Here is a 72,089-nt window from a genome sequence, read left to right on the forward strand (position 1 = left end):
AAAAGTTCACAGAAAGACAATCGCAGACAATCGATGACCTTCACAATGCGCTGGAGGCGGAGAAATTGAAGAACAAGAAGCTCGAGGAGGAGCTGAAAAAGGAGAGGACGAGGAATTTTCAGTTGTAGACTGCAGAGGGATCAGATTCTGAGAATCTTGGTGGGTGAAGCGTCAGAATCAGAAAAATTAAAAGCTATTAACTTCAAAAAGTGTCTGGGGAGTTTTTGAAACAGTAAAATTTAGTTAGTGTAGATTTACGGAAGTCTCATGTGAATTTACGGGGCCTAGAGATCTAAATTAAATCTTACTAAAGTTGAATTTTGATTTGCATTAGTTAGTGTAGATTTACGCAGTTTTGTGTTGATTTACGAAGCGCTAGAGTGAATTTACGGAACCTAATCTTGATTTACGGGAAGCTAAGTAGATTTACGAGAAGTACCACAAGTTCTCTAGTCTCCATTCAAAAAATACTCTTTCAACAAAAAGTTTATTTCAAAAATCACTGTTTCAGAATGATTCTGGATTAGTTTTGCTTGAAATCGAATATCACTATTCTATAATAAAATCTATGTAGATTTACGAGGCGTCTACTGTAGATTTGATTTACGTGGGTTTAGTAGTGTGTATTTACAGAGTTAGAATGTTGGTTTACGGGATCCTAATGTCAATTTACGCAAGCGTAGTGTGGATTTACGGAACTTCCTGTAGATTTACAATATTTATTGTAGATTTACCGAGTCTCGTGTGGATTTACAAAACTTACTGTAGATTTAGATTTCCCTGACTTCATTTGAGCTTACTGTAGGTTACTGTACCTTACTGTACCTCAAATTTTCAGACTGAACCAGATAATCAATTTCAACGGTCTCGTCTCAATGGTCTTCATCATTTCACTCATAATCGCAATTAAATTATTTAATTATTACATTTTTCCTGGTGATTTTTCCTATCAATTCCCCTCATCTCGCCGTGCAACAAAGTTTTTTTGGAATTTTGTATTTTTTTGGAATTTTCATGTCAAAAGGTCCCCCAAAACCTTTTCGAATACCTCAAATTTACTATTCCAGACACCCATATCATCACATTTTTCTAGTTAACTGGCAATGTCTGGGCAATTCGACGCTTCCAAGCAAAAACTGGCTGATACCATTCAAAAAGTGGGTTTCGCCGTTGCGACACCCAATTATGGTGGTCCAATGGAGTCGTTCGATTTCACTTCTCAGAATTTATATGAGATTTGGAATCTTTTGAAGGAGAGTCAAATGAAGGATAAGGAGATTCGGAAGTTGAAGAGTGTGAATATGAAATTGGCGGATAATAATAGGCAATTGTGAGTTTTCTTATAGAATCGTGTCTTCTGACTATTGAGATTGGTAGAGTAAGGTACAGTAAGCTACAGTAAGCTAGAATAAGGTACAGTAAGCTACAGTAAGCTAGAATAAGGTACAGTAAGCTACAGTAAACTAGAATAAGGTACAGTAAGGTACAGTAAAGTAAAGCAAGCTTTCATGGAGTCCCTGAAATCTAAATCTACAAAAAGCGTTGTAAATCCACACGAGACTCTGTAAATCTACACTTGAGCTTTATAGGGTCCGTAAATCCACACTACGCTTGCGTAAACCGACACTCTAACTCTGTAAATACACACTAATAAACCCATTTAAATTAAATCTACAATAGGCGCCTCGTAAATCTACACAGCTTCCTAAGTAAATCTACCGTAGGATGGGGGATTTTATTATAGAATAGTGATATTCGATTCCACTAAGAATTAATTCAGAATCATGATAAAACAGTGATTTTTGAAATAAACTTTTTGTTGAAAGAGTATTTTTTGAATGGAGACTAGAGAACTTGTCGTACTTCTCGTAAATCTACTTAGCTTCCCGTAAATCAAGATTAGGTTCCGTAAATTCACTCTAGCGCTTCGTAAATCAACACAAAACTGCGTAAATCTAGACTAACTAATGCAAATCAAAATTCAACTTTAGTAAAATTTAATTCAGATCTCTAGGCCCCGTAAATTCACATAAGACTTCCTGGGTCTCGTAAATCTACACTAACCAAGTTTTACTGTTTCAAAAACTCCCCAGACGCTTTTTTAAGTTATGTGGTTTTGAGAGAAAAAATTAGTTTGCAACAGTGAATTTTGGAAATTCCGGGCATTTAGGACATCAGGGCATCCGGACACACAGAGGTTTTGGGAAAAAAGGTTAAAGCAATCGTGACAGGTAAAATGTCGAGTTATTCAGCACATAATTTTTTATACAGTAATTTTATAGTCGGATTTAGCTGCAAACAGCTAATTAAAAATCTAAATTAATTTTAAAAAGCATCTATTTTGAAAAAGGGAATGTTGTTCTGTAATTACGGAATTTTTCCATCATTTTTCTTTGAATTTAGCTGAAACAGTAACTTTGCTACATCTGATTACCCTGATCTCTAACTTTAGGACATCTGAAGACACAGAAATTTTAAGAAAATAGTTTTAAATGTGTAGCGATAGAAAAGTGATAGATAAATTGTCGAAGTTTTTAACGAAAAAGTTTTTAAACAGTAATTTTAGTATTATAGAAGAAATTACCGTAAAAACTGTATTTGAGTTGCCCCTTTATTTGAAGTGCCCCTCTAATTGTGGTGCCCTCCGACGGACCCTTTGAACAATACATAGAGTTGCACCCTCTAATTGAGGTGCCCCTCTAATACAGTTGCCCTTCAGCGATTTACACTTTTCTCTAATATCATCTTTAACTGACTCCGAACTGTTCTCTCTTATTACTATTTCAGCATTTTTGCTGTCAAAAACGTAGTTTGTTATAGAAATTCAGGATTTTCTCCGTTTTTTACATAAAGGTTCGATGAATTCGGCATAAAAAAACTAATAAAGTCAAACAAATTCAAAAGATAGTTGGGTATCGAGGTCGGGCGAATTCGTTGACGAACAATAGAGGTGCACCCTCTATTTGAATTGCCCCTTTAATAGAGTTGCACTCCGCTTTGAACAATAGAGTTGCATGCACCTCAAATACAGTTTTTACGGTATTGTCAAACAAGTAGAGATTAAGTGGTATTGCCAAGAAAAATATTTTTTGAAACAGTTGTTTTTTTTAATTTTTTCAATTATAGAATACGGTTACAAGATCATGCACTTTCGTCGCAATTTTTTGTTAATTTTCTGCTGAAACAGTAGTCGTGAGTTAGCGGAGTGGAGGAAATCGGCAAAATCTAAATTTTGGAAAAAAACTAATCAGGTTACTACCGATGTTTATTATGCAAACTAAAAATACTTTTCAAGTTAAATATATGAAATTTGTCTGTAACAGTATTTTTTCAACATGCGAATTATAGGTATTTTATGGAAAATAGCTTTTTGTCTTTCTTATGTTTAAGCATTTGGTACATCTGCAATTGTCAAGATAATAGACGTTCTCTGGAATTTTTTGTTGAAACTGTAACTTTCCAATTTTTGATTTAGTAAATCTCTAAAATTAAGACACCCGCACACATAGATATACATATATTTTTGCAAAACAGAAGCTACATATAGTAATAAATATTTTCTAGAATTGTTTAACACGGAAACGGTAACGTTTATTGTGAGAAACGAATCTTAATACATCTGAACTAATTTCCTCAAAACAATTGGTAAGACTTTTCTAAATTTTTAACTAAAAATTTATTGAAACAGTAATCTTTGTTGTTTGAAATGGTTAGATATGATAGTGATAAGTAAATTGCCGATTTTTTAAACGGAATGATATTGAAACAGTAATCTTAGTTTTAAAAAAGCCTTTCATCAATATTCTTAGTAACAAATGCTCTTTAAACTTTTTGCTTAAAATCTATTGAAACAGTAAATTTCCAATTTTAAAGGATCTGAAAAGCCCCGCAGTGATTGTAATATACACATTTTCTATCTGTCTGAATCAAAATCTAGATTCTACTTGTTGTGAACATCCGGACACACAGACACCTCAACTTTTTCTCATTTCCAGAACACACAACGCCATCAAAGCGCTGAAAACTCGTGACAATAAAATCCGCAACTTGACCGACGTCCTCAAATCCAATGACCACTACAAGAAGAATTTGGAGTTGAAAGCTGAACTTGATGCGTTGAAGTCTAGATCAAAGTATTGGAGCAAAAAAGATTACGGTAGTCGCGTCGAGACCCGACGAGCTATGTCGAAGCAAGAACATTTTTTGACGTCGACGCCAGATGAAGAATTCAAGGGCTTCCAGACTCGAGAGGAGTTGGACAACGATTTTAAGCAGTGGCGGAAAAAAGAAAGAGAGGCAGAACGGACAATGGAACAACTGGTAGATGAAATGGAAGTGTGTGAGAAAGATGATAATTTGGAGGAGGAGGAGGATTCTGATGGTTGGAAAAAGTTGGATTTCAGCGAGGAGGATGAGAAGGAAGCGGAAGGAATTGAGAAATAGTGGTGAGTGACGATTTTTGGCTTATTTTGTTGTAAAAGCCTCTAAAAATGGTTAGATTTGAGTTATATATTCTTTTTTTGGGGTAGAATTGTTAGCTTTGCTGCAAAAACCTCAATAAAATGTCAAGAAATTCGACTAGGCAAACAAATCTTTCTATCTTTTATTACTAAATTATTGAGCTATAACTTTTTTTGAGTATTGCTGAAACAGTAATGTTTAGTGTGAAGTTTTCTCTAGAATTTTGCCGTTTCAGCAAGGAAAATGTTTCGACCTGCCTTACGGTAACTCAATTACCGTAACCATTTTCAAAATCAATCTATCATATCTAGCGTATCTAAGAGTTTTCGCAGATTCCCCTTCCACTAAAGGAGTCTTTTTATTATGGAGGCTCTTCTAATACAGATTTTACGGTAGCTAGAAATATAACTGCTATGAAAGTAATTTTTGTCATTTCAATGTTAGAATTTCAGCTTTCCAGGCAAATCTCAAATCAATTTTCATATTTTTAGTATTTCTTCCTTATTTTTAAGTTGAACCGCAGTGTAAAACACTGTCTGGAGGCATTGAGCTTGTTAACTCTAGATAATTTTCGTCTGCTCAGAACATAACAAGATAACAAGCTCACTTTCAGAAGAACAAAGTGTTGAAACAGTAATATCGACTTTCAAATCTTGCAACTCGATCTGTAATCTTAATGTTAAGTGCATTTACAGAATGTTCTAAGTGTTAGCATTTGTTTTTACATCGTGAATAACTCAAATCGTAAACCGCTCATTTTAACTAAGCCGGTGAAACAGTGACTATCCTAAATTTGAAATTCCTATAATTTCGCGGTATTTGAGAACACACAAAATCTGAGCTCAGATTCAGCATCCTCACAATTTCAGATTTCCAGTTGTATCCATTTTTTCTATCTCGAAACTTGTCAATTTTTCAGATCACTCTCTCCCTCACACCGTCTAGCAACCGTCTACTACTACTTGCTCTTTGTTCTTGTTCATTTCTTAGCAATATTCATGTCTTTTATTCGCTTGTCACTCGTTTTACAAGTGCGCTCTACCGATTTCGGTAGAGCGCGGTTGTAAGAAGAGTCCCCCTTAGTACCGCCTAGTTTATATATAGTTTAAACCCATCCGCCTTTCAAAATACTCCAATCCAATGATTCTCACACATTCATCAAAGTCGGCTTTTTTTCACTTTCTCAGGACTTTCTCAGAGATACTTTATAACAACATCTGAAGAATTTATATTCCATTATAAAGTTTTTTGGCTGATTAGACATTTATACTCGTTTTGTTTTTCGAAATCTGGTTTTTCATACCATTTTGATATATATTTCTTGCATTAGCAGTGTACAATAATTCTAAAGAAAAACTGTTCCAGATGAATCACTTCAGTCCGTTACAGTATGGTCCTTTGGCTACAGTATGACCCTTCGGCTACAGTATTATGACCCAGAATTAAGACAACACTTCATGCGGTGCACAGTGGAGGAAAGAATACACATAAACGACTAAGTGACTAACTTAAATGGTGGGTAATTGAATAATTTTGAAACAGTGAAAAAAAAACAGTTTTTATTGTGATTTCATTACTGTAGAAATTATTTAAAAATTAACTTGTTAATTTTCCGAAACAGTGAATGTTTGATGGCTGACCGCTTGCTGCGGAATTTTGATTTACGCCGGCTCTCTACCGTAACCCATGAAAAGTGTTGTTGTTTCAAAAGTACGGTAGTTTTCACATAGTAAATTGTGTACTACCACCGATATTTCAATTTTTTTTGAAATAATAGAATTCTTGATCTCATTAGATTAAATATGCACCCAGAATCATAAATTATTGCTCTGAAACAGTATAAATTATGATTACAAACAATAAATCCTCCGGAACTGAAGGATTCTGTGATTTTGAGCATTAGAATTTCTGTGATTTTTTCAGTGAACTCAATTTTTTGTGAACCAGTGAAAATATTATTGTTACTGTAAATACAAAATGATTTTCGAGAAGAAAATAACGTTTTTAAAGTCCATGTTCCAACATGGCACTATACTATTCAAAATCTATTCAGTTTTTTGTGAAACTGTAAATTTTCTGTATTTTTCACGTTATATAAGACTGATCAATTCAAAATTCTGCTTTCACTGAAACAGTGAATTTTAGAAAGTAGCAGAACTGAACTCATTGCCTTATTGGCAGTTTTCTGATTCTGAACATTCCAAAATACAAAAATTCTCTGTTTCAGAGAGAACATAATTAATTTTGAAAGTGATTATCATATGTTGCATTTCGATCGTTTATATTAATTTTATACTGTTTCAGAACAATATTATGCAATCTCGGGTTGAATTTCAGTCATTATTCGGAAATTCGAGTTTTCAGATTCTTTTTTTAATCAACAATGCAATATATGATTTTCAAAATTAAATATGTTTTTACTGAAACAGAGAATTTTTGGATTTTGGAATGTTCAGAATCAGAAAACTGTCAATATGAGTTCAACTGCTGAAATTTGTTCTACTATTTCAGTGAAAACTAGTTTCAGAAATTTTTTTTATTACTGTTCCAACAAAAGTTTGAACTTAAGTCTCCAGTGTATAGTATTCATTACATTTTTTAGTCAATAAATTAAATTAAATTAAAAGTAGCAGTTCTAACAGTAATGTTATCATCCAAATTTCGTGTTTTACAGAATTATTTTACAGAATTGTTTTATAGTCTGTATATGTGCTACACAGATAAGCAAAAATTTTACTGTTTTAGTGAAAGCACAAATTCTTTTAAATTTGTTCGTCAAATGTTGGATATCATATATAATATACGAAAACTGTTTGGTATTTCAGAACTATCTTGAAGCACTGAACCTTTCAGAAAACTAAGATATTAGGACTTTCAATAAAACAGTAACTATTTATTCAAAAAAATTCACTGTTAGAGTGTTAACTCTGCACAGTTTTTACAACTGCGCTCCACCGAAATTCCATTGAAAACTATCTTTTTTCTCTGAGTCTCTCAATTTCGCACACTATTTTCTTTGGTTTCGGTAGAGCGCGGTTGTGAGAAACGTGTCGTGTTAATAGCTGACACAGTTAAATTCAAGGTTTTCTTGAAGAAGTCTTATAATTTATCAATGTTCTAAATCACAAATTTTCAGCCAAAGTCAGTCAATTCGAGAATCCAAAATTCACTTCAAAAAAAGCTCCAGCAGGATCAAAAAACCCAGGAAGACAGGATAATGCTGAAACAACTACTGTTTCAGAATAATATCTATATTTTTATAATTTTCTGATTCAACAATTTCAATTATGTCATTATTCAAATTTTAAAATAAGAAATATTATTTTTTGAAATTTAAGTTTTTTCTTTTTTAACTTGTCAAAGGTCTCACCCACCTTTTCCATACTTTTCCCTCTTAATCTCCTACCATCATAACCCCGCCCTCTTTCTTCCAGAACAATGTTTCCGGTAACTGGTCAACCACCACAATCACCTGTGGAGAATCTTATCGAACGGCTCAAGGAGGTAAAATTATTTTTCGAAGTGTTCAAAAAACTTTTTCTCTCAATTTTAGGACGCCATTGGCATTGATGGATTCAGAGGTGCTCCGGAAGAGTTTGAATACCTTATCCACAGTCTTGAGGAGAAGAAAATGACCGATTTTATGATTAAAAAGTTGGAGAATAAAGTTTTGGGACTGCAAGAGGAGCTGGATCGGGAGAGACACTTGCATGAGAAGACGTGAGTTGGTTTTGAGTGTTAAAGACGTACTGACATGTATGAAAATTTGGAAAGTGTCAAGTTTTTTTGAAACAGAAAAAAATGTTGATCACCTGTTATAGAACGAATTCTCTGTAAGACTCGAGTATGGTCACTGTAGGTTCGGGCCTAGGGCGTGTAAGTTAGCTTCAGCTTTGAAACTTTCAAAGGACGTTTATGTGGACATGTGCAACACGTATGCACAATATTGGGCACCTACCGTACTACAGTAACCGGGAGCTGCACTCATAGTACATGATCATATAAAAATCCAAGCCTAGGGCACGTGTTGCTCGAGTCTTACATAGAACGCGTTATAGAATGAGTTTAAAAAATCTGATCATCCTGTTGTCAGAGTAAATTGAACCACTTTTGACTTTTTAAGAATCAGATTTTGAAACAGTGAAAAAATGTAACAATTACAGAGGACACACTAGCAATAGTCGAATTTACAGTAATTTTTCAGTTTAAGTTGAAACAGTGAAAAAAAAATCGAAATGTTCAAATTATCATTTTGTTTTTTTGTGAAACGTAGCAAGACGTTTTGATTATTGAAGTTTGAATTCTTACAATATCAATTTTTATTGAAAAAGTACAGTATTCAAAAATTTGAAAAAATACAAGTTTTCTGAAACAGTTTTAAAAAATAACAGAACATAATAGTAATTTGATAGAAAACAGAAAATGGACAAACTAAAACTTGGTTTTAAGTTGAAACGATAATAAAAAACATAAAAATCGACTTTTCAAACTGGATTTTCAAATAAAAACGAAATAAGGTAATAGAGACATTGTATAATTATACGAATATTAAATTTCAGTGAAACAGATCAAAGTTATAAACATTTGTTACTGGGGTTCTGATAGGATCAGCAAAATATAAGTATGACATCTTAAAAGTTCATTTTCATATCGAAAGAATTTTAAAAATCGGTCTGAAACCCGCTTTGGCGGCCTAGAAATTCTCGACTTCGGCCATCTTGATTTTTTCGAATTTTATCACTATTTTCGCTCATTTTTGTGGTTTTTTCAGTGAATTTGATAGAAAACGACCAAAATTGATAGGAACACTACAAAACTGGTAGAAAAACAACGAAAAGCTGAAAAATTAATATTTAAAACTTTTAGAACGTTCCACGGCCACTGAAATGCCCAATCTGTTTCGCCGCTTGTTTTCAGCGGGGATTGAACCGAATTTTAAAATTCTTTCGATATGAAAATGTACTAACGGAAAGGAACAAATGAACATACGGCCGAAGTCAAATTTCTGGGCTATATTGTTTAAAATCTAAATTCTCCCAATATCAATTTTTCAATGAAACAGTAATTTTCCATTTTTATATATTGTCCAATACAACATTAAAATATTTGGAAAAATACGTGTTTTTCTTTGTTTTGAGATGAAAAATGTAGTAGAAAACTTAAAAATCAACTTTTCAAGCTTAAATTTCGAAAATATAGAGGAAAACCAAATAAAAAAAATTTGTAAATAGCAAAATATAATTATGGAAGATTTTAAAACAATTTCTTTGAAACAGTAGACAACAAATTGGTAATAACTACGACTAAACTATTAACCCCACGTCGCCTCTCGATAATTAAATAATTATTTTTGAAACAGTAATTATAAATATTCCAGAATCGCCTACCTCGAGACCACTCAACCATCCTGTCTACAATCAATGCTCGCCGAAAAAACCAGACTCCGTGCCGCCCTTCATGACAGTTTCATGGAAAATCTCAAGTCGGAAAACCAAAAACTGCAAGAATCCCTCAAGAAGGCAAATGCTTCCAGAATTCAGAAGGTCGAGGCGCCAGTGAGGGAAATTTTGGGATTCAAGACGATTCTGGAGAATTTTTTGGCTGCTCAGACACCCGAGCAACTCGATAACTCCGAAACGCAGAAAAATCAAGAAATATTGGATCAGCAGGAAGAGCTTAAGAAGAAAATCGAAAACCTGGAGGCGGAGCTGAAAAAGAAAAAAGCGGACGGTTTGATCCGCCAATTCGACCTGGAATGTGTCAAAAAGAAGCACCTGGAGGTGGTGGAGCAGCTAGCGACAAAAGTTGTGCAACTGGAATTAGCGCTGGAGAAATCGCCGGTGGTAAATGCAAACCAAACACGGAAAGAGCTAAGCAGAGAAGAAAAACGAGCTCTGAAGATCCATCTGGAGGTGTTGGAAAGGAAACATCAGGAATTTTTGGATTCGGTTGGCGAGGAGCTTGACAAGGAAGCAGCAGACACTAATAAGAACCTTCTGGAAATTATCAAAAAGGCAAAACAGCAGATATACGAATTGAAGGAAAATTCAGATATTGCTAGGATGGAGAGTACGAAAAGCCTCCAAAAGAAAGACGTGGAAATTCAAAAGCTCAAAAAAGAAATCAATAAGCTCGAAGCGGAGAATAGCTCAGAAATATTCAGACATGAGAATCTCATCGATGAGCTCCACAAGTCTCATAACAAGGAGCTGGGTGCCTGTCAGGAGAGGCGTTTGGAGGAATTCACAGAGCTCACCAACCAGCTAAAAGCATTGTACGAGGAGAACACCCAACTGAAAACTGAAGTCCACGACCAGAAAATCACCCTGAGAACGTTGGAACGAGAAAATGTGGAGATCGAAGAGCTGTTTTGTAAGATGCAGGATGAGAGATGGCGGAAGGAAAATGACTACGAAGCACAACTGATTGAGAAGAATGAGGAGATCGCCGAGTTGGAGATGTTGGCGGAGACTGGGGAGTGCTCGTGGAGCACCTTGGGGCTTTTTGATGAGGGCGTACAGCAGGTTGATTAGAAGTTTTGGTTACACTGTTTCAAAAGTCTCATTTTTCGAATTTTTTCACTTTTTCAAAATTTTGAGACCAACTTGACTACGCTGATAGCAAACACCTTCAGAACAGGTACTCTTTTTCCCATTTTTTCACTGTTTCAAAATTTTTTGTCTCATTTTCGCTACCTTTTCAGCTATATTTTCCCCGTCTTTAATATTAAAAAAGTAGTCAATTCCTTGCTTTTTTTCACTTTTTTTTCAATTTTTCCTTCATTATTATTGTAATGAGCATAATTTATTAGATTGATCGTCTCTTGAAACGGTACTTTTTTAAATTGACTTTTTTCTCTTGTTTCAAAATGTGATGTTTTCCAGAAAATAGTTTGAAAAAATAGATTTATTTCACTTTTCTGCGATTAAATTGGCTTTTATCACAGGTCCTCATTTCTTGGTTTTTATCACTGTGTCAAAGTTTTCATTGCCTCGTTTTTTTGCTATTTTGAGCATAGTTTTGAGCATAAATTACAACTTTTTCACTTTTTCTAAAATTCTGAGACTAAATTACCTATGACAATACTATAAACCGTTTTGTCACAGGTCCGCTTCTATTCTTGGCTTTTTTCACTGTTTCAGAACTTTTCCTTCATTATTTTTTGTTATGAGCATAGTTTATTAGATTGATATTCTCTTCAAACAGTACTTTTTAAATTGACTTTTTTCTCTTGCTTCAAAGTTCTAACTTACCCGTTTTGAAGTTTTCCAGAAAATGGTTTGTAGAAATAGATTTTTTTTTCCACTTTTTTAAAATTCTGAGACTATATAAATTGACTTTTATCACAGGCCCTCATTTCTTGGTTTTTTCCACTGTTTCAGCTATTTTCCTTCATTATTATTATTGAGTATAGTCAATTTGATGATCTGAGGTTTTTCTGAAAACAATTATTAAAAAGATGTCGTTTTTTTTACTTTTTCAAAATTTTGAGACCAACTTGACTATGCTGATACCAGACACCTTCAGAACAGATCCTCATTCCTTAGTTTTTTTCACTGTTTCAGAACTTTTCCTTCATTATTTTTTGTTATGAGCATAGTTTATTAGATTGATATTTTCTTCTAACAGTAATTTTTTAAATTGGCTTTTTTTTCTGTTCCAAAATTCTGAGATACCGTTTTCCAGAAAATGGTTTGTAAAAATAGATTTATTTCACTTTTCCGAAATTCTGAGACTATATAAATGGACTATGCTCCTACCATACACCGTTATGTGCAGCAGATCCTCATTCCCTTTTTTCCTTTTTTTTTCAAATTTTTCTCATATTTTTTACTAACCATAGCCGATTCGCTTGTCGATAGGTTTGCTCAGTTTTTCTGAAAACAAATATTAAAAATTGTCATTTTTCACATTTTCAGAATTCTGAGACTACTAAATTGACTATGCCTATACCATATTGTAACAGGTCCTCATTCCTTTTTTTTCACTGTTTCAAAAAGTTCACATTTTTTTGATTATTTTGTTTCCCTGTTTTCATATCTTTTCTTCCTGTCCCAGTTGTTTCCCCATTTTTCCCATTCCACCAAAAAAGTGCCCCGGTTTCTTATATTACTCTGCTTAATAAAACATTTCCAAAAATGTCCATTTGACAATTTTAATTTAATCCATACAGGTTAACCATACCTTCCTTCGATATCTCTTTTTTATTCTAAAATTTTGCTCCAGACTCTCTAATTACTGGCTAATTAACTGTCTAATTACTATTTCAGGTAAATGAACAGGCTACCGTATTACCGTGACGAGGCTAGACTTCAATACACAATTGAAGGCATCGAGTTGATGTACGAGAGGAAGAAAAGATGCAAGAAGTTTGCGGACACTTTGTATTATTGTGATGAAGAAGAAAAAAAGGAAAAAGAAGAAGAAAAAAAAGAGAAAGAAGAAGAAAAGAAGCCGAAATCGCCGAGTTTCTTTGAGAAATTGGTGAGTTTTATGTTTGTCTGTATATCTAGATGTCCGGATGTCTTTTCGGACAAACCGACATACAGACAGACCACTTGACACCGGGTCATCGACATCAGAGTTGTACGGAATGCCATTTTTTAGTTTCTGGAATCCGGAACCGGAACCGAAATGTCAAAAAAAACCCGGAGTTCCGGAATGCGGAATTTCCGGAATCCGGATTCCGGACAGCTCTGATCGACACCCTGAGGGGCTCTATGTCTGTCTGTCTGTCTGTTTGTCTGTCTGTTTGTCCGGATGTCTTCCCCAAAACTTTTGAACTTGGTGTGATAACATAATAAAAGAACCGTTAACATCAAAATATATCACCGCCTTCAAAAAATGTTCTTTGAAACAGTAATTTTTTAGAGAATTGTGATTTTTTTAAATCAAAATTGCAGAAAATGAAATTCCCTATATTATAAGCCGTGAATTTTAGTCAGAAATTTACTTTTTTGATATAGAAAAACTGTATTGGCGGAAATGACTGAAAATCTCTCAAAATTCGCGTTTTTTTGGTTCATAAGATAGAGTTTTTTTTAATTAGTGTAATATATTTAGTCCATGCATTAATAAATATGCTTTTAGTGTTTCAAGAGGTTCTTATTTTATATCGTTATTTTGACGAAACAGTAAAAAATTTCAAGTTACAAATTACCTATAAACCAATTAAACTGTTCGAAAATTCACTCAAACTCAATAAAACTAAAAATTTCTGGAATCAGCGCGCTGAGACCTTTCGAATGAGTATAATCATGCCCTGATTTTGAAAATCGAGTTTAAAGGCGCATACCGTAGGCTGCGAGACTTACATTTTCAGAATCAGCTCGTCGGGACGTTTCGAATGAGTATAAATACGCCTAGATTTGAAACACTTCGCTACAAAAACTACAGTACCCCAAACTGACTACGGTAGTTTTCGTGGTGAGACCCAATTCGGTCCAAACCTAGTCATGATTATACTTATTTGAAAGGTCTCAACGCGCTGATTTCAGATATGTAAGTTTCATGGAGTTTAAATAAATTCTTGGAGAGTTCTGGTTGTAATTAGGACGACTAGGATTTCGAAAAGTTTCGAAAAGTTTCGAAAATCTGAAACTTTTTGGATTTTCTAACTACAGAGATGGTATTACTCTTAAAATGTAGGGAATTTTGTGGGGTTTTCGATTTTTAGTGGAACAATTTTTGGCAAATAACTCAATTCGAATTAGCGATTTGATAGAACGTTAGAAAATTTTTCAATTAATTTTGAAACAGTAATTTCACTGAATTTGCTGAAAATTGATTTATAGGTAGTTTTGAGCATTATGAACACGATGGTAGCAAAATTTCCTGCTCCGGAGCTCAAAAAACCGTTTCTAGATCAAAAATTGATTTTTTTGAGTTTTCTTTTCAATGATAGCGCTGTTTAAAGAACTCACAGATCAATTTTTTCCTAATTTTTCGAGCATTCACATTTTTGTTAAAACAGTACATATTTCAGAAGTCTTGCTTCTTCCGTCCGACTCAAAAAAAGCTCGAAGCAAAGGTTCTTGAGGAAGTCGACAAGGAGACACCCGATGATGATGATGACACGCGTACCCCGTTCTACGGTCAGGACGAAGAATTCGAATTCCTTCTGAAAGCATTGAGAGAGCGATTGCAGATGAGGAACGGTGTCAACGATTTGCAATTGGAGTTGGATAAAGAGAAGCATAGTCATTTGATTACGTGAGTATGGGGTCATTGATAAAGCTGATGAACCAACCTTGAAAGGTTTCCAACATAATGTACTTTTTTCTGAAACGGTAAAAAAAAATTCAAGTTTTTCTTGATTTTTTGGAGCATTGCGAGCTATGAGAAAGGGGACGTCTTGGAAAAAGAAATTTTGGTTTAAAAATGGTTTAAAACAACCCAAACATTTCTCAAAAACATAAAAAGTTGATTGTGGCCGAGTTTTTTTCAAAATTTGGTTTTCTAGGCCATCAAGTAAAAAACTCTATTATTATTATTTCCAATAGTTTTTTGACTCTAACCAATAAAATAAGTCCTAAAGCAACATTTTTTGAGTTCGGGGACTAGTTTTGCACAATTTGGTTTTCTAGGCCACCAGGTGGAAAACTCGGCCACAGCCGTTTTTGACAGTTTTTGAGTTCGGGGACTAGTTTTTCTAAAATTTGGGTTTCTAGGCCCTTTCTCACTACGTTTTTAGACCCAGTTTCCAATTTTTACTGTTTCTAATTTTTACCACCAGGTGGAAAACTCGGTCACAGTCAGTTTTAGTGTTTTTCGTGGCTTTTGGCCAGCTTTTGACAGTTTTTGAGTTCGGGGACTAGTTTTCTTGGAATTTGGGTTTCTAGGCCACCAGGTGGAAAACTCGGCCACAGTCAGTTTGAGTGTTTTTCGTGACTTTTGGCCAGTTCTGGACGGTTTTTTGAGTTCGGAGAGTAGTTTTTTTTCAAAATTTGGTTTTCTAGGCTATCAAGTAAAAAACTCTATTATTATTATAGTTTTTTGACTCTAACCAATAAAATAAGTCCTAAAGCAACTTTGTTGACATCGGGGACTAGTTTTTGCACAATTTCGTTTTCTAGACCACCAGGTGGAAAACTCGGCCACAACCGTTTTTGACAGTTTTTGAGTTCGGGGACTAGTTTTTCTAAAATTTGGGTTTCTAGGCTCTTTCTCACTACGTTTTTAGACCCAGTTTCCAATTTTTACTGTTTCTAATTTTTTTAAATGGAATGTCCCCAAATTTAGTGGTGCTAACAATTTATTTTGTGAAACAGTATATTTTATTATTTTTTAAATTTCAGTCTGAGCAAACTGCTCGCCGCGGATCCCTCCTGCGCAGCAAGCATGCGCCCGACCGAACGTCGTCTCCGTGAATCAATTGAATCAGATAAAGCGTTACTGACAACTCTCAAATCTGAAAACACCAAGCTGAAAAGGGACTTGACTCAATATAAATGGGATCCGAGTAGCAAGAAGTTTATCAGTCAGCTGCAGGATCAGTTGGAGTCGGCGAATCGTCAAATCGACATGATGGTCGATCACCATGAGTTGAAATTGAAACAGATCGAGTTGGATCATGGAGCGGATTGTGAGGGATACGTTTTGCAGGTGGAGAAGAAGAAGTTGGAGGTGAAAGCGTTGAAGAAGAAGCTCGCCGAGCAGGAGAAGGAGCTGGAGGCGTTGAGAGAGAAGTTGAAGGAGAAGGAGGAACAGAAACTCATCGATTTTTAAGTTTTTCAGATATTTTATGATATATTTTTTTGTAGTGAATGCCTATTATAGTCGAAATGTTGCTTCTTCTCAGGAATTATCCACAAAACGTTTTTGTCACCGAATTTTCTGACAGTTTTTGAATTTTACATAGAAATTGTACATTCGGTGGTCAAGGTTCGAGTCCGCCCGGTGGCAAAAACTTTTTTTTTGAATATTTTTTTGCCTCTTTTCATTTTTTCTCAGGAGTTATTTCATAATGATCTGTTGATAATATCCCCCTACCTCTATTCGATTACTATTTTTCAATTTGACCTACTTCACGGTCTCCCAGACTGAAAAAAAAACTGCAAGAAACTTCTTACCTAATTCATTTTCAGACGTCACAATCGTTGAGAAAAGGTCCCGTCCATAAGAAAATTAAATTCCCTATCTTTTGAGCCGAAAAACCAGAAATTTTGGTCAAAAATTGAATTTTTTGATAGAGAAAACCCTATTTTGAGATTTTCAGCCAACTTTTGAAGATCTTTTTCTAACAATTTCGACGTTCTCAGATACATTATGTGCAATTTTCGTTTGAAACAGTTTTCTTTCAAAAAAGTTATATTAATTTTTCGAAAATCGGTTTTTCTGCATTTTTTGGCTCATTCGAGAGATAATTTAATTTTCCACAATTTTTATGGATGGGACATCTTTTCATCTATTTCGCTGTGTGGGACCGTGTACAGTTTCAATATTTTTTGAATTATTTTTTGTAGTGAATTATTAGCCTAATTAACTCCAATTAGATGCTTGCCTCTTTTCAATTTTTTCTCAGGAATTCTTATATTATGATCTGTTGGTAATATCCCCCTACCACTAATCGATTACTATGCTTCAATTGTTCCATACTTGTCAAACTCGGCCCGAATTAAAACAAAAACTTTTTTCAATTTTTCATTTAAAAATGTGCAAATTTTCGATGATTATCAAATTATCAAATCAAATTTGACTTTCTCGTGAAAAAAATTCGAAAAAATTTTGAATTTTGGCGCCAGGGTCTTGACAATCATGAATTTCTCTGTCTTTTCTCTCTCTCTCTCTCTCTGAAACAGTTTTAATAATTTTTCAAACAAAATTCGAATAAATAAATTGTAACAAAATGCCGGTGTTTATAAAGCGTACCAATTTAAAGTGGGCGGAGCCTAACAAATTCTGACAATTAAATAACACAGAATAGAATAGAGGCGTTTCTTGTATTCTTTTGAAACAGTAAAAAAAATTTAGAGTATTTCAATTCCTCACCATTTCAACATTTCCATATTGTTCTAACTGCCAACACATGTTTTTCTATCAAAACAGTAAAAAATTTCTTTCTTGTCGGTTTGTCCGGATGTCCAGTGTGTCGTGGCTTTTGTTACTTTCCCAAGTTCACCGTTTTTGTTGAAACAGTAAAAAAATTGTTAAGAAGATGGCATTTTAATCAAAAAAGGGCAAAAATTGGCAATGTCTCGAAAAGCACTGACTAGAGCTATGAACAATTTTCAAATATGAGTGAAAAAGTGAAATCAGCACGAATCAAAATTTAAATCTTTTCAAAATGAAACAGTAAACATTTGTACCCTAATACTTTGAGTATTATTTGTTCATTTCGAAAGTAGGATATACAGCTTGAAACAGTAAAAATAACACATGTTTTGGTTTCAGTAAGCTAGCGAAAACGATTCAAAATAACATTAGAACATTTTCGATTAATTTTGAAACAGTAATTTGAATTTGCTGAAAATTGAGTTATAGGTAGATTCGACCATACTGAATACGATGGTAGCAAAATTTTTTTCCTTTTCCAGCTCCGGAGCTCAAAAAAACGTTTCGGTGGCCAAGTGGGTGAGGAGAGGGTTCGACATCTCCCCCGACAACTTGTTTTTTTTTTAATTCCCAATTTTCATTAATGGAATTTTAAGCGGTTTCAATCTATACAGACCGTGAAACAGTAAAATATATTGAATTTTGAAAAATCAAATAGTCTGATTTTCACGAACATTCACATTTTTTGCTGAAACCGTAACTTGATAGATATTTCAGAAACTGTTCATCAAATCACTGAAACAAGAATTTATAGCAATATGTAGAATATCTTTTATAACTCGAGTAGAAAATTATAATTCTGTCGAAGCAATAAAAAAACCTCATTGGTAGTGGTGCTTTCGCAGAATTCATGATATTTTGGTTTTTTGAAACAGTAAAATTTCTTAAGAAAGTTTTGAAACTGCAACACCGAAATTTATAAGAGTTAAGTATTCTCGCCTGTGAGTCAGACAGTTACTGATGCGATAAAGAAACACAAGCAGAAATCGAAAAGCTGAAACAGCAAAAACATTTTTGATAAAATTAATAAAGATCTTTTATTGTGTCATAACATTGAAAATGCACAGTAAACTTCAGTTCAAAAATGACAAAAATCAAACTAATCTTAGAATTAAAAATGTAGTCACCAAATTTTTGACATGACAGAAATGAACTGTTCGAACTGGAATATCAAAGTTTGTCGAACGAAATAAAAAAAACAATGCTTTCACCAAAGAAAAGTACTGCTTCACAAAGATTTGAACATTTTGGCAAAATTTTGGCATCAAATTTCTATTTGAATCATAGAACATTTGAATTTTGCTCAAAAAAATCGCAAATTTTGGCGCCATTTTTTTTTTCGGACCCCGGGCCTTGACAATTAAGAATTTCTCTGTTTTTTCTCCTTCTCTGAAACAGTTTTAATAATATTTCAAACGAAAATCGAATAAATAAATTGTAACGAAGTGTCAGTCCCTCTGTTTAATGCGCGTGCCAATTTAAAGTGGGCGGAGCCTAACAAATTCTGACAATCAAATAACACAGAATAGAATAGAGACGTTACATGTATTCTTTTGAAACAGTAAAAAAATTAAGAGTACCGTAAAAACTGTAATAGAAGCACCCCTTTATTTGAGGAGCCCCTCTAATAGAGGCGCACCCTTAATACGTTTCGAATATTTTTCTGGTTTACAGTCATTCTTTTTCAAAGTTCGTGAAAAAACACAACTAAAACCCAACTTTTTCGTTCGAAGTGCAAATTTGGGGATTTTCGTGAAATTTTGTCCAAAAAAGTGTTAGTTTGGTTGAAAAATATTCACTTTAAAGTTGAAAAAATAATCGGACGAACAGGTTGGAAAATAGAGGCGCACCCTCTATTACCTCTATTAGAAGCGCCCCTGTAATAGAGGCGCATCTGCGAACGGGGGTTGAAAAATAGAGGCGCATGCGCCTATATTACAGTTTTTACGGTATTTGAATTCCTCACTATTTCAACATTTCCGTATTGTTCTAGCTGTCCGGATGTCTGTTATAATATTAATCCCAACCGCATACTGCACGCTGTGTCATCTTCCCAAATTTACTATTTTGTTGAAAAAGTGAAAAAAATTGTTATTACCAGTTTTCTAGAATATTCCAAATTTTACTAGGTCTTCTTGAAACAACAAAATTTTTCATCTGAATGCAGCATAAGATTGTCGACTATATCAGCGCAATTAAACTAACCTTAACAAAAAATGTATATTATTTCAAATAAAACAGTAAAGATAAAAGTAAAAGTCGGTACAAGAGACAAGTCGACTATTGTATTCAGTCATTTTATTTAAAAATCAAATTTTGAAACAGTAAGCATTTGGTTTAGAAAATTGGAAGGGTAATTTAATGTCCTAACTGAAAACCCATAACTTTTAGTTACTTTTATGAAACAGTTAGATTTTGAATCACAAGTATTCTGAAACTGGAAAAAAATTACAGTACAATACTTTGAAATGCCACAAATCTTTTGCGTTAGAGTCGGTTATTAATTGTTTTAACAAGTTTTGCTCAAAAAATTCATTACCATCGTTAATTAAAAACTGAAAGACATTTTGTTATTTGTTTGAAACGGTATGCATTTACATAATGTAGCACAAATTTAAATTTAAAAAAAACTGAAACGCTATCCGATCGGAAAACTTTTCTACGTGAAGTAATTAATGCAGTAATTAACAACATAATTCTCAGGTTTTTAAAAAAGAATTCTAACTGAAACAGAAGGTTTCATCTAGTCGCCATGGGTTTTTTAATACTTATTTATAAAATGAAGATATTTTTATAAAACAGTGAGTTTTACCAGGATGATTAAACAATTTCTAATTATGTTTCATCAGAAAACGAAGATTGATTAGATAAAAATCTAAACCAAATCTTTTCCTATTTCAATGAAACAGTAAATAAGTTTTTTTTTACAACTTACAGTATATATTTTACTGTCAAAACCTGATCTATAGTATCCATTTAATTGGTGGACTAATAAGTGATACCGCAACACACTCTCAAAGTTGGACGTTTTCAACTAAAAAACGGCCAACGTTCGTATATTTTTGCAGACACCAACACATGACCAAACAAAATAATTACAATTTACAACTCTACAGTTTTGCATGAAACATTATATATAATTGATTCACTTCTTGCTGAACAATCTAGGAATCTCATTTGAAGAATTTTATCAGCGTCACCAATCACAAAAGTCCAAAAGTCAGCTCAAAATGAAAAAGTTTTAAGACAGAACAAGGCTGTCGTACGGCCGGCCGCGGCCGGCCGTCGAGGCCGCGGATAAACCAAATGGGCTGAAATTTTGTACATCGACTAATCTTTCGGTGCTCTACAAGGCCGCCTGAAGAAGCGAAAATTTTCCATGGCTGGGAACTGAGATATAAAATCGCCCCACGGCCTTTTTGACAACCTTGAGACAGAACATTTAATTTTCAGTTTCAAAATATCTTTTTTAAGTTGAAACTTCTGAAGACTTGAGTTAAAAACTGAAGTAACTGTTGTTCTCGAATCGATCTCTCGTTTTAAATGACAGTGACTAAAAATTATATTTTTTGTTGGAAAATTTATTAACATCAATCACAGTAAAATAACTATATAATGTGTTATGTTCTAACTGAAACAGTAAAAAATTTTCATCAAAATTTTTTTAAAAATATTCTTCTATCCAAAAATAAGCTAGAACAAATTTCATCCTGGATGTAAAACTACAGTTCTAAATTCATAGAAAATGTTCAGCTAATCACTGAAACAGTAATTTATTAAATAAACGCCTATTAGGACATTTTTGAGATTTTTTGAGATTTTTAGTTTCAAATGACACAAAATGTTGGAAACAGTAAAAACACATCTCTTTTGTATTAAAGCCGGTTATTAATTGTTTTAAAAAGTTTCATAAGAAAGCTTCAATTTAAGCGCTAAGTAAAAACTAAAAGGATTTTTGTGATTTATTTGAAACTGTAAATTTGAAACGGTTTGAAAAATATTGCACAAAGTTTTAAAAACCCATACTTGCAACGGGTCGGGCCGGGCCATGATGAGAATTTCCAAGGCCCGGCACGGCCCGAAGGCCCGGTTGAAAAATTTGAACTGAAATTTTGAACGAAAATTTGAATTTTTTGAATTTTTTCACAATAATGTCGAATTTTTGACTTCAGAATTCAATCAAAAGATAGTTATGCGTCAAAAAATTGAAATTTTTAATGTAAAATTTCAAAAAATTTCAAAAAATTTGGTAAAAAATAGGTACCTTTTTTTGAAGCCGGGCCTTCGGGCCGGGCCGGGCCTTGAAAATTCTATACCGGCCCGTAAATTTGCAAGTATGTAAAAACCTAACACCCGGTCCGATCGGAAAACTTTTCTACAGATATACAGCAAAATCCTCAGATTTTTTAAGTTCTATCTGAAACAGAATGTTTTACGTACAATGTCATTGGAGTTGTCATTGTATTTTTATCTCTTTTGGACTAAGCACATTCTAATGAAACAGTGATTATAGCATAACGGTGCGAATTTACCCAATATACCTGGATGGTAAAACAATTTCTAATAATGTTTACTTCAGATGTGAGCGATTAGATAAAAATCTAAATCAAATCTTTTCCTATTTCAATGAAACAGTAAATAACTTTTTTACAACTTACAGTTATTATTTTACTGTCAAAACCTGTTTCTGGAAAATGCGTACGTCATTGATACTTATACCGAACAAATGGGAAATTTACAACTCAACAGTTTTTCATGAAACAGTAAATATAATTATATCTCCTTCTGCTGAACAATCTAGAAATTATATTTAAGGAATGCATTCTTCCTCACCAATCACAGAAATTCCAAAAACTCACACACAAAGACAGAAAATTTAAATTTCATTTACTGTTTCAGAATATCTTGTTTATTTTGAAACTTTTTGAGACATTGTTTCGTACGCTGGTTTGTCAAGATACACATTCGAATACTGATATCCTTAAAAAATTCTCTGAGCGACTAAAAATAATATGTGGAAAATGTGATTAACGCTCATCAATTACTATATAAAACTATATAGTGTGTTCTGTTTGAACTGAAGCAGTGAAAAAATTATTAATTAAGTGTTTTTTTTCTGATATTTGACTAAAAGAAAACTTTTACTGCTTTTCCCAGAGTTTTACTGTTTCAATTAATTTTGCAAGTGATTCAGATTTTTACATGTACCTCGGTTGGGTATATGTCTTCCAGTCTGTGTATACCGGGACCTAGACCTCTGGTGGGATCTAGGTGGTGGTCTTTTCATATACATTACATAACAGAACACAATTAGAATAAAGGTATTTATTAGGGTGCACATAAATGATGATTTAAGATAAAAGAGTAAATATAAAAGATAAGATATATGAATAAAAGGATGGGACCGAGGAGGTGGTCTCTCGGTCACCATCCATGATCGGTGTATGGAACCCGACTGGCTAGTCGGCGTCCTGGTCGCCCCTTGACAAGATTGACTGATTGTTCTTTGTCACAACGCAGACCACATAATAAACCTTTCTGTCCCAAAATTTGGAGTTGATCAAAATATTCCTAATACATTTTATTTTCTACTAATCATTTCAGAAATCTAACTCTATTTGCATCATTGATGGAGTTCCTATTGACACTGCTATTTAATCTCACTATTTTCGGTTACCGATGAAGCAGTAATAAATTCATTTGAGTTCTAGTTTGAACTTACTGTTTCAGGTACATAATATATGCTGATGGTGTAACATGACAGATGTTAGATGTTGCATGAAAGTGGAAATTTCTTATCCGGAAGTCGGAAGTCTGAAGTCGGAAGTCAAAAGTGAAAAAATGCCGGGAAGTCGGAGGTCGGAATTCCATGCAACTCTGACCTATACCTGAATTACCGTACAAACTGTATTATAACGACATGCCGTTATATTTTTCAACCGGCTCCCAGAGAAATTTTGTGGTTTCAGAAACTTATTAAAATTTACCGGAAAACCATTTTTTGGGAGTTCTATCGGCTGATTTAAAAGTTACTAATCACGTTGCTTCTAATCAGAACCAAAAAAGACACCGGTATGAACACATTCATGAATTCTGACTAGGGAATGGTCAGGACTGACTTTGGAGTTGAGCAACGAGACCTAGTAGAATCGAAAGACAATTGAATTCTGATGGGAAATCAGTTTTCAAAAATTGCTGACGACCCTCCAGAATCCAGATATTCTGGTCTGAAAATCAGAATTTAATACATGTGATTTACTCGATTTTCCACCCAAATTAAGCTGTATTTCGCCCCAAATATGACGGCACCTGAACATCTCTCTCGGCCAGCGATCCGTGGTCGAGGGGTGAGCGCGTCTGTCAATGAAGTACGCTATGCTGGTTCGACCCCCACTTGTCCAAAATTTTTTTGTTTTTCTTATTTCGTCTTTTTTTTACTTTTTGAGCCGTTTTTCAATTAAATCTAACAGAGACTACGCATCGGCCATATTTTATAGCCGCCTTCCTATGGACAATATTCTGAAAGTTGATCTCACCAGCTGTCACTTCTAGCTAGCTTAACTTTCAAAGTAACTTGTGTTATTCAGAAGAATGACTCGCAGTTTTGGTTAGATTTAATTGAAAAACGGCTCAAAAAGTAAAAAAAAAGACAAAATAAAATAAAACAAAAAAATTTTGGACAAGTGGGGGTCGAACCAGCATAGCGTGCTTCATAGACAGACGCGCTCACCCCTCGACCACGGATCGCTGCCGAAGGGGCATGTTCAGGTGGCGTGATATTCGGGGCGAAATACAGCTAAATTTGAGTGGAAAATTGAGTAAATCACATGTATTAAATTCTGATTTTCAGACCAGAATATCTGGATTCTGGAGGGTCGTCAGCAATTTTTGAAAACTGATTTCCCATCAGAATTCAATTGTCTTTCGATTCTACTAGGTCTCGTTGCTCAACTCCAAAGTCAGTCCTGACCATTCCCTAGTGAGTATAGATGGGGTACCGTTATAATACAGGTGCCGTTATAATACAGTATTTACGGTATTTCTGTATATGATCAGTTCCTTTTACTTTTCTGATGAATAAGACAAATTACAAAATACCTACTGTTTACTCAAAAAATGTTATATCGATAACATATAAATTACTTAATGACTGACAGTAGTACATACAGTAGTACATAAAATTGAATTTCCTAGAAAAGAATAGAAACAACATCCGCAACTCTCTCCAAATTTCAAGCATATTTTGTTCCTGAAACAGTAATTTTTCTTATCAAATTCACTGTTTCATTGAAAACTTAATTTTCAGAACAATTCTTTGTTCTTACTATATTCTAACAGTAATTTAAAAAAACGTTTATTTTTCGAAAAATTTCTCAAATTCAGAGAAACGTATTACACTTAAACTAGATAAATCAGAATCGTATTAAAAGAATCACAAAAAAAATTCAATTTTTCTGAAAATTTCAGAATTCAGCAACTAATCGGGGTGGAAAGCTTGTCTAAAATAGAAAAAATAAAAGTGAACCGTATCAAAAATGATATTTCGAAATAAATTGGGACGGAACAATTGCCCGCAACGACGACAAATAAATTTAAAAAAAAAAGAAATTTTTAAATTTTAAATTGGCAAAAAAATTTCAGTGAGAAACAAGAGAATACGTAGAAGGAATGCGATGGCGAGATAGAATAGTGGGGAGGAGACGCAGAGAAAAACTGAGAAATTCTGAAGGGATTCTGAAGGCGTGGACGTCGTCATCCGGCGGCAGATCATGGTGCTTCTGAAAAAAAAATTTTGAAAAAAAAAATTTCTAAAATTTTTTTTTACCTAAACTTTTTTCTGTGTTTAAGTCTTCTTACTGGTGTCGTCTCTACGATTTCAGAATCTTCGGAATCAGAAGATTCTGAATCCTCATCTGAATCCAAGTAGAATTTTGACGTCATCATGTAATCCAGGGATACTGTAGATTCAGCGAGCTGAATCTGACTAGCCGGTTGGCTTCTGACCCATTGAGGACGTCGAGGCAGAAGACGTGAGTATGAAGAAGACGGAGATGATGATGACGTCATCAGAAGACGTTGAAATTCAGAAGCAGATTTGGAGAGGTGGTGGGATGTTGGATGGAGGGCGAGGAGACATCTGGAACTTCTTTTTTTATTGAAATTTTCTCTTTTTGATGATTTTTCACTATCAGATTCATATTTGTAAGTCAAAGACCTTTCAAATGACACCCATATTGCCTATATTCCTTTAACATAAAATTTCGAGACACGCGACGCACGACCGCGACGCGCAGTCGAAAAACCGAAATGGTTCAAACCTAACCGATATGGGGCTCATTTCAAAGCATTTGGCTTAGTGATTATGATTCTAAATTCAAAATTTTGTAAAAACCAACTATTTTTTGAAAATATTAAAAATTTAACGTTTTTTTTAATTGTTTCTTTTGGATGGTTTTTCACTGTTAAATCTATATTTGTGAGTTTAAGACCTTTCGAATGATACCCATATTGCATATATTACGTTTATTACGAAAAAAAATTGGACACGCGACGCACGACCGCGACGCGTGGTCGAAAAAAACCAAAATGGTCTAAACCTGACCGATATGGAGCTCATTTTAAAGCTCTCGACTAGCTGAACACAACTAGAACATTAAAAACTCATAAAAACCACCACACGCCCATTTCTATGCGTTACCTCGGATCATAACTACTCGCTCTCTGCTGCCGCTTCTCCTGACTTCTACTCAGCAACATTTCGGTTTCAAGTCTTCTGAAACCGATTCTGAAGTCCTGGCACAGTTGTTCACGGGGTCCGGTGTAGGGAACATGAGTTGGTGTGGAGTGGGATCTGAAAAACAACTTTTTAAATATAATTTTTTTCATAATTATGATTTGGACGCCAAATATACTTTATAATGATCACGGTAGTTTTTTCAATAATTATTTAAGTTTTTAACAATTCCATTAACTTCCGGAAAATCGATTATTCAAAAATTTCGTTCATTATTGAAACTGTATAAATGTATCAAATGACAACTAATTATTGAAACAGTAAAAATTGAGTTTTTTTCGAAAAGTTACTGTTTCAGACTAGATTCTAATAGTAAGTAACTTCTAACAATATTAGTAGTTCCAAAAATTTATTTTCTTGTAAAAGTGAAGAGAAAAAATGAGGAAACGTTGAAACAGTAAAAAATGGATTTTCCAATATTTACAGTTTCAGACTATATTCACAGCTAAAAATCTGCATTGTTCATGCAAAAATACGAAATTCCGTGCTAAAACACCCGCCAGGACGTCCAAAACTGATAAAGCGCCAAAGGTGCGCCAGAAATTCATTATTCAGTTGAGAAAATCGCCTTTTAACCCAATTTTTGTTGATTTTGAGCGTTTTTTCGATAACAAATCACTTTTTTTTAATCATTTTCAGTTAAAAATATTAGTTTTTCGCATAAAAAATGTGATTTCCTGTGATTTTAAGTTACTTCTGGCAATATTAGTGGCTTCAAATTTGTTTTATTGGATTTGTCAAAATTCTGTATCAAATTTCAGATTATTTCTACTCTAAACTCATTACTTTTTTCTATTATTCTATGAATTTTATAAATTTCTGAAACAGTGAAAAAAATCTGAAAAATTACCTCGGTGAATGCAAACTTTTCGTCATCAGTGCCGGTATTCTAGACGGTGGTCTTCTTGGTGTCGACCAGAGCTGTGCGGAAGTAAAATTTTTGAAAAGGGAAGAAGGAAAAAGGAAGAAGGAAATAACTTTTTCAAAAGGGAAGAAGGAAGAAGGAAGAAGGAAGTAAATTTTTCAAAAGGGAAGAAGGAAGAAGGAAGAAAAAAGTGAAAAAAGCCCGGAAGAAGGAAGAAGGAAGGAAGAAGGAAGGAAGAAGGAAGTTGGGTTCCAAACCGGGAAATAGGAAGTTAATTTTGAGAATGACAAATTTGAGGATACTATTTTCTAGCCATCCCTGAAAACCAATTTTGGCGTTGTTTCATACAAAATTCCGTCAAAAACCACCAAAATTCCGCCAAAATTCCGTCGAAAATTACAAAATTTTAGTAAACTTTTCAACGGAAGAAGGTACAAGGAAAAAGGAAATAAAATTTTTGAAAAGGGAAGAAGGAAGAAGGAAGAAGGAAGTGAAATTTTTAAAAAGGAAGAGGGAAGAAGGAAGAACAAAGTGAAAAAAGCCCGGAAGAAGGAAGAAGGAAGGAAGAAGGAAGGAATTCCGCACAGCTCTGGTGTCGACATTGTCGACAAAAACATTCTCTCCGTATTCACAAATGATGACGTCATCGATCCTCTTCCAGATGACGCCGACGGTAGCCTACGGTAGCCCATATCAGCACAGATACCCTCAGAATCAGTGGATTCGTTCAGTTTTCTCGTCATTTCTTCGGTTTTCTGCAACAAAAATAGTAAAAAAGTTGGTTTTGGGGGCAGAAAACGCGTCAAAGGCACGCCAGACTGGTCAAAATCTAGAAAAAACGCATAGATTCACTCAAAATGAGTCATTGTTTACATTTCTGACACCAGAAAACGCGCCAAACGCACGCCAGACTCGACAAATTCGAAAAAAAAACAATAAAAAACTCACATTTATAAGATAATCTACGTATTCTCCACTTTTCATTAATAGTGTCTCCTGCTCATCGATGAGCCGTTTCTCGGCGGCATTGTTGTCGGATTGTCGTTGCGGGCTGACCCGTTTTTTGAATGTCTGAAACAAGAAAATTCGGTGATTTTTGATGATTTTTAAGCTGAAAATTGTGATTTTTAGCCTAGAATTTCACCGGAAAACCTTGGAAATTAAGGGTTACGCACAAAATACTGGAAATTCGGCTGAAAATTGCAATTTTTGAGCTAAAAATCATAATTAAAAAAAACCAGAAAATAATGCATTTTAGATTAAAAATGGTCGAAATTGAGTATTCTGAAATAAATTTGAGTGTAGAGTCTTCAGTTTTAAAACGTTTTGGTTTCGGAACGTATTTACAGAAATAGAGAAAAAACAGTTTTTTTTTGAAAAAAAATTTACTGTACTGTTTCAAATAAATTTCTTAAAACAGAAATTTGTTTCATAAAAATTCCAGAAGTCCACGCTCTATTTTCAGCCATTTTATCCTAGATTTTTACCAAAAATCCTTTAAAACCAGGTTTTTTGCAAAAATACTCGAAATTCGACTGAAAATTGTGATTTTTTAACTGAAAATCATAATTTTAAACCCAGAAATTCAATTTTTAGACTAAAAATTACCCTAAAAAGTAAATAAATTGAAAAAATGTAAATAATACTGTTTCAAGTATTTTCGAAAGCGATATTTATCAGAATTTCAATGTTTTTCCTTCAATCACAGGGTCTCGGGATGAGTAGTGAAAATAAACGCGCTCCGCTGAAATCAGCTGAAATTTTAGCGCAAAATTCGAAATAAATTTTTAATTTAAAAATTTTATTTATTTTATGAATAGAATTGATCTCGAAAAGACGCGCGACGGTCGAAAAACTGGCCAAAAATGCGGGAAAACTGGCATAAATCGGCTCAAAAAGTGGTCGATTAAGCTGCGTATCAAAGTGCCACAGTGAAACAGCGAATGGAAAAAATTAAAATTTGAATTTACCGCCAATGTCTAGTGGAGCGCATACGATTTCACTACTCACACCTAGACCCTGTGTTCAATTATTGAGCTCGCATAAATAAAATTCACGATACGTGTCATTTCAAGATTGAAATTGTGATTTTCAGCCTTTGTAGCCTAGATTTTCACTAAAAATCTTTCAAAATGAAGTTTTTTTGCAAAAATACTCGAAAGTCGGTCGAAAATTGTGATTTTTGAGCTCAAAATCCATAATTTGAGACCCTGAAAATTGCATTTTTTCTCAAAAAATGGTCGAAATTGGGTTTTTTGAACTAAAAACAAAATTGAGAAAAAACAGGAGTTTCTTTTTGAAAAAAAATGTTGAAACAGTGAAAAGTGTACATTTCAATGCTTCTGTTTTAACATGTCCCAGTTGACTTTAACCCAATTTTGACCAGTTTTAGACAAAAAATGTAATTTCTGGGTTGAAAATCATAATTTTCAGCTTAAAATTTATCAAAAATTATGCTGTTCAGCCAAATTTCGATTAATTCGAGCGAAAACTTAGTTTTGAACGATTTTTGGTGAGAATCTAGACTATAAAGGCTGAAAATCCCAATTTCAACCGTGAACTATCCATTAATTTAAATTTCATTTATGCTGGTGTGAATGCGGAAGTAAAAACATTGAAATTTTGAAAACAATCGTTTTCGAAAAATTTTGAAACAGTAAAATTCACAATTTTCTACACCCAAAGAAGGAGCGAAATTCAAAAAGAATTTTTCATTTAAAATAGCTAAAAATCAATCAGACTGGCGTACCTTTGACGAATTTTCAAAGTTTACTCAAAACACGGCAAAGGCGCCCCAGAGGGTCTTTTTTTGTTGGTTTTTTGAGTGTTTTGGGTATTTCCGACTCAAAATTAGTTTTTGATGTTATTTTTTCGTAGAAAAACGCGTCAAGACAACCCAAGACAGTCAAAAACCAGCAAAGTCTCACTTGTCTGGCGTGCCTTTGACGCGTTTTGTTTGAACTCTGATAACGCATCAAAAGCACGCCAGTCTCATAGAATTTTTGCCATTTTTAAACAGAAGAATTTTTAAACATATTTGAAACCTTTCAAAAATTTCAAAAATCCAAGTCTGGGGTAACTTTGGCGCGTTTTCCAGGCGACATTCAGGAAACGCGTCAACGGCACGCCAGCGATAAAATGAGATTTGGCTGGTTTTCATGGTTTTTAGCCAATTTTTTGGCCGATTTTTGTGGTTTTCTGATTGGCTGGGGTGTTTTTGACGCGTTTTTCAAACCAGCGAAAAGTCAAACCAAAAAAATAGAAAACTCACTTGCTGCCCATCGTGGGGTGGCTCAGAATTGGAACGAGCACCTTCGACGCGTCGATCGTCAGATTTTCGATTGATGGACGACGTTCTGTCTGCAAAATTTTTTAGAAACTTAGAAAGATTATATTGGAAAAAGATTTTACAGACTTTTTTGAGACAGGGAAAAAGAAAATTTTCTGAAAAATTTCTTCTAGAATTTTTTCTTAACAAGAAAATATATGAGAAATGAGAAATAAACGAGGCTAATAAAATGTGTGCATGTGATGGGCTCTCTTTATATCCGCATAAAATCATAAAATCCACTAATCCTTGCTCTTCATTTTTTTTTCAGAGGGGGAAAAGGACTTTGATCACTTGAAGCAACAAAAAACTTTGATTTTTTTTTAAACTTCCAAAGCTAGCAGTGATTTGAATTGTTTAAATTCTTTAAATATTTTTCATGTGAAGCAGTAAAAACTTTGCTGACTTTTTTACTGGAGTTTTACTATTTCTGAGTTTCACTCTTTGTTGCGATTTTTAGAAGTTTTTTGAATGAAAATCACCATTTACCATACTTGTCATGGGCCGAAACGGGCCGACACGGGCCGGCTCGTAAATCGCTTCAAAATAATTATTATGAGCTGAAAATATTTAAAAAAAGTGCCAAAAACGCGAAAAAAGCCATTCTAGGCCGGCCCGCGGCACATTAACGAATAGCCATCCGGCCAGGGATGTGCGGAACGGAAATCGGAAATTCCGAAATTTCCGAAATTTCCGACTTTTTCCGGAACTTTTTTTCCGTCGGAAAATTTCCGAAATATTTTTTCGGAAATTTCGGAAATTTCCGATTTCCGGAAATGATTTCGGAAAAAGAAAACGTTTCCGAAATTTCCGAAAAAAACATCTCGGAAATTTCGGAAACAAAACAGTACTGTAGTTTTAAACGCACATGCTGAAAAAATTACATTTGTCTCGCGAATAATTCGAGAAACATTCGAATTTTCACATTTTATTTGTTTTTATTATTCATATTTCCCAATAGAGTACAGCTTCCGTTGATCTTTCATGCGTTTTTATTGCAATTAATTGAAAATTATTGTTTTCAGCATCAAAATTTATCATACTTGTCAAATGACGGGCCGGCTAAACACATGATTTCCGGAATTTCCGGAATTTCCGAAATTTCCGAAAAAAAATTTCGCAAAATTTCCGAGTTCCGATATTTCCGAAACGGAGAAGTCGGAAGAAAGAAACGTTTCCGAAATTTCCGAAAAAAAAATTCGGAAAATTTCCGAGTTCCGAAATTTCCGAAATTTTTATTTCCGCACATCCCTGCATCCGGCCCGTATTACATCAGTGACATAGAACTCGTCGAGATCTACATTTTGGTATATTTTTTAGCTCATAATATTGAGTTTGAAGCGAGTTACGCGCCGGCCCGTTTCGGCCCGTTTCGGCCCGGTTGACAAGTATGCCATTTACAATAACTGTTATGCTAAAAATTGAGTTTGATTAACCTTCACGTATTGAGCATGCGTAAATAAATAATAATAATTATTATTTTTATTATCTCAATCTCGCAAACAAAAAATTACTATTTCAAAAAAAATTATTTTAGATGAAAATCAAAGGTACCAATTTTTGAAAAATTGGTATGTTTTTCATTTTTATTTGAAACAGTCAAAAATAATCTTATTCTGTTTGTCAATTTACGGATTCCACTGATTCAAAAACAATCTATTAAAAAATTCAAAACTTTTAGTTGTTACCGTTCTAAAACTTATAGAATTCTATGGTTTTAACATTCTATTAGCCTAATTAATGTGAAAAATGATGCACTGTTTCACCAATAATTCTTACACAATTTCAGTTTATATTATTTAATGACAATTCCAATGCCTCTGATAACTCACCATTGTAAAAGTGGCTGGATCGGCGTCTGTCACATCTGGAACATATCGTTCCAGAGCGTTAAACACCACCACGTTTTCACCACAGAACCGAATTGTTTCCTCGGGAATTTGGGCTTCCACGAACGCGCTGTTTCCTGGAAAAAAAGTTGTAAAAATTACTTGAATGAAAGCATTCTAGGGTAATCTCGATAGACGAACAGAAAAAAAACACTGTTTCAAAAAAATTTGGTTATGGTTAACATGATTTTATAGTTACTACTTCTCTTTTGTATAGAATTATAGTTAAAATCTCTTCATTTCAATTTTGAACCAAAAATACCAAAAAATTACTGTTACAATAACTTTTTTTCTATTTTTAAATATTTTCAAGGTTACTATGTCTACCAAATTAGGTTGTACCTTTTTATGAGCTAATACCATAACAAAATACAAAAAAATTTACTATATTCAGCAATTTGAAGCTGAGATCCTTGAAATTCGCCAAAAATTACTGTTTCAAAAAACTAGATTTAAGGTAACAGGATTTTAGTTACTGTTCCATACAAATTTAACGCATTAAACAAAAAAATGTGAAGAAAATTAAATGAAAAAGTTCAAAATAATGAGGTTATGAAAAAAATCTACACCGAAAAACTTGGTTAATTAATTTCAGAGTTACTGTTAATTGGAATTTTTAATTCTGTTTTTCAATCAAACTTGTTATATTTAAAGAATGACAAAATCTATTATCTATTAGCTTACTTAGTACTAATCTCACTATTAAAAAAATAGTGTAACAGTAATTTTTGAAAATTTGTGTTCTCATAGTCAGATAGAAAATAATTTTAAAGACACCTTTTATTAAATTATTTTTCTTAACAAAAAAACAAAAATCAATTTTTGAAACAGTAAAAAATATTCTCTGTTTCAAAATTGCCTCTAATTATTCTACAGTTGACTCTGTTGTTACAGCAAGCAAAAAAACCAACAACATAACCTTTCTCTATTAAACAAATAAAAGAGCGTAAAAACGTAGTAGAAAAAGAGTGACAACTGCTGCCTCCGGGAGTACACATTGACATTGGCGGAAGGCAGAAAAACGGAGAGAAAGAGAGACATCACTGCATAGATAAATAGATAAACGAGAAAGAAAAAAAGAAACTTTTGGGGGACGTTTTCCGGAAGAAAGAAGAGGAGAGGAAGACAAGAAAGATAGGAAGGAGGAGGAAGGTCAAAAGACCTTTTCCCCGTTATTAGTAATCACTTATAGGCTGAAAAATATACCAAAATGTAGATCTCGACGAGTTCTATAGCCGTGGCTTACCGTTAAAGCACCGCAGGAAAGGATAAGGTGACAACAAAGCAAAAATGACCAAAAATCTTTTTTAGCCCTGTCCGCGGCACATTAACTTTACCATGTTAATGTCAGCCTAGTTTGCAAGTATGTTTTTTACTGTTTCAAAAAATTTACAACGTGAAAAGTGAGTTGAATAGATTGGTTACACGTAGAGTTCCAGACTACCTATGCAGACGCGCTCTATCGACAAGCATGGTACACTTTTGCGTCACGGTGAACTTTAGAACTTTCTGTGCGTACCGTGGTGAACATTAGAATTAATTTTTCAACGTTGAATGAATAAATTCTAACGTTCACCACGGTATGCACAGAAAGTGTGACCTACTACGAGCCGGATAGCTAATTCGTAATGTGCCACAGGCCCAAAAAACGCAAAAATGACAAAAATCCATGCTAGCGGCATATCAAACAGATAGCCATTTGTCTAGGAGTACTTCATAAACACAGAACTATCTACATTTTGGCATTTTTTCAGAGAAAGGTGCCAAAAAACACGAAAGTGAGGGGTTTTGAGATTTTTCTGGTAGTCTTAACTGATTTAAACAAGTTTTCAGCAGATTTGAACTCTATAACCAACCAACTTTCTAGCACATTTTCAGCCTGAAATATGGTATTTCCAAAATTTTCGAAACGTTTAGTGCTCTCTGATCGCGGGCTTTAACGTTTTTGGAGTTTTTAGGAGATTTTTAACAATTTTGGCCAATCTTTCGTTTGATTTTGTATACCGAAATGAAGATCTTGACGAGTTCTATATCTCTGACGTGCTATAAATCGGATGGCTATTCGTAAATGTGCTACGGGCCGTGCCAAAAGAGTCCAAAATGTGGTTCAGAGGTTTTTGAGGTAGTTTGAACTGATTTAAACAAGTTTTCAGCAGATTTGAACTCTATAACCAACCAACTTTCTAGCACATTTTCAGCCTGAAATATGGTATTTCCAAAATTTTCAAAACGTTTAGTGCTCGCTACCAGTCTTTCCCCTTCCTTTAATCGCGGACATTACCGTCAATTGGATGAGAAGCGGGTTTTGAGGTTTTTAGGGCATTTTTGGCAATTTTAGCCATTTCTTAAGGCCGAGGGGGTCCAAATTCATAGGAATTAACATTTTTCGAAAAAAACTATTCTAGACCGTCTCGTAGTAAGTTACAGACATAGAACTCGCTGAGATCTACATTTTGATATATTTTTGAGTTCATAATATTGAGTTTGAAGCTTTTTAAGCCCCTGTTTCCAAAATTCGAGAAATTTCTGAACATTTTTTTGAAGATAGTGTTCGCCAGCCGCGGTTTGCAAGTAGAGTAATTTTTACAGCCGCATCAATAGAATAAAGATAACAAATCAACAAGACATATTCTTGAAACAGTGGAAAATGTATCGGTTAGCAGTGTGTGCTTTCGAAGCAATTTCGAAAGAATTTTCGAAAAATCTTTCGAAATTTTTTCGAAATTATTTCGAAAGATTTTCGAAAAATCTTTCGAAAGATCTTTCGAAAAAATTTCGAAATTTTTTCGAAAGAAATTTTTCGAAATTTTTTCGAAATTTTTTCGAAAGATCTTTCGAAAGATTCTTCGAAAGATTTTCGAAAGATCTTTCGAAAGATTCTTCGAAAGATTTTCGAAAGATCTTTCGAAAGATTTTTCGAAAGATTTTCGAAAGATCTTTCGAAAGATCTTTCGAAATTAATTACTGTAGCTTTAAAGGCGCATAGCAAAAAAGTTTTCATACAGTATACAAAAATTACTAAATCAGCCGTCTTCTACCAAATTTAGTGAAGTTTTGGTGTTTTATAGCAATAAATTTTCAAAATTTCCCCTGAACATATATTTAATCTCCAAAAGACTGGTTAATTGAAAGTACCAACAAAAAAAAGAAAAAAAATTGAATTTGAAAACAACAACGATGCTCCGAAATCCCACTCCGCGCTCTCTTTAGCGAAAATTGTTTTTGAAACAACTTTCGGTTTCTTTCGGAAAATCTTTCGAAAGATCTTTCGAAAGATCTTTCGAAAGAATTTCGAAAGATTTCGAAACTTTCGAAATTTTTTCGAAAGATTTTCGAAAGTTTCGAAATCTTTCGAAATTTTTTCGAAAGGTTTTCGAAAGATTCGAAGTCTTTCGAAATTTTTTCGAAAGATCTTTCGAAATCTGAATTTTTCGAAATAAAAATTTCGAAAGCACACACTGTCGGTTAGCCACCATATCATTTTGAAAACTGTGTAACTTGAAAACAAAACAAGAAATGGAAATTATTGTTTCATACAATGATATAAAATCACAATTTTCAGCTTAAAATTCATAAAAATCATGCTTTTCAGTCGGATTTTGAGTATTTTGAGCGGAAACTTAATTTTGAAGAATTTCTGGTGAAAATCTCGGCTATAAAGGCTGAAAATGCCACAATTTCAACCTTGAAATGCCACTTAATTTAAATTTTAATCGTCAATACGAAAGAAACAACATTGAAACTTCGGAAACTATCGTTTTTGGAAAATTTTGAAACAGTAAAATTGGCAATTTTCTAATACACATATTATCTTGATACAGGTCTTACAACGGCGCTCTACCGAAACTCGAACACAATTTTTTTTGGTTTCGGTAGAGCGCGTTTGTAAGAAACGTGGCGTGCTAATAGAAACTACAAAAGTAACGGAATATTTTTTTCTCAAAACATGAAAAATATGTTAACCAGCTTTTGAGAATAAAACTGCTGAGATCAGAAAAAGGTAAAACATATGTGGTAAAATTTTGAAACAGAAAAGTTTTTCCGTTTTTAAAAAAGGAATAATGTCAATACCATGAATGAACCATAATAACTGAAAAATTCTTTCATACCTAACAAAAATGTTTGAAACAGTAAATTTCGAACCATTTTTCATCTTTACATTGCCATTTCTGAACACTTTCCAAGATTAAGATTATGCGGAAACAGTAAAACCAATTTCACAGTGATTAGTGTATTTGAAATCATTTTGAATTATCTAATTCCACTAGAACAGATATGTGATGAATATTGGAATCACTTATCGAATCATTCACGAACTATGAATATTTCTTGAAACAAAAAAAGTTTTAATTTGAATTGAAATTATTTAATGCACCCTTTTTTTGTTTGAGGATTAACTATGACAGCAAATATTCATTTTTTCAACTTGAAAAGTGTACAAATTGACATCAACCAATATAGAATTTTTTTTACCTTCAAAATCCATAAAATTACTCTGACATAGTAAAAAACTATTTACTGTTTCAGTAGAATTTAAATTTTATATAGTACCATATTTATACAATGTTAGGAACAAAATAGTATGTTCCACTGAGAAAAATATAAATAATTTCAATTCAAATTTTTACTGTTTCAAAAAACAAGTTTGCAAATTGATTCTCAAAATGTTATCTTTTCATGTTTTACTTTCATTTTAGTCTCACCAGAATTCAAACAGTAATTTTTGTTGTTTCAGTAATTCTAGAAAGGAGTAGTTACTGTGAAAAAAATAAAGTTTGGCCAAGGATTTTCAAAAAAAATTTTCGCGCCCAAAACACTTTAGTTCACAAATGCACTAAAGTGTTTTGGGCGCGAAAATTTTTTTTGAAAATCCTTGGCCAAACTTTATTTTTTTCACAGTAGCATACACATAACAAAACAAAAATTTCAGTATTCCAATTTCATTATTTCTGAAACAGCGAAAAAAATGTATTTTAATTTAACATTTTTCACTGTTTCAAAAAATGTTGACTAATTTGCAAATTAATTCCTAAAATGTTCTTTCCTTTAATATCACTATAACTAACCTGATATCGGAGGTCTTCTCTGATTACTAAACCCTTCTCTGGCTCTCTCAACCAGCATTCGCTCACACATTGACATCGGTCGACGGCATCCGGGAGTGGCCACCTGTATAAATGGTAATTGGGATAGTAATTAAATATTGTATAGTTTGTAGATGTGTCTTACAACCGCGCTCTACCGAAACCGAAGAAAATTGTGTGCGAAATTGAGAGACTCGGAGAAAATGAGAGGAGATTTCGGTGGAGCGCTGTTGTAACATTTTTGACAAGCCACTGATAAAAAAATTCGATTTTTCTCTCTTTTTTGCGCTCAAAAATCGCATTTTAAGAAAAAATTCATGTCCAAGGTGAAAATTAGTGGGGAAAGGTTCAAAAATTGCGTTTTTGCGGACGAAATCGGTCGAAAATAGCTCAAAAACCAATTATTAATTACTGTTTTGAAAAATCTAAAGAAAAACTCAAAAATTCACTTCTTACAGCACATTTAGCAAGGTTAATAATCAAAATTTGATATAGAGAAAAAACGCGCCTCCGACACGCCAGACAACTCCAAAAATTCAAAAATTCATGAAAATCGCCAAAAAAGACAAAGAAAATGGGGGTGTTTGTTCGCGTCTCGTGACTCCCCTTCCCCATTTTTTCGAAAATTGTTCCCTATTTTTCCCTGCCTGACCAAAAATCATGTATCTTACCAATCTCTTGTCCAATGACGTTGTCGCCGTTGGAGTTCCGTTGCCTCCGCTCACGGAGACACCACTATCCGCGCCGGAGGACCGGGTGAGAACACCGTCCTCGTTGATTTCGATGGCTGGAAATGGGGGAAAATTCGAGAATTTGCATTGTTCAAGCTTGCAATAACAGGGAAATCGGTAGAAACTTAAATTTTTCAAAAATCTTATTTTCTAAAAAACCGATATAAAAGATTATTATCTTACAAGGGAAGTTCATGACGAGGTGAATTGAATTTTTTCTAAAAATTGGACCCCTGGCACTTTCGACCCTGCTGATTCCAAAAATGCAAGAAAAATCAGCGAAATGCTCACGTGAACCGAGTTATGACCCGTCAAACTTCTACAGCACAAGTGTCGATGAAAGCGTGAAAAATTTAACCACGTGAACAAATTGAAAAGTTTGACGGGTCATAACTCGGTTCACCTGAGCATTTCGCTGCTTTTTCTTGCATTTTTGGAATCAGCAGGGTCGAAAGTGCCAGGGGTCCAATTTTTAGAAAAAGTTCAACTCACCTCGTCACCCAGTAACTCCAAAAGTTTATTTATTCTACAACGAAAATTTTCGAAACAGTTAAAAAAATTTCTTGTCCACTGGGCCGGCGCGTAACTCCCTTCAAATTGAGTTTTATGAGCTGAAAAATATACCAAAATGTAGATCTCGACGAGTTCTATTTCTCTGACGTGCTATAAATCGGATGGCTATTCGTAAATGTGCTACGGGCCGTGCCAAAAGAGTCCAAAATGTGGTTCAGAGCTTTTTGAGGTAGTTTGAACTGATTCAAATAAGTTTTAAGCAGATTTGAACCCTATAACCACCTTTCTAGCACATTTTCAGCCTGAGATAAGTGAGTTCAAACTTTTCAAAACATTTAGTGCTCTCTGATCGCGGACATTGCCATCAATTGGTAAAAAAACGAAAACGGGTTTTGATATTTTTGAGTGGTTTTAAGCGATTTCAGTCAATTTTTTGTTTGATTTTGCTAAAATACTATATTTTTAACAACCTATTTCATTTTTTCACTAGTTGCTAATGCTTCATGAGCTCTTTGAGATGAGATATTCCAATTTTTACAGTTTCTAAAACATTTTAATTGTTTTTAGTTTATATGCTATGGAATGGTGTTTTTACTAAGCATTCTAAAAACATTTTATTGAAACAATGAGTCAAAAACCAATTTTGTCAAAATTCAATAGCGAGTATACTGAAAATTTCAAATCCGAAAATAATTCAATTATTTTTTGAAACAGTAAACAATATGTGCTTTAAAATGAACTAACCAATTCATTCAACTCACTTTTCATGTTGTATAGTTTTTGAAACAGTAAAAAACATACTTGCATACTAGGCTGACATTAACATAGAAAATTGTTAATGTGCCGCGGACAGAGCTAAAAAGGTATTTTGGTCATTTTTGCTTTTTGTCACCTTATCCTTTCCTGGGGTGCTTTAACGGTAAGCCACGGCTATAGAACAGAGTTGTCTGGAATCCGGATTCTGGATTCCAAAATTCCGGAATTCCGGGTTTTTTCGGATTCCGATTCCGGATTTCAAAAATTTGATTCCAGTTCCGGATTCCGTATTCCGGAAAATGTAAAATCTCGTTCCGGATTCCGGAAACTGAAAAATGGCATTCCGTACAACTCTGCTATAGAACTCGCCGAGATCGACATTTTCGTATATTTTTCAGCTCATAATATTCAATTTGACGCGAGTTATTACCGGTTGTATCGTAAAAAATGTACTTTTTATAAACATTTTAAAATTTATCGAAATTCCTGGAACTCAATTGTCTAAACATTGTTAAAATTTTTTTTTCAAAAGTTTCCAGTAGATACGTTATCAATTCTTCAAATTGCCTTAAAATTATCTTAATTACAATTGTACAGGTCTTACAAATTCCGAGAAACAGTAATAAAACTTACTTAAGTTTTGAACTAAAAACAATTGTCTTAAATTTTTTCGAGCGTTTCCAGTAGATACGTTATCAATTTTTCTCATTATCTCAAAATTATCTGTACAAGTATCGAAAAATTCCCAGAAACAGTAATACAAAATTATACGGTTTCAGTGTATCCTCATCCTCTAAACATTAGCATTCAGAGGGTTCTTACTCGAATGATTTGAAAAATCGGATTAAACGCTCAAAATGCAAGTTTTCTAGTCAGAAACTGCTAAATGTTTTCTTTTTTGTTTCGCGGACGGATGGCTATTCTTCAATTACCAAATCGCCTAGTAGTAGGTCACAGACATAGAACTCGCCGAGATCTACATTTTGGTATATTTTTTAGTTTATAATAAGGAGTTTAATGCAAGTTACGCCCGATTGTATAGTAAAAATGTAACATACTTTTTAGAAAAACTTGACTGGTTTAACTATCTGAAAATATTCAGAAAATTATTGAAATTCTAGTTGAAACTAAGGACAAAAAGCTTGTCTCAAAATCTGCTGTTTCAAAAACTTTCATAAAGTCTTTAACTATCTCAAGCGTCAATCCTGGAATAGATGTGCAGTTAAAAAGTTTCTTTCTGTTTCAGGAAAATTCTAAAAGATCAGTCCATTAAAAAAAACTAATATCTCTATCTTGATACATTCGACAAAAGTTAATCGAACAGCGGAGAAAAACCTTAATTAAACGAAAAAAGACACTGTTACCAAAAATTTCTTCTAGAAATGCCTAACATCGTCTCAACGCTGTGAGAGGCAAAATTTAATTTGCTGAAGCAGTAATGTTTTCATAACAATTTTAATGCCTAAACTAGCAAGGAAAATTCATAATTTTCACTGTTTCAACTCCTGCCCTTCAAAATTTTGGTCCCTCCAAAACCTCAATGCGTTATCATCATCATCAGGCACTACACAAAAACCGACATACCGTTCCCAGTTGGTCCGTTATTTATAGGAGTTGACGAGGTCGACGGGAAGGTTGTGACGTTCCACCGACGCTCATTCTCATCCCACTCCGCACGATCCTTTATCCGATCACTCACGTCGGGAGGGATGAAGTTCTCCACGATTAGGAGTCTGAAGAAAGATATATTGAATTTTGAAGGAAAAATTACGAAGTTTTGAACCTTGAATTGTCTAAAAACTGATTTTTCCCTTTGAAATTTTTCGTTAAATGCAAGTTTCGAGCTCAAAAATTGATAAATATCTTTTTTTTACAGTTTGCCCTATTAATCTCGCTAAATATACAGTTTGAAGTGATTTTTAAGCTGAAAAACGGTTTTGAGCAGTTATCGACCGATTTCCTCCTCAAAAACGCAATTTTTGAACCTTAAATTGTCTAAAAATCAATTATCCCCACTAATTTTTTCCCTTGAAAATTATTTTTTGTTAAAAATGCGATTTTTGAGCTTAAAAACTGATAAATATCCAATTTTTCGTGTATTTCACACTCAGAAATCTATTTTTATTATAAACTGAGCGCAGTTCTTCCAACTGCGCCCCACCGAAATGCCCGTCTCTTTTTCTCTGAGTCTCTCAATTTCGCACACAATTTTCTTGAGTTTCGGTAGAGCGCAGTTGTGTAATCACAGTTTCAAAATTTTCAAAAATCCAGTGGATATATATTTTTTAATTACTGTTTCAAAATTCCTACAATTAAGCAACAGATATCGATTATCAGTCTGTCAACTACTCTATTAGAATATATGTTTCTGAAAAACTTATAAATTTTTAGTTTGAGCATTTCTATGTTCCATTGTTGATATTATATAACATTTAAAGAATACAATTTTCTGAAACAGTAAATTTATAAATTAGTTTTTTATTGTTTCAAAATCATAAAATTGTCTGAATTTCAACAATAAAAATATTATTTTTCTGTTTCAGTGCATTCTCATCTACTGAAAATCTTTGTTTTTGTGTTATGTAGAGTAGAGAAATTGTTTAATTCAAAGTCATACAAGCTTCTTCCAACCGCGCTCTACCGAAACTCAAGAAAATTGTGTGCGAAATTGAGAGACTCAGAGAAAAATAGTCGGGCATTTCGCTGGAGCACAGTTGGAAGAATTGTGCTGAGCTAATATAGATTTTTCTCACTTTTTGCTCTCGAAAATCGCATTTAGAAGGAAAAATTCATGTCCAAAGTGAAAATTAGTGGGGAAAATTGATTTTTAGACAATTTAAGGTTCAAAAATTGCGTTTTTGAGGAAGAAATCGGTCAAAAATTGCTCAAAAAACCGATTATTAATCAGCGTTTTGAAATATCTAGGGAAAAACTCAAAAATTCACTTCTTACAGTATATTTAGCAAGGTTAATAAGCAAAATTTGATATAGAGAGAAAACGCGCCTTCGGCACGCCAGACAACACCAAAATGCATGAAAATCGCCGAAAAAAGACAAAGAAAATTGTTTCAACAATTTTCAAGTGTCGAAGAAATTCAATTTAAGTGGATCTAACTCATATACGTTGTGAGTAAAATGTTAAACAGTAAAAAAGTTGTCTTACTGTTTCAAATATTTCTCAAAACTGAATCACAAAGTCATATGTGTTGATTTTCTCTAGTAGAAATTACAGTGTTTAAAAAATATACATTTATGAAATTGAGTAAATTTTCACTGTTTCACGAAAATACTGACAACTTTACCATGGAAAAAAAATTTGATGTGATGAATGAAAAAAAATCCATTTTACTTTTTCAAGTTTTCAGGTATTCGATTAAAAAACCACGCAAAATCAAATATTACGAAAAATACTGTTTCAAAAGTTTAAAACCTGGACTTTTCGCTATTTCAAACAGTTTTTTGTGAGCAATTTTTCGAAACTGTAACTTTTTCATTTCAAAACGTATTGATCAATAAAAACTAACTTTCAAAATTAAATTGCAAAGTTTTGAAACAGTAAAAAAAATTAAATATTCTTGAAGAAATTTGAAGGAAAAAGAGACCTTGTAAGAAAGGAAAATGCTGATGTAACACAATACGAACCGCATCGTATCATATTACATTGCGAAACGGAGAAATGCATAAATTACGACGCAAATTAGTCATTGTATAAAATGGATATTATTATCATTGAAACTATCCATTTTATTACTGTTTCGAGATGAAATCATTTTGAAACAGTGTAGTTTATAATAAATAATTAGTCTGTTATTTTACCATTATTTCAAGATATCGAGATTTTTTTTATATGAATCGACTCAGAATTTTGTTAGAAAAGAGAAAAATCTCTTGGAGCCATGTCCGAAAATTCGTCTGAAACGAGTTATGAGCCCTCAAAGTGTCAAAAAAGAGCATCTCGCCGTTAAAATTTGCCTTATATAATATATCAAAATTTTTCATGTTCACGGCGAGAGAATTTTACTTTGAAATATAAGGCAAATCTTCACGGCGAGAGGCCCTTTTTTGACACTTTGCGGCTTCATAACTCGTTTCAGACTAATTTTCAGACATGGCTCCAAGAGACTTTTCTCTTTTTTACAAAATTCTGAGTCGATTCATATAAAAAATCTCAATTTTTGGAAAACCGCAGTCCCCTTTTAAACAATGATAAGAAATCATTATTTTGAAACAATTTCACAGTTCTTACAACTGCGCTCCACCGAAATGCTTTTGAGAAATGTCTATTTTTCTCTGAGTCTCTCAATTTTGCACACAATTTTCTTTTCAGCAGAGCGCGGTTGTAAAAAGCGTACCGTGCTGATAAATTAAAAAAAGAAAAATAACTCACTTCAATTTCAACTCCTTGCTTATCTCTGAAATCGTCTCATCCAGATTCTGACGTTCCTCGGAGAAGGCGCCAGACATGTCACGTACCTCGTTTCGAGCCTGAAATAGTAATATTCGTATGATGTAAAAAAAACACGAACTAACATTTGGGAAACAATTCGAAAAACTTAGAATGGTTTTGTGAAACAGTGAAAAAAAGTAAACTGTTTCAAAACTTCATCATTTACATCATTTTCTAAAATTCAGGGATGCTCTCTTAAGTTTCGCTTCAAATTTTTCAGATTCTGAATTATGAATCTATTTTCATCTCTGAAACAGTAAAAAAATCTTTTCACAAAAATTACCTAACCGAACAAACATTCAATCTATTGAAGATCCATAAAACCGAATGAAACTATCTGAATTTTGAATTTCCACACCAAACCAATAAAAATTCCCAAAAACATTATACTGTTATTTATACTGTTTCAGTGCATTCTCCTCTTCTGAAAGTTACCGTTTCTGTGTTGCATTATTGAACGTAAAGGAAAATTAATACTGAAGTACTTAATTATTTACTTATTCGATGAGTAATTGGTTTTTTTTTAATTACTGTTTCACAGAGTTTCTACGCTATTGCTCAAACCATTGTTCATGATTCTCTTGCATCAACAATTTCTGAGACTTTTGTAAAATTTTATTTTAAAAATCCTGTTTCAGATGTTTTGTATTACAGTTTATATCAAAATTATGATTTTAATAGAGAGTTAATGTTGCATTTAATTACATATTTTGTAATTTCGCGATATGGTATCATATTAATTTGAAACATATTCTCAAATTCCGCCGAACTGTATCAAATATAAAAACAATGTGTGAAAACCGATATGCGTTATGGATTGGCGCGTAACTCCCTCCAAACTCAATGTTACGAGCTGAAAAATATACGAAAATGTAGATCTCGGCGAGTTCTATATTCGTGACCTGATACGGACCGGATGGCAATTGGTTAATAAGACGCGGGCAGGGAAAAAGGTGCCAAAAACACATAAATTGTCAAAAAAGTTACTCTTGCCCGGACCGTGGGACAATAACAACTAGTTATCCGCCTTGTGGTAGATTTGAAACATAGAACTCACCGAGATCTTTATTTTGGTCATTTTTTCAGTTTATAATGTTGAGTTCTAAGTGAGTTACGCATGTAAATGTGCGCTCTTCTTCACTGTTTGAAAAATTTGAGAAAATTCTGAACATTTTTTCTCAAAACATACTAGAAATTATTTCAAATTCATTATAATTTATTAGTATAACTGTTTTATAGGTAAAACAAATTAGATTATTCTGAAACGGTAAATTTCATTGTCTTCAATCTGATCAAATTTTAAATTTTAAAACCATAAACTAACTGGTGACACTTTAAAACCGGACGTTTTAAACCAAAATATTTACTGTTCTACTAAATTGTCATATTTCTATTTTGCCATTATAATAATTGATAGTGAATTTGCTTTCGTAAGTGAATCATAAAGCACTGTTGTAAAGATTCATTGGAAATGTATAGATTTTGAAACAGAAATGTCCAAAAACCCTTTTTAAGCCCGACTTGCAGCATATTAACAAAAAGTCATACGATCCGTATTACATCACATTATGATATATTTTTCATCTCATGATATTAAATTGAAATTATTAGAAACGGACTAGAAAAAATTTCACACAATGTTGAAACAGTACATTGAGCCTACTTGAATGAACTATTTTCATCACTATTTAATGGTTCAAAGTTGTTTTTAAAAAAGTTTGAGACGATCTTATATTTAAAAATTTTCCTTTAAATATAGATCAGTTATAGTTCGAGCATTTCTTGGTGTCTCAATTAAAATTTTTGAAACTGTGATTATTTCAGATTTAATTAGGCTCGTAGCGTTACATACAAAACATACCAAAATATAAATATCAGCTAGTCCTATGTCGGTGACGTATAACGTGCACGATCGTGATTTGTTAATGAGAAGCGGACCGAAACAAGTGTCAAAAGTGTCAAAAAACCAAAAAATCAATTCTAGCCCGGTCCTTGGCACACTGACAAATATCAATTTGGCCTGTATTAGGTCATAGTTATAGAACTTGCCGAGATCAACATTTTCGTGTATTTCTCATCTCATGACTATGTGTTAGAAGCGAGTTGGCTGCCAAGTATGCTTTCACCTATTTTCCTTTCTCCATCCTACTTTTGTTTAGTTTCGGTAGAGCGCGATTGCAAAAACTGTGTCGGACATATACAACTTTTTCTACTGTTTCGAAAACATTTTGAATTAATTCACAACTCTTAAAACGTGATATTGTTCGAAGAAATATTTTTTTTCAATCTGGGTTTTTGTAACTAATTTTTTATTTATCGAAGCGCCTTACAACCAAGAACATCAAATTTTGAACTAAAAACAATTGTCTTAAATTTTTTCAATTCAAGCGTTTCCGGTAGATACGTTATCATTTTTTCTCATTATCTCAAAATTATCTGTACAAGTATCGAAACATTTCCAGAAACAGTCAAAATATAAATTTACCAGGCGAAAAGTGTTAAATGTTTTCTTTTTTGTTTCGAGGACGGATGGTTATTCTTGAATAGCCATTTTTGGGTTGTAACTTTTTTCTGAAATGTGTGGGCTCAAAATAAATGTGCTAAACGTGTTCAGCTCGTCGAGACGGTTCAGAAAAGTATAATCATGACGGTGTTTGAAGCAAATCGGGTCCCACCACGAAAACGATAGTAACCCGGTTTTTTCGTGGTGGGACCCTAAGTTGTCAGAACCTAGGCTTAAGGGTACTTTTCTGAAAGCTCCCGACGCGCTGAATTCGAAATTGACAATCCCTTCCTACCTGTCTCAACTTGATCATCATCTTTTTCAACTTCTTCGTCTTCGCCTCGACCTCAGTCCTTAAATCCGAAAAAGTCTGTTTCAAATCCACAGTATCCTCTTCCTGCCGCTCCAGAGCCTCGACCATTTCCCGTTCCCTCCGTTTCTGCTCCGCCAACTCCTTTCTTTTGTTTTCAAGCTGTGCGTGTTGCTCTTTCGTCCTCGATTCCAGCCGTCCATCCTCCTCAGAGCCAACTATAAGTCTCGACTGAATATTCGCAATTCTCTCTGCGACTCTCGCCTGCTCCACTCTCTCCTTCTCCAGTAGATCATGCTTTTCCTGAATCTCTCTTATCAATCGATCCTTTTCCTGTTTAATCAAAGAATCATCTTTTTGAATAGCCTCAATATCATCCTCCAGCCGTGCTCTCTCCGCATCATAAAAGCTCTGTGTCCCCCCGCCTCTACTTTTGGTTTTCCGCTGCTTCAGTTGCTCACGGAGCAACTCGATTTCTTCCTGAAACTCCCGAATCAACGCGTCCTTCGGATCCTCGTTAATCTTCGGCTGATTCTTGATCTTCTTTGCTCGATACGCGTATCTTAGTGTGCCAAGTGTCTCCTCGAAATTGTAAGAGGCGGGACCGATACAAGCGATCATGACGGTTTTTGAATTCCCGCCAAGTGAATCTTGTAGAAGACGTGTCAATTTGGAGTCACGATATGGGATATGCGCGGATTTTGCGTCCACCAAAGCGGAGATTACATTACCAAGCGCCGAAAGTGACAAATTAATTTTAGTGGCCTCTTTGAATCGTTCTCCCGTCGCTCCTGTCTTAGATTGCCTCTCCGATCCAGCCAAATCCACTAGATTCAGACGGCCTACTGTCACATGGTTCTCCCCGTCGGCGCCAATTTTTGAGCATTCTACGGTGATGATGAATATGGCATGGGAACGGGAGGAGTGCTCGTTCATGTTTGTACGGCTGCAATGAAATTTTTTACGGTTTCAAAAAGCTGAATACATTGCTGAATAAATAAAAATAGGCTTCCTTTACCATTTTCGTATTGATTTCATAAAAATTTAACATTTTTCCTGATTTTTTTTTTTTGAATTTTTCACCTCCCAAAATTTCAGTAAATTCGACAGGTTTTAAACAGAACCAAGTTGTAAAGAATGAGCTGAAAAGCTAATTTATGAGTTTTTTATGTAGAATATTTCTTAGATTTTGTGAATTTTTACTGTTTCAAAATTATGGTTTAATATTCTGGATATTTGTGTATTGCAGTCGGTCCGCGATCTTTTGTCCGCGAAATTTTCACGGTTTCACAAATTCATTCGGGTTAAAATACCAGTTTCCAAACTTAATTCTTTCATTCTTTTTCCAAATTTCTTTTTTCATTCAATAATGCTAAAAGTTGCGTAAATTTCAAAATATTACTGTTTTAAAAATCTAAATTTCAATTTGTGAAGTTTCAAGACCATTAGTGATACTAATTAATAACGAAATTGAGAAGTCAAGTTGAATATTGCATTTTTCACTGTTTCAAAAAATTAATAATTAAGAAAAAATTAAATTCAAAACTGATGTGATTTTAATTGTTATAGATAATGAAATAGTATTTTTCTTGCTCAAAAAATATAAAATTTTCAAATATTCCAGGTTAGTGGAAAAATAATTTGACGGGCTGTTGTAATAACGTGCAGTGTGGCTTAAAAATTCCACCGGGTTTTTAAAATTTTTGACATTTTTCTAACTGGTCCCAATTATTTTCTTGATCAAGTATAAAAATTTTGGCGGTTTCAAATACCGAATTTATAATTTGCTTGCTCTGAAATGCAATTATTCTCTTAAAATCATTGCAAACAAGTTTTAGAATTTTTTTTTACTGTTTCAAACATAATTAATTTTAATTACAATTGCTCAAGTATTATTCCCGCTCTTTTATAAGAATTTTTTTAGGAATAACAACAGTTCTGGCACTACTATTCCAAAATACCGTAAAAAATTTGAGAAAATTTTGAAACAGTAAAACAATTTTTTAAATTGTTTTTTTTTTAATAGTTTCACTGTTACGGTTTGATTACGGTTTGATTACGGTTTGTGTCTGAAACAATAGTATTTTTAGTGTTTAAATAAATAAATATATCGCACCGAAAACCAAAACAATCTAGCTGAAACAGTTTTAAAATTTTGAAAAAAAAATTGTTTAAAATTAAATTGAATTATCTAGACATGATTTAATTATTTTATTTATCAATATGATAGAAATTCTTAAAAATTGCGTAACAAAAACTTGAAACAGTAAAAAATATTTACTGTTTCAAACATAATTAATTCTAAATACAATTGTTTAAGTATTAGTAGTCTTTTTTAATCACATTTTTGAGAATAATAGAATGTTACGGATCACTATTCCGATATACCGTTAAAACTTTGAAAAAATGTTGAAACAGTGAAAAAAAATTCCATTTTTTCTCAAAACTCACCCCACAGATCGATGTGTGTTTCCCCTTGCCATCACCTCCTGGATTTCAGACACCGATCCCGTCAAAATACTCTGAAACAATAAAAATTCGAATTCGGGTCCCCAGGTACAGTACCCCCTACCGTAAGATCTTTAACATACACACCACCATCCGGTCGTTCTTTGATTTCTAGCTTTTTCGAGTTTTCCGCTTCCAGTAGGTCTCGGAGCTCTTCCTGGAACAGTAAAAATTTTGAAAATGTTGATTTTTTGATCTACCTGATAAATCTCCAAATAGCTAGCCCTCACTAGATACTCCTGATTGTGCGACGCGGTAATATGATCGAAAATATGATCGATACACTTGTAGATCACACCGCGTTGCTCCGGATCATGCGTCTTTCCCTCCATTGTGTGCGTTTTTCCAGTTCCAGTCTGTCCGTAGGCGAAAATAGTGGCGTTATACCCGCTGAGCACCGAATCCACCAAATCTCGGAAGGTTTCCTCGTAGAGATCCGATTGGGTCGAGCTGAATGGTCAAAATTGAAATAGTAAATTTCTGTTGAGCTGGTCAATTGAATAACAGACTTGAAAATTGCTGAAAAAGTTTGCGAACGAAAATATAGATTCATAGTCATATTAGAAATTTCAAAAATGGATCCAAATTTAAAACATTTTGAAACAGTAAGTAAATTTTGAACTTTTAATGACTGTTTGAATGTGTTGACGTTTTTGAAACAGTTTCGAAACGACCCAGTTGCAGAACGTCGTGAAGAAAATTGATTTTGGAATAGTATAGCATTTGCAATGGTCAAATTCCAAAATTTCGAAAATTTCGAAAAATTTTGAAACAGTAAGTAAATTTTGAAAATGATTCAACTGTGTAAAATTTAAAACTTTAAATTTGATGACGTATTGAAGCAGTTCCAAAACGTACCAGTTTTAAAACGTAAAGAAAATTATTTTTGAAATATTTTTTGAAGATCTAATAGTCGAATTTTTTACTTTTTAAAATTTGGTAAAATTTTGAAAAATAAAACGTCGTGAAGCAAATATTCGAAACTTTCGAAACATTCTGAAACAGTAAGTAAATTCTGACTTTTTTATGACTTTTCAAGTGCGATGACGGTTAGAAACAGTTCCGAATTGTCCCAGTTGCAGAACGTCGTGAAAAACTGCTTTTAGCAGTTTTGAAAATGAAACGGTTATTTTTGAAATTATTATATTTTGAAAAGTTTTGAAACAGTAATTTTTGTGCTTTGTGAGGTTTGAAACAGTTGCAAAACGACATAAAAAATTGTTGTTGGTATATGAACCTCACCGTGAAACCCTAGTCAAGTGCCCCGATTATTCTTGTATTCATTTCTATATAGAATTCAGATCTAATGAAGTTGTGGACTGGAAATCATGTTTGACTAACAGTCAAATTTAAAATTTTTAAAGATTTTGAAAAATCTTGAAACAGTTCTAAAACGTCGTGAAAAAATTGCTTTTGGATAAATGTTTGGGTGTGTAATAGTCAAATTTAACATTTTTAAAGATTTTGAAAAATTTTGAAACTGTAAGTAAATTTTAACTTTTTCTGAGTTTTCCGACGTGATGACGTTTTTGAAACAGTTTCGAAACGACCCAGTTTCAATTGTCGTAAAAATTGCTTTTAATATACGTATTCTATGTATTTCGTAGATGGAATGGTCAAATTTTTAATTTCTAAAATTTCAAAAAATTTTGAAACAGTTAGCAAATCTTGAACGTTTTCGGACTTTTCAGATGAATTGACGTTTTGAAACAGTTGCGAAACCTCATAGTTGCAGAACGTCGTAAAAGAAATTGATTTCGGAATGAATTTATAGATTCCACTGTCAAATCTGAAATTGTGAAAATTTTCGAAAAATATTGAAACAGTTAATTTTTTCGTTGTGATTTTGACGATATTTTTGTGTTTTTGTGACGTTTTGTAACTCGTGAAGCACTCTTAAAACAGTAACATTTCGAAAACTTTGCCGACGCTATATCACAGCACTCACCAAACCGAAAATAGTTGTAATATTTTTGAAACTGTAATTTTCATCAAAATTTTGCATAAATTAACTTCTCAAGATTAAAGTTTCCAAGTTATTTTTTCGGTAATTTTGGCACTGCACTAGTTGTGAATAGCCTACAGTAAGCCATAAATTAATGACAGTATAGAATTTGAAAAGACAAGACTGTTATGACTAGCCGCTAAACTTAAGCGTTTCAGGTTTGCATAATTTGGAAACAGTAATTTTTTTCCGCTGAAAACCAAAAATCAAGTTTTTTAACTGAAACAGTAAAAACTGGTAATGGTTGTGAAACAGTAGGTTTCAAAAAACGAACAAACCAATTCTTGAAATTTTGAAACAGAAAAAAAATGAAAAAGCTAGAGAATTCTCGAGCTGTGAATTTTTGTCTTACATATATTACAGTGCCCAAATTCCTTATTTCCAGAACCAAAGTCGTTAGTAGCAAAACTGGGACGTTTCGAAACTTTTGACTACTTACAGTACCTAATCCCACTTTGGTTAAACTCACTTCTCATCATAGATTGCATCAAACGTGAAGTCCTTCGTCGGCTCATCCTGCTCTTTTGGATTCTTCAACTCGATTTGGCCACGTTGGGGACGCATATGAACGATTCTAAAGAAAAATTGTGGTTTATTGGATTATTAAGGGTATAGCAGTGTTGAAATCACTGTTTTTAATAAAATATCAACTTGAAACAGTGAAAAATGTAAAATTTGAAATGTTTAGCGTAAATTGTTTCCCATGCTCAGTTTTAAGCAATTAGTGAAACAGTAACTATAATTTTGTCTATTTCTTACTTCGAATGTCCATTGGCGATTTCCTGTGAGGATAGTGGACGACATCTGACAATTACCTGAAAACAATTGAATTTATATTATAATATCAATGTACTGTTTTCAGAAAACCTTTCAGAATTTTCTTATATTTTTGAAACAGTGAAAAAATGCATATTTGCCATTCGGGCCAGTGCGTATTTTGCTTAAAACTTCATATTATGAGCTGAAAAGTATACCAAAATGTAGATCTCAGCAAGTTGTATGTCTGTGACCAGATACGGACCGGATGGCAATTGGTTAATAAGACGCGGACCGGAAAAAAGGTGCCGAAAAACACAAAAATGGTCAAAAAAGTTACTCTTGCACGGATCGTGGCATATTAACAAATAGCTATCCGGTCCGTAGTAAGTCACGGATATAGAACTCGCTGAGATCTACATTTTGGTATATTTTTGCGTTTCAAACGGCTTACGCCCAATTATCATATTCACAATATCTCTATTGAATGGCTCATTGGTATGACTGTTATAGGTAAAAGAAATCAGATTATTCTGAAACAGTTTAGTCTCCAATCTCAAAAATTTGAATTTATCAACAGATAAGCTATCATAGCTGGGACACTTTAAAACTGGACTTTTTTGAAACCAAAAGATTTACTATTCTACTAAATTGTCAGATTTCTATCTTGCCATCATAATAAATGATAGTGAATTCGCCTTCGGAAGTGAATCATCAAGCACTGTTGTAAAGATTCATTGGAAATGTATAGATTTTGAAACAGTAAATGATTAAGAAATCACAACCATTAATTTAATTCTAAATATTTTTTTCCTACAGTAATGGATCAGAAAGACAAACATTTGAAACGGAACCAAAATACAGTGAAACAGTAATCTAATCTTTGAGAATGTGAGATATTTTGACACAGTTTGCTTGTATTTATTTTAAACTTTGGGATTTCTATACACTATTTCAAAAAAATAAGTCTTAAAAACGCAAAATCACTGTTTCAATTTTGAGGTGTATTGTTTCACGTAATTCAGAATTTAATGTTTCGTTTCCATTTTTAGATATTCTGAATTCCTAATTTACAAAAACTGAAACAGTTATCGCCTTCAAATAAATCACCTTGCTGTTATTGACTATCTGTTTTTAGTCTTTTTCTGGAAGGATTATTAAATTTCTTATTTAAATTTTGGAACTGTATCTTCGTTTAACGGTAATTGAACTGATGTAAAACTCACGTAAAACGTTTGAAACAGTGTTAAATGGATATTTTTGGTGTTAAAGGAAAAATAATTGAAGAAAAATTCTAATAGATCAAAAAATGGAAGTTTAAAAACTGTGATCAATAAGTGTGTGTTAATGACTAATATTGTTGAAAGCTGTGATGGTCCTGACTAGTTCTCATTTGTAGAATTTGAGTTAATATGATTACCATTATTATTGCAATGTGTTTTTTTAAAATTTCTTTGAAACAGTAAATTATGCCACGTCTCGAATATTTTCGATGTTTTTACATCGATTTCAAGGAAAACAGTGTGAAAAATCGGAGTTTTCATACTTGTCAACGTGCCGAAACGGGCCGACACGAGCCGGCTCGTAACTCGGGTCAAACTCAATATTATGAGCTGAAAAGTATACCAATATGTAGATTTCGACGAGTTATATCTCCATGACATACTACGGGCCGGATGGCTATTCGTTAATGTACCGCGGGCCGGGCTAGAATGGCTTTTTTGGCCATTTTCGCGTTTTTTGGCACTTTTTCCCGGCCGGCGGCACATTAACGAATAGCCATTCGGCCCATAGTAGGTCACGGGCATAGAACTCGTCGAGATCTACATTTTGGTATATTTTTCAGCTCGTAATATTGAGTTTGACGCGAGTTACGAGCCGGCCCGTTGACAAGTATGAAGTTTTTAAGAGAATTTTCGTTGAAAAAAGCAATTTTCCCTGATTTTAGACTGATTTTTTTTGGAAAAGACGACGATCAAAGTCAGATTAAGCACGGAAATACCGGATTTTCAGATTTGTTCAGGATTTTATCGATGTGTGGACTGGATTTGGCACTAACTGCACCATAATCAGACAAAATGGGCTCCCAACCATTGGAATGATAATTTGGGGGAATTTCACAAAGATAAAAACAGTAATTACATACAATTTCGGAAGAACCTATTGGTCATATTTTCGAAATAGCAACAATTTTGATGCGATGTTTCAAGCATTGATTATTTAAACACAAAACGAACATTTCCTGAGTTTGAAACAGTAAATTTTGTTTCTGGTCTTCAAAATTTCAAATTTCAAATTTCAAACTACAGTGAAAATAACTCAAAAAACGAGTTAATTAGGTTAATTAGGTAAACTGGGACGTGTTCAGTCCTACAGTCTCAGTTTCTATACATAATTTTTAAAATCCCAGATTCAAAATTGTATAATATTAGGTATTTCCAGTTGAATCTTTAACACTTATTTATCATAAAGAATGTGACTAATAATTTATTTTTCAACTCACTTGCTGACTGAAACCCGCCATTCAACGAAAAAAGGTATAAAAAGTATAATTTTTGAAAAGAAATCGGGGGAAAAAAGTTTACCACCTGCCCATTCTCTAAAAATGTGCTCCGGAAAAAAAGAAAGCAGGTGCATTTTTCTTTCGCTAAGTACTTTTTTCGTTGAGTGAAAAAAATGGCGTGTTTTTGGATCTAAAAATCACATTTTTCATGGGGTAACCTATAATTAGGGGTGGTATACCAAAAATCGAGATTTTTGATATGAATCGACTCAGAATTTTAAGGGAAAAAGAGAAGTCTCTTGGAGCCAGGTCCAAAAATTTGTCTGAAACGAGTTATGAGGTCTCAAAGTGTCAAAAAAGGGCCTCTCGCCGTGAAGATTTGCCTTACAGTACCGCTCAAAAGTATATTAAGTTTTGGTTTTTTCAGTTGAAAAGGTCCGACTTTAAGAGTGTGTCATGGTAATACGTATTGTCCCATCAAGTAGATTTTTTAATGGATCGTACAGATCAAAAATAGAGCTCTATTTTTGTAGTTGACAACTTTTTTGTACAAACACTCCCTAGAGAGTTATGGTCATTTTATGACGACAGCTCAAAAATCGCACTATTTTTCACTGAAAAGAGTCGATTTGAGGGTGAAATTACTTCGACGATATGTAACTTGCTAGGGAGTGTCAGCACGAAAAAGATGTCAACTACAAAAATGGAGCTCTATTCTTGGTCTATTCGATCCAGTAAAAATCTACTTGATGGGACCATAAGTATTACCATGACCCAATCTCAAAGTTTGGCCTTTTCAACTGAAAAAAGGCAAAACTTAATATACTTTTGAGCGGTACTGTATATTTGAAAGTAAACCTGGCTCCAAGAGACTTTCTTTCTTTTCTAGAAAATTTTGAGTCGATCCATATCAAAAAATCAAAATTTTTTGAAAGTTCAAGGTTCTAACATTTCAGTTTTATCATGTCAGACACTCACCTTAACTGTCTCCGATTTCAACGACCTCTTCATGCCCTCCACCATATCGTTTTTGTACTTTCCCTGCTATCGTTGTATTCCTATATAGTGTTAGGTATAATTATGGCACATTTGTAGACTGTGGAATGGCCAAAGGGGACAGAGATCTGAAATTTCGAATAGAAAGAGTAAGAGAGAATGAATAGACAACACTAAATCGGTATTTGTTTTTTACAAGAAATGAAATAGAAAAAATTTAAATATTTCAAGCAAAACATCAGGAAATAGAAAAATCACGATTTTCAAACAAGAAATTACACATTTTCCAAACCGAGAAGAATTGGTTTCGCATCCCATAGAAAAACAATTAAAATCTATCAAAAAATTTTTGAAACAGTGAAAATTGGAATATATCATCTCAAAAAACTCAAATAAATCGAAAAAGTTACATCTGAAACTTAAAAATACACAGGAAAACAATATTATTATACTTAAATAGTGGAATTTTCAGATTTTTTTACTGAAAAGTCGGTAATTATATGAAAAACTCTGCGATAATCAAATTAAATTAAAAAGTATTGAAAACTATTGTTAATTCTGTTCAAAACAATAATTTCAAATCAAAATTCCAAGGAAAATGTCTCAAAACAACAAAAACTTTCATTCAGAATCCTTAGAAACGAATAATTAATGACTTTATTAATTCCGGTAAAAAGTTTGGAAAAGTTCATAAATTCTGTGTGAAACAGTGAAAATTTCGAAGTTTTCGGAAAAAAACGACTCAGAAATCAAAATTTTTCTCAAAACAGTTAAAACCCATTTCAAAACAACTAAATTCTTTTTGAAACTGAATTTTTTGTAAATTTTTAACTTTTCAGGCTCAGAAACCGAAAACTAAGCAGTTTTTTGGAAATTTAGTAACAAATTGCAAAGAAAACTATCAAAACTACTTGAAATCAGTTCAAACAGGGAAACATTTTTCACAAATTTTTACTCAAATTTCTCCTAAAATCATTGTTTTCAATATAAATAGAGTAGAAACCAATTTGGACGTTAAGAATACTACAATTTTACTGTTTGAAATCAAATCTACCGAAAATTGCATGAAAAACATTTCAAAATAGCTAAATCTTACTTGAAACAGTGAAAAATGTGAATTTTTCGTCTGAAAAACTGGAAAATGAGCATAAAAAACTATTGCTAAGTCATTTTACTGTAAAAATTTTAATTTCTCTAAAGAAATAGCACTCAGAAGCCAAAAAATACTACCAATTCATCGCTCAAAAGTTATTTTTTCAAAAACTACCTCGAATTTCTCTTTAAGTCTAGTGGAGCGCGTTTAATTATAGTACTCCCAAATGCCGTGTGAAATTGTCGTTTTGGAAATGGAAATCTTTTCTTTTTGACATTTTTTCGAAAAATACTTCAAATTCACTGTTTAATAATGCATTCCAACAAAAAACTAGATGAAAAACGATTGAAAACAGCTAAATCTTACTTGAAACAGTAAAAATGTGAATTTTCTGACCAAAATACCAAAAAACTTGGAAAATGTTTGAAAGAAACTATTCTAAGGTCGTTTTACCGTATACTAAATAAAAAACCATCTGAAAACCGTAAAAAATTGAAATTTTCAAGAAAATACCCCTCAGAAATCGTGAAGTACTACTATAAGCAACAAATTCATCATTTAAAAGTCATTTTCCCACAAAATCTATGGGAAAAACTACTAAATTCTACGTCAAACAATAAAACATTTAAATTTTTTGAGAAAGCGCACTAGAAAAACGTAAAGTGCTTCTAATTCATCGTTTAAAACGTAAAACGTAGTTTCCCCAAAACCTGGGAAAAAGCTGGGAAAAGCTACTAAATCCTAATTCAAAAACAATACAAAGAAGCAGTAAAAGTTACAAATTCACTGTTTGAATTTATTTTTTGAACACTTCACAGTCTCCCAAACCCCGAAAAACAACTGCAAGCGAAAGTTCTCAGTGGAGCGCAAAGGCCGCGCGCTACAGTAGTCAAAAATAATTTTTTATTAATTTTTCAACTGAAAATTTTGATTTTATTCAAATTACGAACAATAAAGGAAATAAAAAGTGAAAATTGTCCATAACAAATAACGAGAAAGGCAAAAGCAACGTTTTGGAAAAAAGAAAACTATTTTTGGAACGAAAATAAAGGCCCTGATACAGATCGAAGTTTTGGCCTGAAAAATCGGTTTTTCCATTATTTCTCGAAACTTATTTGGCAGAAAAGTGACCCATCCATAATAAATGAAGATCTATTTATTGCGGATTTTTTGAGCTATAATAGAGGTGGAAACGTCAAGAAATAGAGAGCTGGATACAGTTTGAAGCCGAGAATTCGCCAATAAATTTTGTGTAAAATTATCAAATGCAACACTCAAAAGACATGATATCATGGTTTTTAGAAAAATAATTGTTTTTTCTTGATGTATTCATCACATTAACCTTTATTGAAGTGGCTTTTTCATCTTTAGCTTTACGCTAAAAATTAAAAAATTCACTTTTAGACCTGCCAATTTCTCAATTTTTTTGTTTCGTGAGGGGAGATCGAAAATTTCCTTGCAGTTCTTACTCGGACTTTGGGAGACCGTGCACTTATTAAATTTTAAAAACGATTCAAAACAACTATATACTATTTGAAACAGTAAAAAATTGTCCAAACGGAAGAAAAAGAACTAATATTGTTCCATTTTTCCATTTTTCCCGCCCCCGAAACGAAAAAGAATAAGCGGAGGAGAAGTAATCGGAAGAAGATGTTGTTGGAGGACAGAGGACACGACGAGAGAGTATGATGAAGGTGAGAGACGCAGAGACAAACAGAAGGAGGGTGGTTTCGTAGAAGACGAGAGAGGGAGAGCACAAATGTGCATAATATTGATTCCTGCGCGGATGGCGGATGGACGAGAGAGAGAGTGAGAGACGCAGAGAAATAAGAAGAGGGGGAGAAGATTCGAGAAGACACGAAGAGTAATTGAGGGTTGGGGGTGCGCGGCTCTGTGGGAATGTGTATTAGGATGACATGCGTCTTACAACCGCGCTCTACCGAAACCGAAGAAAAATGTGTGTGAAATTGAGAGATCCAGAGAGAAAGAGACATTTTTCAAGGGAATTTCGGTAGAGCGCAGTTGTAACAACTGTGGGGAGCTAATAATGTCTCGGAGGTATTTTTGGGTAAGTGGCCGATGAATTGGGCCCACGCTGTCTAATGGACACTAGTTGGGACACCGGCTGCCTACAGTACAGGCCATAAAGAATGCAAAACTTGCAGTTTTTAGTTGAAAATTGTCAACTTTATTACTGTGACACGGCCTCCCTGATAGTCTCACAAAGTTGATTTTTTATGGAGTGCATAGATCACAAATAGAGCTTCATTTTTGTAGTGGACAACTTTTTTGTACAAGCAAATCCTAAGAAGTTATCAATCCGCAAAGTAGTTCCTTGCTATTTTTGCTTTTTTGAGATTTTCGAGCAATTAACATTCACGATTGATAACTTCTTAGGATGTGCCCGTACAAAAAAGTTGTCAACTACAAAAATGAAGCACTACTTTTGATCTGTATGATCCATTAAAAATCTACTTGATAGGACAATAAATATCACCATGACACAATCTCAAATTTGGGAGTTTTCAACTGAAAAAGGCAAAACTTAATATACTTTTGAGCGGTACCGTATGCGAACACGCTCTAACAAGAAACTACGTGGAAACGAAAACATTTTCACGGTATCCTAAAATTTTCTGTAGGAAAGTAGATTCTAATGTTCACCGCCACGTATTGCGGACCATGTCTTTTTCAGAGCGCGTTTACATAGGTAGCATAGGACTCAACGTGTGGCCGATGAATTGAGCCCACAAAAAGGACCACGCTGTCTAATGGACTAGTTGGGGCACTACCGGCTGGCCACAGATTACATGAGAGGAAAAACTTCTTTTTCCTGTTTTAATAAAATTCGTTTATTTTTTGCACTGAAAATACAGTATTTTCAGGTTTTCAGAAAGTCGCAATTGTTTAAAAAAGCCCCATCTATCAGAATTGTGGAAAATTAAAAACTTTGGCCAGAAAATAACTGTTTTAGAAAAACGGATTTTCAGAAAAATATGATTTTCAGCTATTTCTGTCAATTTTAAGTTTTCCAAAAAATGTAAAGTTTCAAAGTATAATACATTTCCTGCAATTTTTTTTTGAAAATATATATTCCAATTCAAGCAAGGAAAATTGTTAGAAAATGGTTTGAAAAGTTTTTGAAACCGAGATTTATTTGAAGATTTGAAAACAAAAATTGAGAAAAAACTAATTTCAAAAACATTTTTATTTATTTTGAAACAGTAAGTTTTAATTTTTTAATTTTGTGATATAATCATTCTGCTAGTAGTATTCCACTATTAAAATTGGTTGTAGAGAAACGAAAATTGTAAACCCGCTGGAACTGTAATAGTTTTTTCATTAGCAGGTTTATGAAACGCTCTGAGACTCACAATGCAATCAGAATTAGAAAATACCATCAAAACTGTCTAAAAATGTTGTAAGTTTTAATAGTCTGAAATTTGAATAGCTGGCAATTATCAATTACATACAGATGGTTCAATAATGCGATATGTCGAATAGTGTACTTCTAATCTTTTTGAAACAGTTAATAATGTTTAAATTTTGATTGATAATTTCAGACGGATTCAAGCAATAAAAATTGTTAGCGGTTCTTTAACAGATATTTATTAAACTAAGAACTGTTTAAAAAAATTATGAAACTGTAAGTTTTATTAGTTGGCAATTATCGATTGAAAAGTTGTTAATTCAATGCTAATCTTATTCTTTTAAGAACAGTGAATAGCCTAATCAGGGAACAAATTCTGATGGAAAATCAGTATTTAAAAATTTTTGAAAACTGATTTCCCATCAGAATTCGATTGTCTTTCGATACTGCTAGGTCTCGTTGCTGAACTCCAAAGTCAGTACTGACTATTCCCTAGTTAGAAAAGTGGGTGGAGTAAATAAACGAAAATGTCGGAAAATAGTTGAAACCATAGTTCCAAACAAGGATTGTGATATACTTTGAATGATTCTTGATTAGTCTATGATAAAACAGAAAAGAAGAGTAATCCAACTAATTGAAGGAAATGGAGACTCATCAGGGCTCCGCGACAATTCGCAACTACGACGTTTTGCAACTACGACGTTTCGCAACCATTCAGCTAGCAATAGTTTAACCTATTTTCTTCTATTTAATTATTTTTAAATATGATCTCAAGCTCTTTGGTACACTCAACATTTTTAGCTGACCCAAATATGTAAATACGCAGTGGTTGCGAAACGTTGTAGTTGCGAAATGTCGCAGTTGTCGCGGAGCCAAATGTAGACGAACCAGTGAGAAAGAAATAATTCAGGTTTTACCGAATAAAATTTATACTCCTACCAACTCTTTTTATCATTATAGCAATTTAGAGGAAAAGTTGAAACAGTCATTATTATTTTTACTGTTTCGAGTATTTTATCAAACAACAAGTATTGCAACAAAACAGTAATCGTACAATTTATCCTTTCAACTTAAAAAGTAGCAAAAAAAATGATAATTGTAAAACATCTTTACTATTAACAAACGCAAACGGCTGTATGTTTGTTTGTGTATCGCTAATCCTACCGCCCTTCCTACTGGACCGATTTTTTTCGAACTTAAACCAAAAGATCAAAATTTTCGCCCGCTTGATGCATGTCTTTTTTACCGTCCGATCTGGCAAGTTAAGCAACGTTGACTACAAGTAGTTGGTTCAACCCCGGAAGCGAAATAATAGCGTTTTAAATCATTTGAATTTCATCTCTAATGTAGCCAGCGGCAGCATAGCCGTCTGGTTGAAATAGTAAATGTAATTTTCTGTTTTAAAATCTTTAATCAGAAATCAATTAATTGAATCTAAATGTTGTGAGATTTGAAGGAAATGATAAGAAAATCAATTTCGAAGTTTCTGTCGTCCTAGAAAGCAAAATAACTTAACATTTGGTATGTTTTAATTATTTTAAGATAATTATTTTGAATAATTGTTTCTCTACAGATCCAATCCGATCAGTAACCATCACCTTTTTTCCTGTTTCACAAAAAATTGAAGCAGTGAAAATTTTGGAGAATTTTTGGTAATTAGATGAAAGGCTCTGCGAACTCTCAATTAAATCGGAAATTATTGAGAACAAAAAAGTAAAACATTTCAACTTTTCAAGTCATGAAGCAATAATTTAAATTAAAAATGGTTCATTCAAAAGCCTCAGAAACCGATAACTCACCAGTTAATGAAATTTCAGTCACGAATTGCAAAGAAAACTATCAAGAAGCTGTCAAAAATTTCATTTTGATGATACGAACACGTCTCTTAAATTCCTGTAAAAATATTGGAAAAGTGCATAAATTCTGATTGAAACTGTAAAAAATGTAAACTTTTCAAAAGAAAAATTAATGTTTTCATATCTATAAAATAGGGAAAGTGGCGGTAAAATTCAGATTAGTTATTGGTAAACTAGTATTTTTTTTTCGCTGGGGCAGTTACGAGGAATATCAGTAAAATTTGAGAAAACCTATTCAAAAAATGTTGAAACAGTTATTTTTTTACACTCCAAATGACAGATTTTTTGAGTCAAAACGTTATTTTTCGATGAGAAGAAAGATTTTAAGTTAATTGGAGTTTTTTAAAGGAAAAATCGCGGTTAAAATTTCTATAGACCATTGAAACTAAGATTAGAGCCACTACTGAGCAAAATAATTGCCCATTTTTGAAAGAACTCATTCAAAAAGTGCTGAAACAGTAGCTTTTTCAGGCGGAACACTGGTATTGATGCGATGAGTCTTCAAACCCTATGCCCTTATAACTCGCTGAAATAGTAAAAAGGTGTCTGCGACCTAATACGGGGGGCAAATGACTATTCGTTACTGTGCCCCGAACCGTTCAACAATAGAGTTTTCTAGCGTCGTTTTTTGGCACTTTATCCTGACCAGCAGCACATCAGCGAGCCGCCACCCGGCCCGTATTATATCAGTGACATAGAACTCGGCGAGAGGTCTACAATTTGGTATATTTTTCAGATCATAATTTTGAATTTTAAGCGATTTAAGCGACTGAAATACTGGTGAAACAGAAACTGTTTTTCGGAAAAATGACAGTATGCAATTAATCTTGTACCACGCTTCTAAATCTGTGAAAAAAGTAAATAATAGTGTTAGCAGTTGAAGTGAATAAAGAAAAGAGTAAAACAAAAAAATCTGAAAATTATTCAGAAAATAGTTGTAACAGTGAATTTTATAGTCAGAAATGTTTTGAATGAACGAATTTTTAAAAAACAACGTTTTTGAGTTTTGGACAAATGTTTTTTTGAAAATTTTTCTATTCTCATATAGCTATAAAAATGAAAATTGGCTTTGAAGTACAGATTAATTATAAATTTTCAAAAATTGACTTGAAAATTTGGTGTAACAGTAATTTTTTGCTAATTGGGAGAAATATCAGTGAAATTTCCGAAAACCTATTTGAAAAATGTTGAAACAGTGGTTTTTTTTTTGTTTCAAAGCTCAGAATTTTTGGGTTACAACGTTATTTTTCGATGAGAAAAAAGATTTCGAGTTGATTGGAGCTTGTTAAAGAAAAAATCGCGGTAAACTACATATAAGTTAGAAAAATATAAGAATCGTTTTGAAAAACTGGCATAGACCATTACAATGACGAATTAACATTGTTATCGCTTGGAAAGACAATTTAAAACATTTGTGTAGTGCTGCGGAGGCTTAATCTGTAGACGGTGGTTCGATTCCACCCTGGTGTCACCGATTTTTGAAAAAACTCTTTCTTACAACCTTTCGTGCGAAAACATCAACCCTATGGTCCGAGGAAGGAGCAAGATCTCCAAATTTCTTATATGAATACATCTACGATACGCACTAAATCAAGGATTCCAACCTTTCTGAATTATACTTCAAAGAATTATTTTTGTTGCTTCAATGTTTTTGAAGAAAATATAGATTTCAAGTTTTTTTATCTCCGGTCGAATAGAAACTGGTAAAAATTCTTCGAGAATTGACTTGAAAAATTGGTGAAACGGTGAAAGTTTATTCTGGAGAACAGCGGATGAGCCTCAATTTTTAGCATATTTGAAGTCCTTCGTTGGCTCATCCTGCTCTTTGGAATTTTTCAACTCGATTTGGCCACGTTGAGGACGCATATGAACAATTCTAGAAAATGTGTGGTTAGTTGGATAATTTCATTTTTAGCAATGCTGAAAGTTTAGTTTATAATAAGATATCAATTTGAAACAGTGAAAAATGCTTGAAATTTGGAGAACTGTCTGAATTCCTTACTTTGAGTGTCCATTTGCGATCTCCTGGGAAGATAGTGGACGACATCTGACAATTAATTACCTGAACAAAAAATGACGAATATATTTTTGAATCTGTAGTATCTCGAAAACTGTTTTCAGAAAAAATGTCTGAATTTTCACAATTTTTTGAAACAGAAACAGTAAAAAATGTGTACTTGCAAATCGGGCTCTGCTCAAACGCAATTCAATAAACTGAAAAATATACCAAAATGTAGATCTCGGCGAGTAATATGTTTCTGATATAATACGTGGCGGATGAGCGCTGCGAACCGGACAAGAATCCGTTTTTTGTCATCTTTTCCCGGCCCACGACTCATTAACTATTCGCTATCCGCCATAGAGGAAGTCACAGACATAGAACTCACCGAGATCTTTAATTTGATATATTTTTCAGCTCTTAAAACTCAGTTTTTACGTGTTAGCCTGTAGGTTGAAAGTGTTGTACGTTATATTGATATTATTCCGTCAGGATCAATAGAGCAATAGAAAGTCGCGAAAACAGTAAAATATTTTATGTAATAGAATATTGACTAGAGGGTTTTTCAAGATTATATAATAAGACAAAATCAAAATTAGAGAAAACCTTCAAAACCTATCTAAAAATTAAACAAGTTCTCACTTGTCCCTTGAAGCAATGCAATTATCTTTAAGTTTTAAAGTCAGTCTCTAAAAACAGTAAATAATTTTTTTTCAAGGAAATATTGATAAACAAAAAGTTTTGAAATTTTTCAAGTCTGAAAGCTCATAATTTCCTAATTTTGTGATATAATTATTCCCATTTCAGAACTGAAGGTTGTTGTCGGGAAACAATAATTGGAAATCCGCTGGAACTGTAATAGTTATTTTTGGTAACATTATTCTTTGAAGCTTACACCATAATCACAATTAGAAAATATCTTCAAAATTGTCTAAAAATGTTGTAATTTTTATTAGTCAGAAATCTGAATAACTGGCAATTATCAACTACGTACAGATGGTTTAATGATGGGATAAATCAAATAGTGAGCTTCAAAACTTTCTGAAACAGTAAGTAATATCAGTGGGATAAGGGAAATGTTTGAATATTGAAAAAAATATAGTTCTAATTTTTAATTGAAAAACGTAGATCCCGATTATATGTAGCAAAGAAAAGTGTTAGAAAACGATTTGAAAAAATTTTGAAACCGAGATTTTTTCTCGAGATTTTTAATACGAAAAGAACAGCAAATCGAATTTCAAAAATTGTTTGAAAAATTCTGAAACAGTAAGTTTTATTAGTCAAAAAATTGTGAAATCATTAAATAAATCTCGTTAATCCATATTAGCACGAAACGCTTTTTACAGCCGTGCTCTACCGAAACCGAAGAAAACCGCTGTGCGAAATTGAGAGATGCAGAGAAAAAGAGACATTTCTCAAACGCATTTCGGTGGAGCGCCGTTGTAACAACTGTGTCAAGCTAAAATAAACGTTTCACCAACTCTTTTTATCATTAGAACAATATAGAGGAAAAGTTGAAACAGTCATTATTTTTTACTGTTTCAAGTATTTTGTGAAAGGGTAGGTATATTGCGACAAACAGTAATAGTCCGATTATTAACGCTCCTTTAGAGGGTTTCTGCTTCAAACTTTTAATTATAGCATTAAAATTAATACTTCTTATTTTTGCATGTTGATAAACATTCTCTAATACTTTTTTTGACTATGTGAAATATAACTGTTTCAAAACTTTTTAATAATGATTTTCTGATATCAGATCGCCAATACACGTGTATCATTCCACAGATTTTAGATTATGACCGGTAATTATCATAAAATAACAATTCATTGTTTTTTCTGCTTCAAAATTTATCATTGAGCATCTACACCAGAGTTGAGCGGAATGCGTTTTTTGAAATGGCGGAAGGCGGAAGGCGGAAAGCGGAAAGCGGAAATAGGAAAATTTATGGCGGAAAGAGAAAAGTGGCGGAAAGCGGAAGGCGGAATTCCGCTCAACTCTGATCTACACATCAAATGCTTTCAATAAAAAAAAGTCAATATTGGTAATTTAAAAGCTAATATGTTTTTACTAAGTTAGAATGAAATGGAGTGCCACTGTGTGAAATGTGAAAATAATTGAAATACAATCAAAATATTTAGAAATTGAAGATTTCTTCGATTAGTGAACATCAACAATATAAAACTTCTGCAACAGAAAAAAAAAGCTGAAGAATTTTATTACTGTTTCAATTCAAAGTGAACTCAATCAACTTTAACTTATACGAATTTCGTTCTGACACAAGAAAATTACTTTAGAATCAAAAAATTGTATATATATACTCACTATCAGCTTTTGAAATTTAGTTATAATGAAAGTGTATCGAGTTGGTTGGATTGCTAACAAAATGCAAATATGTAATTCGTATCAATTCAAGAAAAACCATAACTATGTTTTCATTGTGGAAACAGTAATCGTAAGTTTTATAAATGTTTACATAACGGAAGCTAAAAAAGTCAAAAATTTTAATTTTCCTAAATCAGTAACTACTAGACTTTGCAATTTTGTACTGTTTCAAAATAATTGTGAAACAGATAGAATACTTTCTATGATATTTTCTTTATTCATATCCAAATTATTGAGTTTTTTAGTATTACTGATAATAGTATTTTTTAAGTGTTCGCATTCATGATAAACTTTTAGAATATCAACATTTTCAGTATATTCTGATAAACCAAGAAAAATCAGTTTAAGTGCCTCAAAAATGTCTTTTGCGCTGGATACCTGAAAGATGATTGAATACAGAGTTATAGAATTGAGTTATTTTTAATGTTCTAATTGTTTTGAGTTTAATTTGGAACGGATGATTAGATAATGTTAAAACATGGTGAATATTTTAATGATGCATTTATTGATAATAAAATTTATTTATTAGGAGGATTAAAAAACCTACTAAAACTTTCTGAACATTAAAAAGATTCCACAGGGAAAAGAAATGAACATTCTTTGAAACAGTAACATTCGGGTGAAGTTAACTATCTTTTCCAATGTAGTAAATTCATGGTTATGTCCCTTCATTATCAACTTACATGTTAATCCAACCAGAAACTTAATTCAGAAAAATAGAAACAGCAAAAGTTTTTCAGTTTTTGAATTTTCATAAATCATTTATGACTAGTCTAGTTTTGAAGTTGAGAGTACGATAATACATTTATATTTTAATTGTTAAATAAATCTACAATCATTTAGGCAAGCGCGCTCTATTGCAAATTGGAACGAACCATGGCAACACACCCATTAACCTGTTCGAAATTCAATCAAATATTGAGTTTTCGTAGAAACAGTAAAATTTGAGTTATTTTACACAAAAAATCGCTGTTTTTTGATAAATGTTATTTTCCTTCTAATTTGGGCGTTTTCAGTAGAAAATGTCAAACTTTGAGAGTATGATTTCCATATTTCTCTAATACTTTCTCTCTCCCCAATAATATCCAATAATATCCAATAATCTGACTCAAGGGACCGATTAGTCGCCTTTTCATTCTCGTATTCTCTTATGCCACATCAAGATGCGCTTATTATTAATTGATCATACACACATACAATAGGGAGAGCCAACAGGGGAAGGGTCTTTTGAATATAAAAGGAAATTGATGAATTAGAGAATAGAAGGGGGGAGATGGGGCATACGGTTAGAGTATTGTGTTGTACATAACTGGTAATTATTGGGTTGAGTGGGTGGGGCTAAGGGGGAGACGTTTTGAAACTGGGACGATTGGCAACCAGTGCAAAATGGGGTATGGTTTTTAATTTAATTGCTTAATTAGTAATTTTCTTCAATTGGGAACTGATATGTTTAGCAGTGTTGTCGGGAATTCCGACTTCCGACTTCCGACTTCCGTCTTCCGGATAATATAATTTTCCCTTCCCGACATCTCTGATGTTTAGCAACTTCACTATAGGTTTTAGAGCTAAAAATGACGTCTTCAGCTTAAAAAATAACATTTCGATTGAAAATTGCTTTGTAAACCAATAAAATCTGCAAAAATAAACTACATCAATTCTTTCGACCAACAATATGAATTCCCAGACAAAAATAATGATTTTAGTCTGATATTCTTGGATTTTGAGCCAAAAAACCTGCAAAATTAAAGTAAATTTTTGTCATAAAAAGGGTATCGATGTTTGAAACATCGCTTTTTGAAAATTTATTTATTATTTAGAAGATCCGAACAAAAACTTGCAGTCACTAGGGAGTAAAATACAATTTTTCTTTAAGTCAGACTTTGAAATAGTAGATTTTTGTAAAATTCTTAATTTTTTGAACATTCTATGTCTTTTTACCGTAAAAATCTACCAAAACCACCCAAATTCGGGGGTTGGTGGCCTAGAAACCTAAACTTTTGGATTTCTTTAGCTCAAAACTTGGCAAGTCGTTTAAAGATTCTGAATATATATGACACATATTTCCAATTTCGTGGCCTAGGATCCTCTGAGTGGGTTTTCTAGGCCACCAAATTTGGAAAAATGTTTTATTATTATGTTTCTGCTAAATATCTTGTCAATTTCCATTCCAATCTTTCGACCCCCATTATCTCCCCTTCCCGCCCTGTAGATCAAAGGAACATCCGTCTCCTTTCATCTTCCCCGCGCGGAAGCTCCGCCTCCTTTTTATATGGGAGAGGGAAGAGCTTCCGATTATTATGACCCTACCACTTGTATCATGTTGCTTCTCTTATAATTTATGGAGGTTTAGTTGAAAATTGTTGGATTTTCTGGTTTTCATTAAATTTTAAACTTTTTTCTACTGTTTTAAGGGTGGATGGCATGGAATAATTGTTTTGTCTCAAATTTCAAACACAAAATTATCAACTTTTGTCTAAAATCACACTTTTCCATCCAAAAATGTAGAGAAACCCTTTTTTTTTACTTGAATAGCCTTGAAACAGTAGAAAAATTTCAAATTTTCTAAAAATGCACTGAACATTGCACAATTTGATTGTTTTGAATTTAAGTGCGACAATTAAAGAACAACTGGCTAAAAAACATCACGGTTGTGAACCGTCCCAGTTTTGAAATGATATTTTAATAACCTGCTTATAGACGAAACCTATTAAGACGTTTTATAATAAAATTTAGAATAAATTACAATTTTTCAACTATTGTTCTGTCGAATTGGTCTATAACATCGTTAATTAATTATTGCTACTTATTTTAGTCGCTCGAACTCAAAAAACAACTGCTATATCACTATCCCGACAAGAGAGTAAATGTGTTTTTCGAAAATGCATAATTGAGAAAATTTGAAATTGTGACTAGTTTTTATAAGATGTCTTTCCTATCTTCCTTAGTCATTACCAATCGCATTGTTCCAAATAAAACGTTCAAACACTGAAATACACATATAATTGAGACAACGACAATAATGAAATGTTTTCAAGAAATATTGAAACAGTAAATTCTATACTTGGAAAATAATGGTTTGTAGACCATTATCGCGTGTTTTGGCATTTTTCACCGCCCGTGATACATTAACGAATACCGATTCGGCCCGTAGTAGGTCAGTGACATAGAACTCGCTGGGATCTGCATTTTGATATATTTATCAGCTCATAATATTGTACTTTAAGAAAAATCACATCAAGTAGCGAACCAATATAACACCGATATTAAACATTGAAGACAATTTGAAACAGTGATTTACATGTTAGTGTAAATCCCCAAAAATTACCATGAACTCTATGGAAATGCCTAAAATCAGGAGGTCCGGGACGTTTTAAAAGCATGGCATTTCGAAACCAAGTCTTTTTTGAACTTTGGCACAGTTTTATTGCACATTTTTCCAAAAAAAAGAAGTTTTTAGTTTCAAACCGTGCCTGTTACCGTCCTAATCCTCAGAATCCTCAGCTTCTGCATTTTTCAAACAAAAAAGTGAAATTTGAGATTTATCGTAATGAGAACAAATTTAATTAATAATAAAACTTTTCAAAGAAATATTGAAACAGTAAATTCTATACTTGATTCATCACATTGCTTATAAACATTCTGTTTCAAAAATGCCTCAAATCAGAAAACCAACATGACACCGATAATAAGCATTAGAGAAAATTTGAAACAGTGACCAAATTACTATAATCCCCAGAAAAGTTCTTAAACTGTATGCAAACTACACCGTCCTAATCCACCCTTTGTTCATTTTAACCAAAAATTTTGAAACAGAAATATTTCAACGTTATGAGAATGTAGGAAAATCACTGGCTGTCAAAATTTATTGCCGATTTCGAACCTTTCCAAATTTTCTCAATTCAGAACCGTTTTAAGTTTCGTCATGACCTCTCGTCAATGAACGGCAACAACTAAAAAATTTTTCAAAACCAAAAAAATTTGAAACAGTAAACTTTGGTTTCAAAACATCCCTGGTTTAAACCGTACGTATTTCAAAGAATTCTTCCGTTTCAACCCTCAACTTCTGCATTTTTCAAAAAAAAAGTGAAATTTGAGATTTATGGTAATGACTAAAATTAACTGTTTTAAAAATATAACATATGCCCCATCGTGACTCAAAACGGTAATAGTTTGAGTAAATTAATTGTCAATTAGTTTTGAAACAGTCATTTTTCAGTCATTCTAATAACATTGGAATTCACAGTTTTAAAATTTTTGAAAAAAATCGCAACGGGAAGATTAGGACGGTGTAAAACCGGGAAAAGATGTTTTAATAAGGGCTAAGGGGCGTTTAAAAACCGAGCCGCTTGTCAAAAAGTCAAGTCATGGCGTCGAAACGTCCCGGAACAGTTTTGAAACCGTTTTGAAACAATTTTCTCGATTTAAAACCGTCATGAATTCAAATTGTTCAGAAACTCTTCAAAATGTGAATCCTTTGGATCCTAGTTTTGGTTCCCTACCGGGACGTTATAAAACCAAGACAATTGGCAACCTTTGACAGAAGACATTTCAAAACTATGATATTTCTGCAATTGTCAAAAAGTCATGGCGCGCTTCTTACAACCGCGCTCTAACGAAACCGAAAAAAATTGTGAGGGATTTCGGTGGAGCGCAGTTGTAAGAACTGTGTATTAAAACCAATACATTTTCAAAATGTTCTCAATTTGGTACCTTGTCAAACTCCAATTCTTCCTTCTTCCCAAAACAAATCATTTTGGAAACAGTATAAATTTTGATTTCTTGGTTTCAAAACCTCCGCCCCCAATCCTACTATCCGCCTTGTCCTGCCTAATAGCTAGTCCCCTCCTAACACATTCTCCCCCCTTGTCTCATCCCTTCTCAAAACATAACCCATCCCCCCTCAAAACCCATAAGAAACGTCTCCAGAGACCGCCCCCCTAAATCTCCTTTTTTGACATCGGGCGTCCGCCAATCAAATCCTCAAAACCGCCGCCGCCAACCCCCTTTTCGCGCCTTTTACATACATTCAGTTGTTAAAATGTTCAACAAAAAGATATAAATTCAATTAAGTTTTTCGATTGTTTCAATTAGCCGTCAGGGTAATTAGGATCAGGAAGATGACTACTCGTTTTGCGCTGATTCTTAGGAGAATTGGGAAATGAGGGTATGGTAATTGAGATGGGCGGCCCCCCTGCGGTGTGTGGGTATTTGACACCTCCTTACTGCTATAGAGATACACAGCGGGAGAGATTTCGGGCTGTGGCGGGGCTGAGGAGGGTGTTCAGGTCAGTTTTATTTATGAAAAACTATGAAAATACGTCAAAATTCTAGTTTTGGGGTAAAAATTCTACAAAATGTTAGTGTTTCAGAATGTTTTTCTAATGAAAATTGTTTTTTTTTTATTACATTAATAATTGTATAATTCAAATAATTATAGCAAAACATATTTATTTTTTCAAAACTATGAAAATAGCTCCAATTTCATTTTTGACATTTTTGATACTGGAATTTTAATCAAACCTTCCATTATAAATGCAGAATTTTGAATTTCTGCTTATGTATATGATTTCTGCTCTGAAAATAACGATATCACAATTTTCAGTTTGATCAGAACCGTCAAATAGAGGTCTAATGGCTTAAATATATTGTTTAACCATTTTTATAGTGTCGGTTCTTATCCGGGCGGTTCTAATTCGGGCATAGTTATGACTCGTCTTAGTTTCATTCCGGGAGCAATTGATTGATCAATCTATTTTATATTCCTTAACTTAAATTGAATATTAGTCGAAGTTTTTATACTGTTTCAGAACAATTTTGTTGTCAAACTACCTTTACTAAAATTTAATTACCTTTCGTTTCCGAGAAAAATGTTTTTTTGAGTTACGG

General features: G+C 33.3%; 5 protein-coding genes across 5 annotated transcripts; 4 read left to right on the forward strand and 1 right to left on the reverse strand.

Moving 5' to 3' along the window:
• Positions 1-1,103: 1,103 nt before the first annotated feature.
• GCK72_016010 (uncharacterized protein) lies at positions 1,104-4,443 on the forward strand (the record flags this gene model as incomplete). The annotated part of the gene is made up of 2 exons (XM_003094974.2): positions 1,104-1,330; positions 3,996-4,443. 2 exons carry the CDS (start codon positions 1,104-1,106, stop codon positions 4,441-4,443), a joined length of 675 nt encoding a protein of 224 aa, XP_003095022.2.
• A 3,456-nt stretch (positions 4,444-7,899) lies between these two features.
• On the forward strand, positions 7,900-8,185 carry GCK72_016011 (uncharacterized protein; the record flags this gene model as incomplete). Its single annotated transcript, XM_003094973.2, has 2 exons — positions 7,900-7,965; positions 8,015-8,185. The coding sequence occupies 2 exons, from the start codon at positions 7,900-7,902 to the stop codon at positions 8,183-8,185; spliced, it is 237 nt and encodes a 78-aa protein (XP_003095021.2).
• Positions 8,186-9,929: 1,744 nt separating this feature from the next.
• GCK72_016012 (uncharacterized protein) lies at positions 9,930-10,994 on the forward strand (the record flags this gene model as incomplete). Its single annotated transcript, XM_053731260.1, has 1 exon — positions 9,930-10,994. The coding sequence occupies one exon, from the start codon at positions 9,930-9,932 to the stop codon at positions 10,992-10,994; it is 1,065 nt and encodes a 354-aa protein (XP_053586032.1).
• Positions 10,995-12,735: 1,741 nt separating this feature from the next.
• GCK72_016013 (uncharacterized protein) lies at positions 12,736-16,188 on the forward strand (the record flags this gene model as incomplete). Its single annotated transcript, XM_003094991.2, has 3 exons — positions 12,736-12,945; positions 14,447-14,673; positions 15,759-16,188. 3 exons carry the CDS (start codon positions 12,736-12,738, stop codon positions 16,186-16,188), a joined length of 867 nt encoding a protein of 288 aa, XP_003095039.2.
• Positions 16,189-25,132: 8,944 nt separating this feature from the next.
• GCK72_016014 (uncharacterized protein) lies at positions 25,133-55,529 on the reverse strand (the record flags this gene model as incomplete). Its single annotated transcript, XM_053731261.1, has 20 exons — positions 25,133-25,292; positions 25,340-25,651; positions 26,213-26,365; positions 27,159-27,229; positions 27,806-27,928; positions 28,122-28,244; positions 30,445-30,533; positions 32,334-32,368; positions 32,422-32,467; positions 37,457-37,559; positions 38,146-38,261; positions 41,059-41,207; positions 43,862-43,959; positions 46,720-47,680; positions 49,186-49,256; positions 49,307-49,399; positions 49,443-49,692; positions 51,717-51,821; positions 52,007-52,062; positions 55,485-55,529. 20 exons carry the CDS (start codon positions 55,527-55,529, stop codon positions 25,133-25,135), a joined length of 3,159 nt encoding a protein of 1,052 aa, XP_053586033.1.
• Between the last annotated feature and the right edge of the window lie 16,560 nt (positions 55,530-72,089).

This window comes from Caenorhabditis remanei, chromosome IV (assembly GCF_010183535.1).
Source record: "Caenorhabditis remanei strain PX506 chromosome IV, whole genome shotgun sequence".
Classification (NCBI taxonomy): domain Eukaryota; kingdom Metazoa; phylum Nematoda; class Chromadorea; order Rhabditida; family Rhabditidae; genus Caenorhabditis; species Caenorhabditis remanei.